Source organism: Pseudophryne corroboree, chromosome 1 (assembly GCF_028390025.1).
Source record: "Pseudophryne corroboree isolate aPseCor3 chromosome 1, aPseCor3.hap2, whole genome shotgun sequence".
NCBI classification, from domain to species: Eukaryota; Metazoa; Chordata; class Amphibia; order Anura; family Myobatrachidae; genus Pseudophryne; species Pseudophryne corroboree.
Genome location: NC_086444.1, coordinates 65,091,180 through 65,163,268, shown reverse-complemented (window position 1 = coordinate 65,163,268; position 72,089 = coordinate 65,091,180). Strand labels below are relative to the sequence as shown.

At 48.1% G+C, this 72,089-nt stretch overlaps 1 protein-coding gene across 4 annotated transcripts; it reads left to right on the top strand.

Moving 5' to 3' along the window:
- Positions 1–34,681: 34,681 nt before the first annotated feature.
- Positions 34,682–67,969, top strand: ELAC1 (elaC ribonuclease Z 1). 4 transcript variants are annotated; one of them, XM_063960152.1, is made up of 4 exons: positions 34,682–34,836; positions 38,584–38,785; positions 62,465–62,923; positions 67,066–67,969. In XM_063960152.1, the coding sequence occupies exons 2-4, from the start codon at positions 38,629–38,631 to the stop codon at positions 67,533–67,535; spliced, it is 1,086 nt and encodes a 361-aa protein (XP_063816222.1). In that variant the 5' UTR covers positions 34,682–34,836; positions 38,584–38,628; the 3' UTR covers positions 67,536–67,969. The 4 variants fall into 4 exon arrangements, with proteins under 4 accessions (XP_063816222.1, XP_063816232.1, XP_063816213.1 ...); XM_063960162.1 differs by having other exon boundaries at positions 34,682–34,891; XM_063960143.1 differs by lacking the exon at positions 34,682–34,836 and adding an exon at positions 34,861–34,943.
- The last annotated feature ends 4,120 nt before the right edge of the window (positions 67,970–72,089 follow it).

Genomic DNA, 72,089 nt, shown 5'->3' with positions numbered 1-72,089 from the left:
CGGGTCCTCTGAGAGCATCTCTTGAAGTTCCGGGTACCACGTTCGTCTTGGCCAATCCGGAACCACGAGAATGGTGTTTACTCCTCGCTTTCTTATTATTCTCAATACCTTTGGTATGAGAGGCAGAGGAGGGAACACATAAACCGACTGGTACACCCACGGTGTCACTAGAGCGTCCACAGCTATCGCCTGAGGGTCCCTTGACCTGGCGCAATATCTTTTTAACTTTTTGTTGAGGCGGGACGCCATCATGTCCACCTGTGGTTTTTCCCAACGGTTTACCAGCATCTGGAAGACTTCTGGATGAAGTCCCCACTCTCCCGGGTGGAGGTCGTGTCTGCTGAGGAAGTCTGCTTCCCAGTTGTCCACTCCCGGAATGAACACTGCTGACAGTGCTAGTACATGATTCTCCGCCCATCGGAGAATTCTTGTGGCTTCCGCCATCGCCATCCTGCTTCTTGTGCCGCCCTGTCGATTTACATGGGCGACTGCCGTGATGTTGTCTGACTGGATCAGCACCGGCTGGTGTAGGAGCAGGAATTTTGCTTGACTTAGGGCATTGTAGATGGCCCTTAGTTCCAGAATATTTATGTGAAGGGAAGTCTCCTGACTCGACCATAGTCCTTGGAAGTTTCTTCCCTGTGTGACTGCCCCCCAGCCTCGAAGGCTGGCATCCGTGGTCACCAGGACCCAGTCCTGTATGCCGAACCTGCGGCCCTCTAGAAGATGGGCACTCTGCAGCCACCACAGTAGCGACACCCTGGTTCTTGGAGACAGGGTTATCAAGCGATGCATCTGAAGATGCGATCCGGACCACTGGTCCAACAGGTCCCACTGAAAAATTCTGGCATGGAACCTGCCGAAGGGAATTGCTTCGTAAGAAGCCACCATCTTTCCCAGGACCCACGTGCAGCGATGCACTGATACCTGTTTTGGTTTCAGGAGGTCTCTGACTAGAGATGACAACTCCCTGGCTTTCTCCTCCGGGAGAAACACCTTTTTCTGGACTGTATCCAGAATCATACCCAGGAACAGTAGTCGTGTCGTCGGAACCAGCTGTGACTTTGGGATATTCAGAATCCAGCCGTGCTGGTGCAGCACCTCCTGAGATAGTGCTACTCCCACCAACAACTGTTCCTTGGACCTCGCTTTTATTAGGAGATCGTCCAAGTACGGGATAATTAAAACTCCCTTTCTTCGAAGGAGTATCATCATTTCCGCCATAACCTTGGTAAATACCCTCGGTGCCGTGGACAGTCCAAACGGCAGCGTCTGGAATTGGTAATGGCAATCCTGTACCACAAATCTGAGGTACTCCTGGTGAGGATGGTAAATGGGGACATGCAAGTAAGCATCCTTGATGTCCAGGGATACCATGTAATCCCCCTCGTCCAGGCTTGCAATAACCGCCCTGAGCGATTCCATCTTGAACTTGAATTTCTTTATGTATGTGTTCAAGGATTTCAAATTTAGAATGGGTCTCACCGAACCGTCCGGTTTCGGTACCACAAATAGTGTGGAATAATAACCCCGGCCTTGTTGAAGTAGGGGTACCTTGATTATCACCTGCTGAGAATACAGCTTGTGAATTGCCGTTAGCACCGCCTCCCTGTCTGAGGGAGCAATTGGCAAGGCAGATTTTAGGAATCGGTGGGGTGGGGACGCCTCGAATTCCAGCTTGTACCGCTGAGATACTATTTGCAGGATCCAGGGATCCACCTGTGAGCGAACCCACTGATCGCTGAAATTTTTGAGGCGACCCCCCACCGTACCTGGCTCCGCCTGTGGAGCCCCACCGTCATGCGGCGGACTTGGAAGAAGAAGCGGGGGAGGACTTTTGCTCCTGGGAACCTGCTGTTTGTTGCAGCCTTTTTCCTCTACCTCTGCCTCTGGACAGAAAAGACCCGCCTTTTCCACGCCTGTTTTTCTGGGTCCGAAAGGACTGAATCTGATAAAACGGCGCCTTCTTAGGCTGTGAGGGGACATGGGGTAAAAATGCTGACTTCCCAGACGTTGCTGTGGAAACTAGGTCCGAGAGACCATCCCCAAATAATTCCTCACCCTTATAAGGCAACACTTCCATGTGCTTTTTAGAATCTGCATCTCCTGTCCACTGGCGAGTCCATAAGCCTCTCCTAGCAGAAATGAACAATGCACTTACTTTAGATGCCAGTCGGCAGATTTCCCTCTGTGCATCTCTCATATATAAGACTGAGTCTTTTATATGGTCTATGGTTAACAGGATCGTGTCTCTGTCTAATGTGTCAATATTTTCTGACAGTTTATCTGACCAAGCAGCGGAAGCACTGCACATCCAAGCTGACGCAATAGCTGGCCTAAGTATAATGCCTGTGTGTGTATATACAGACTTCAGTATCGCCTCCTGCTTTCTATCAGCAGGTTCCTTGAGGGCGGCCGTATCCTGAGACGGTAGTGCCACCTTTTTAGACAAACGTGTGAGCGCTTTATCCACTCTAGGGGGTGTTTCCCAACGTGACCTATCCTCTGGCGGGAAAGGGAACGCCATTAGTACCTTCTTAGGAATTACCAATTTTTTATCAGGGAAAGCCCACGCTTCTTCACACACTTCATTTAATTCATCTGATGGGGGAAAAAATAAGATTTTACTTACCGATAAATCTATTTCTCGTAGTCCGTAGTGGATGCTGGGACTCCGTCAGGACCATGGGGAATAGCGGCTCCGCAGGAGACAGGGCACAAAATTTAAAAGTTTGACCACTAGGTGGTGTGTACTGGCTCCTCCCCCTATGACCCTCCTCCAAGCCTCAGTTAGGATACTGTGCCCGGACGAGCGTACACAATAAGGAAGGATTTTGAATCCCGGGTAAGACTCATACCAGCCACACCAATCACACCGTACAACTTGTGATCTGAACCCAGTTAACAGTATGACAAACGTAGGAGCCTCTGAACAGACGGCTCACAACAATAACAACCCGATTTTTTTGTAACAATAACTATGTACAAGTATTGCAGACAATCCGCACTTGGGATGGGCGCCCAGCATCCACTACGGACTACGAGAAATAGATTTATCGGTAAGTAAAATCTTATTTTCTCTGACGTCCTAGTGGATGCTGGGACTCCGTCAGGACCATGGGGATTATACCAAAGCTCCCAAACGGGCGGGAGAGTGCGGATGACTCTGCAGCACCGAATGAGAGAACTCCAGGTCCTCCTTAGCCAGGGTATCAAATTTGTAGAATTTTACAAACGTGTTCTCCCCTGACCACGTAGCTGCTCGGCAGAGTTGTAATGCCGAGACCCCTCGGGCAGCCGCCCAAGATGAGCCCACCTTCCTTGTGGAATGGGCCTTGACAGATTTAGGCTGTGGCAGGCCTGCCACAGAATGTGCAAGTTGAATTGTGCTACAAATCCAACGAGCAATTGTCTGCTTAGAAGCAGGAGCACCCAGCTTGTTGGGTGCATACAGTATAAACAGCGAGTCAGATTTTCTGACTCCAGCCGTCCTTGAAATATATATTTTCAATGCTCTGACAACGTCCAGCAACTTGGAATCCTCCAAATCGCTAGTAGCCGCAGGCACCACAATAGGCTGGTTCAGGTGAAACGCTGAAACCACCTTAGGCAGAAAGTGAGGACGCGTCCGCAGTTCTGCCCTGTCCGAATGGAAAATCAGATATGGGCTTTTATACGATAAAGCCGCCAATTCTGACACTCTCCTGGCTGAAGCCAGGGCCAGTAGCATGGTTACTTTCCATGTAAGATATTTCAAATCCACCGATTTGAGTGGCTCAAACCAATGGGATTTGAGAAAATCCAAAACTACATTAAGATCCCACGGTGCCACTGGGGGCACAACCGGGGGCTGTATATGTAGTACTCCTTTTACAAAAGTCTGGACTTCAGGAACTGAAGCCAATTCTTTCTGGAAGAAAATCGACAGGGCCGAAATTTGAACCTTAATGGACCCTAATTTGAGGCCCATAGACAATCCTGTTTGCAGGAAATGTAGGAATCGACCCAGTTGAAATTCCTCCGTCGGGGCCTTCCTGGCCTCACACCACGCAACATATTTTCTCCAAATGCGGTGATAATGTTGTGCAGTCACCTCCTTCCTGGCTTTTACCAGGGTAGGGATGACCTCTTCCGGAATGCCTTTTTCCCTTAGGATTCGGCGATCAACCGCCATGCCGTCAAACGCAGCCGCGGTAAGTCTTGGAATAGACACGGTCCCTGCTGAAGCAGGTCCCGTCTTAGAGGTAGAGGCCACGGATCTTCCGTGAGCATCTCCTGAAGTTCCGGGTACCAAGTTCTTCTTGGCCAATCCGGAGCCACGAGTATCGTTCTTACTCCCCTTTGCCGTATAATTCTCAGTACTTTTGGTATGAGAGACAGAGGAGGAAACACATACACTGACTGGTACACCCATGGTGTTACCAGAGCGTCTACAGCTATTGCCTGAGGGTCTCTTGACCTGGCGCAATACCTGTCCAGTTTTTTGTTGAGGCGGGACGCCATCATGTCCACCATTGGTCTTTCCCAATGGACCACAATCATGTGGAAGACTTCTGGATGAAGTCCCCACTCTCCCGGGTGCAGATCGTGTCTGCTGAGGAAGTCTGCTTCCCAGTTGTCCACTCCCGGGATGAACACAGCTGACAGTGCTAACACATGATTTTCTGCCCAGCGGAGAATCCTTGCAGCTTCTGCCATTGCTCTCCTGCTTCTTGTGCCGCCCTGTCTGTTTACGTGGGCGACTGCCGTGATGTTGTCCGACTGAATCAACACCGGCTGACCCTGAAGCAGAGGTTTTGCCAGGCTTAGAGCATTGTAGATTGCTCTTAGCTCCAGTATATTTATGTGAAGAGACGTCTCCAGGCTTGACCACACGCCCTGGAAGTTTCTTCCCTGTGTGACCGCTCCCCAGCCTCTCAGGCTGGCATCCGTGGTCACTAGGACCCAGTTCTGTATGCCGAATCTGCGGCCCTCTAACAGATGAGCACTCTGCAACCACCATAGCAGAGACACTCTTGTCCTTGTGGACAATTTTATCCGCTGATGCATCTGCAGATGCGATCCGGACCATTTGTCCAGCAGATCCCACTGAAAAGTTCGTGCATGGAATCTGCCGAATGGAATCGCTTCGTAAGAAGCCACCATCTTTCCCAGGACTCTTGTGCATTGATGCACAGATACTTTTCTTGGTTTTAGGAGGTTCCTGACTAGATCGGATAACTCCCTGGCTTTCTCCTCCGGAAGAAATACCTTTTTCTGAACAGTGTCCAGAATCATCCCTAGGAACAACAGACGTGTCGTCGGGATCAGTTGGGATTTTGGAAAATTCAGAATCCACCCGTGTTGTTGGAGCACTACTTGGGTTAGTGCTACTCCGACCTCCAGCTGTTCTCTGGATCTTGCCCTTATCAGGAGATCGTCCAAGTAAGGGATAATTAAGACGCCTTCTCTTCGAAGAAGGATCATCATTTCGGCCATTACCTTGGTAAAGACCCGGGGTGCCGTGGACAATCCAAACGGCAGCGTCTGAAACTGATGACAGTTTTGGACCACTAACCTGAGGTACCCTTGGTGTAGGAGGGGTACCTTGACTATCACCTGCTGAAAATACAGCTTGTGAATGGCCTCCAATATTGTCGCCCTGTCGGAGGGAGACGTTGGCAAAGCAGACTTTAGGAAACGGCGAGGAGGGGACTTCTCGAATTCCAACCTGTAACCCTGAGATACTACCTGCAGGATCCAGGGGTCCACCTGCGAGTGAGCCCACTGTGCGCTGAAATGTTTGAGGCGACCCCCCACCGCCCCTGAGTCTGCTTGTAAGGTCCCAGCGTCATTCTGACGCCTTTGTAGAAGCCGGGGAGGGCTTCTGCTCCTGGGAAGGAGCTGCTTGTTGCAGTCTCTTACCCTTTCCTTTGCCTCGGGGCAAATAGGAATGTCCTTTTGCTCGTTTGTTCTTATAGGAACGAAAGGACTGCGGCTGAAAAGCCTGCGGCTTTTTCTGCTGGGAGGTGACCTGGGGTAAAAAGGTGGATTTTCCGGCCGTTGCCGTGGCCACCAGATCCGATAGACCGACCCCAAATAATTCCTCCCCCTTATACGGCAATACTTCCATATGTCGTTTGGAATCCGCATCACCTGACCACTGGCGCGTCCATAAACTTCTTCTGGCAGATATGGACATCGCACTTACTCTTGATGCCAGAGTGCAAATATCTCTCTGTGCATCTCGCATATAAAGAAATGCATCCTTTAACTGCTCTATAGTCAGTAAAACACTGTCCCTATCCAGGGTATCAATATTTTCAGACAGTGACTCCGACCAAGCCACGCCAGCACTGCACATCCAGGCTGAGGCGATTGCTGGTCTCAGTATAACACCCGTATGTGTGTATATACTTTTTAATGTATTCTCCAGCCTCCTATCAGCTGGATCCTTGAGGGCGGCCGTATCAGGAGACGGTAACGCCACTTGCTTTGATAAGCGTGTGAGCGCCTTATCCACCCTAGGAGGTGTTTCCCAGCGCGCCCTAACCTCTGGCGGGAAAGGGTATAATGCCAATAACTTCTTTGAAATTAGCAGTTTTCTATCTGGGGTAACCCACGCTTCATCACACACTTCATTCAGTTCCTCTGATTCAGGAAAAACTATCGGTAGTTTTTTCACACCCCACATAATACCCCTTTTTGTGGTACTTGCAGTATCAGAGATATGCAAAGCCTCCTTCATTGCCGTGATCATATAACGTGTGGCCCTACTGGAAAATACGTTTGTTTCTTCACCGTCGACACTGGATTCAGTGTCAGTGTCTGGGTCTGTGTCGACCGACTGAGGTAAAGGGCGTTTTACAGCCCCTGACGGTGTCTGAGACGCCTGGACAGGTACTAACTGGTTTGCCGGCTGTCTCATGTCGTCAACCGACTTTTGTAGCGTGCTGACACTATCCCGTAATTCCATAAACAAAGCCATCCATTCTGGTGTCGACTCCCTAGGGGGTGACATCACCATTACAGGCAATTGCTCCGCCTCCACGCCAACATCGTCCTCATACATGTCGACACACACGTACCGACACACAGCAGACACACAGGGAATGCTCTGATAGAAGACAGGACCCCACTAGCCCTTTGGGGAGACTGAGGGAGAGTTTGCCAGCACACACCCAAGCGCTATAAATATATATAGGGACAACCTTAATAAGTGTGTTCCCTTTATAGCAGCTCAAATATTATAAATATCGCCAATAAGTGCCCCCCCTCTCTGTTTTTACCCTGTTTCTGTAGTGCAGTGCAGGGGAGAGTCCTGGGAGCCTTCCTCGCAGCGGAGCTGGGCAGGAAAATGGCGCTGTGTGCTGAGGAGAATAGGCCCCGCCCCCTTTTCGGCGGACTTCTTCTCCCGGTTTTTTTGGAACCTGGCAGGGGTTAAATACATCCATATAGCCCCAGGGGCTATATGTGATATATTTTAGCCAGAATAGGTATATTACATTGCTGCCCAGGGCGCCCCCCCCAGCGCCCTGCACCCTCAGTGACCGCTGGTGTGAAGTGTGCGGAGAGCAATGGCGCACAGCTGCAGTGCTGTGCGCTACCTCATGAAGACTGAGACGTCTTCTGCCGCCGGTTTCTGGACCTCTTCTCTATTCGGCATCTGCAAGGGGGTCGGCGGCGCGGCTCCGGTGACCCATCCAGGCTGTACCTGTGATCGTCCCTCTGGAGCTTGTGTCCAGTAGCCTAAGAAGCAAATCCATCCTGCACGCAGGTGAGTTCACTTCTTCTCCCCTAAGTCCCTCGTTGCAGTGAGCCTGTTGCCAGCAGGACTCACTGAAAATAAAAAACCTAACAAACTTTTTCTAAGCAGCTCTTTAGGAGAGCCACCTAGATTGCACCCTGCTCGGACGGGCACAAAAACCTAACTGAGGCTTGGAGGAGGGTCATAGGGGGAGGAGCCAGTACACACCACCTAGTGGTCAAACTTTTAAATTTTGTGCCCTGTCTCCTGCGGAGCCGCTATTCCCCATGGTCCTGACGGAGTCCCAGCATCCACTAGGACGTCAGAGAAACTACGGGTAGTTTTTTCTCTCCAAACATAATACCCTTTTTAGTGGTACCAGTAGTTATATCAGAAATGTTTAACACCTCTTTCATTGCCTCAATCATACAGTGAGTGGCCTTAGTGGGCATCAGGTTTGACTCATCGTCGTCGACACTGGCGTCAGTATCAGTGTCGACATCTGGGTCTGCTTGAGGTAGCCGGCGTTTTAGAGCCCCTGACGACCCATGCGACGCCTGGGCAGGCACGAGCTGAGAAGACGACTGTCCCACATTTGGCATGTCGTCGATTTTCTTATATAGGGAGTCTATACGTGCACTCATTACTTTCCATAAGCCCATCCACTCAGGTGTCTGCCCCGCAGGGGGTGACATCCCTTCTAAAGGCATCTGCTCCGCATCCACATCATTATCCTCATCAAACATGTCGACACAGCCGTACCGACACACCGCACACACACAAGGAATGCTCCGAATGAGGACAGGACCCACAAAAGCCCTTTGGGGGGACAGAGTGAGAGTATGCCAGCACACACCAGAGCGCTATATAATGCAGGGACTAACTGAGTTATGTCCCCTATAGCTGCTTTTTATATTATATATGTATTGCGCCCAAATTTAGTGCCCCCCCCTCTCTGTTTTTACCCTGTTCTGACGTGTAGACTGCAGGGGAGAGCCAGGGAGCTTCCTTCCAGCGGATCTGTGAAGGAGAAATGGCGCCAGTGTGTCTGAGGGAGATAGCTCCGCCCCTTTTCCGCGGCCTATTCTCCCGCTTTTTTCAGGATTCTGGCAGGGGTATTTACCACATATATAGCCTCTAGGGCTATATATTGTGGTATTTTTGCCAGCCAAGGTGTTTTTATTGCAGCTCAGGGCGCCCCCCCCCAAGCGCCCTGCACCCTCAGTGACCGGAGTGTGAAGTGTGCATGAGAAGCAATGGCGCACAGCTGCAGTGCTGTGCGCTACCTTGGTGAAGACTGATGTCTTCTGCCACCGTTTTTCCGGACCTCTTCTTGCTTCTGGCTCTGTAAGGGGGACGGCGGCGCGGCTCCGGGACCGAACACCAAGGACTGGGCCTGCGGTCGATCCCTCTGGAGCTAATGGTGTCCAGTAGCCTAAGAAGCCCAATCCGGCTGCAAGCAGGCGAGTTCGCTTCTTCTCCCCTTAGTCCCTCGCTGCAGTGAGCCTGTTGCCAGCAGGTCTCACTGAAAATAAAAAACCTAAAACTATACTTTCTTTCTAGAGGCTCAGGAGAGCCCCTAGTGTGCATCCAACCTCGGCCGGGCACAAAATCTAACTGAGGCTTGGAGGAGGGTCATAGTGGGAGGAGCCAGTGCACACCAGGTAGTCCTAAATCTTTCTAGAGTGCCCAGCCTCCTTCGGAGCCCGCTATTCCCATGGTCCTTACGGAGTTCCCAGCATCCACTAGGACGTTAGAGAAATTTCTTTGTTCTGGTGATCGGAGTGTGATTGACAGGAAGTGGGTGTTTCTGGGCGGAAACTGGCCGTTTTATGGGTGTGTGCAAAAAAACGCAGCTGTTTCTGGGGAAACCGCGGGAGTGGCTGGAGAAACGGGGGAGTGTCTTGGCGAACGCTGGGTGTGTTTGTGATGTCAAACCAGGAACGAAACTGACTGAACTGATCGCAGTGGCAGAGTAAGTCTGGAGCTACTCAGAAACTGCACAGAAATTTCTATTCGCAATTCTGCTATGCTAAGATTCACTCCCAGTAGGCGGCGGCTTAGCGTGTACAATGGTGCTAAAAGCAGCTAACGAGCGAACAACTCGGAATGAGGGCCAGTAGCCCATAGACTACAATGGCTAGCACCCTCTATAGATGGAGCTTGGTAGATTTTCCAAGGGTGCTACTTCTGCTGCTTAAAATGGAGATATCTGCTGTGGTCCACCATCGATGCATCCTGAGATGCTTAAAATGTGCAGGTACCCCCCAAATATGTGTTTCCTGCAAATATATTTGTTAAATATGCCCCATAGTCATTCATATCAGTCTCTGCCCCAAAGGAGCTTACAATCTATAGGGGCTATTTATTAAGCCTTGGACGTAGATAAAGTGGATGTAGATAAAGTACCAGCCAATCAGCTCCTGTCATGTTACAGGCTGTGTTTGAAAAATGACAGTTAGGAGCTGGTTGGTTTGGACTCTATCTCCGTCGACTTTCTCACCAGCCAGGCTTAGTAAATAGACCCCTATATTCCCTATCACATGGACACACACACACAATAAGGTTACATTTTTGTTATTGACATTTAGCCTACCTCTATGTTTTTGGATTGTGGGAGGATACTGGAGTATACGGAGGAAATGCACGCAAACAAACTGCACACGGTTTCAGTATGAAATACCAGTATGCCGACAGCGGAGCGAGCGCTAGAAAGCCCCTTGCGGGCTCGCCATGCTGAGGGCGCGGTTGCTCACTGCGCTCACCACAGGTTATATTCTCCCTCTATGAGTGTCATGGGCGCCGGTATTCTGGTGGCGGCATTTCACCGCTAGCCAGGGTTCCGGCATTGTGACCGATGGGATCCTGGCTAGCAATATTTTAACTGCTTCCCCTCCACACATATAGAGCCCTTGAAAAGAACCCGTGACCCGAGGCAGCAATGCTAACTACTGTGCCACCATACTGTCCCAGTTTGCTCTCAAGGGACCAAGGCTACATCGTTCTTTGTAATAGTACGATGCGCGTGCGCATTGCGCCGCATGCGCAGAAGTGACAGGTTTTTTGCCTCATCGCTGCACAGCGAACGAATGCAGCTAGCGATCAACTTGGAATGACCCCCATAGTGTATATAACCACAGAAAAAGGATATTTTGTTAAATTTCATAGGGATGTTTTGTGTGTGTGTGTGTGTGTGTGGGGGGGGGGGCAGTACCTTGAGGCAGAGAGTTGCCATGTTTGTCGGTAATAGCGTGGAGCTAGGAAGGTTTGTATACTCCTTTTATTCTAGGGCAGGGGTGGGGAACCTTTGGCCCTCCAGCTGTTCTTGAACTACACATACCAGCATGCCTTGCTACCATTTTGCTATTTGACCATGCTAAAACTGTTGCAGGATTGGCTGGGATGTGTAGTTCAACAACAGCTGGAGGGCTGCAGGTTCCTCACCCCTGTTCTAGGGGTAGAGTAATAAGTAATTAATGTGCCTATGCTCATAGGCTTTGTCCCATGCTATGTTTTTAAAATGGATCCGGTATGAATGGTCGACCACTATTGGTCGACATGGACACATCGTTGACACATGAAAATGGGCGACACGTGAAAGGTCGACACATGAAAAGGTCGATATGAGGTTTTTTTAAGGTTTTTTTGGTGTCGTTTTTTGCGTAAAGTGACGGGGAACCCCAATTAGTGCACCGCGTCCCCTCGCATGGCTCGCCATGCTTCGGGCAAGGTGCCTCGCTGCGCTCGGCACAGATTACCGTTCCCAATCATAGTCCACGTGGATCGTAAAGTATGGAAAAGTTCCACAAAAGAAAAAAAATGTGAAAAACTCATGTCGACCTTTTCATGTGTTGACCTTTCATGTGTCGACCATGTCAATGTCGACCAATAGTGGTCGACCTAATGACTGTCGACCATAACATGGTCGACCATCTGAACGGATACCTTTTAAAACGGGGAGAAAAATATTTCTCATAGATGCCATGGTAAGATGGCCATCGATTAGTGGCGGCATTGTCATGGTAACACACCTTCTGATGGAGCCACTAAGAATGTTCAATGTAGCTGTGCTGCTGACATCACTACTGGGTGTCTGCAGCTGTAAGGAAGACATTACACAGCAGAAGAGCCATTTGAAACAAGCATGACATGTTGCAACCATTGCAATCCTGGAATCAAATGCAAAAACCTTTGAACTGGTTATGTTGATATTTAGCAACCATCGGTTTCCCATAGTCATCTCTAGGCCATTGATGTCTGTGACCGTTCTGATGTCATGGCGGTACGTATGCTGTAATGGTTACAGCGCTGAGGTCATGGGTTTGATTCTTCACAACGGCCCTAACTGTGTGTAGTACCTCCGGGTACTCCGGTTTCCTCCCACAATCCAAAAATACACTGGTAGGTTAATTAGCTTCTGACACAAAAAATAGGATTTTAATACCTACCGTTAAATCCTTTTCTCTTAGTCCGTAGAGGATGCTGGGGATGCTTCAAGAACCATGGGGTATAGACGGGATTCCCAAGAGACATGGGCACACTATAAGACTTTGAATGGGTGTGAACTGGCTCCTCCATCTATGCCCCTCCTCCAGACTCCAGTTATAGGAACTGTACCCAGGAAAACGGACATTTCGAGGAAAAGGTTTTATTTAATTATGTTAAACTAAGGTGAGATACATACCAGCTCACACCTCAAACAAGCTGTACAACATGGCATTCAACAACAACGCATGCAACGGCATGACCAACAACAGTCACAGAGTGACTAAACTTAATGCAACATGAGCGTAACTACAAGCAAACTGCAGATACAGCCCACACTGGGACGGGCGTCCAGCATCCTCTACGGACTAAGAGAAAAGGATTTACCGGTAGGTATTAAAATCCTATTTTCTCATACGTCCTAGAGGATGCTGGGGATGCTTCAAGAACCATGGGGTTTATACCAAAGCTCTAGAATGGGCGGGAGAGTGCGGATAACTCTGCAGCACCGATTGAACAAACAAGAGGTCCTCCTCAGCCAAGGTATCAAACTTGTAAAACTTTGCAAAGGTGTTTGAACCCGACCAAGTAGCAGCTCGGCAAAGTTGTAACGCCGAGACTCCCCGGGCAGCCGCCCAGGATGAGCCCACTTTCCTGGTAGAATGGGCTTTCACCGATTTTGGTAATGGCAATCCTGCCGTAGAATGAGCCTGCTGAATCGTATTACAAATCCAGCGCGCAATAGTCTGCTTAGAAGCAGGAGCCCCAATCTTGCTGGGAGCCCACAGGACAAACAGAGCCTCTGGCTTCCTAATCTGCGCCGTTCTGGCGACATAGATCTTCAAAGCTCTGACCACATCGAGAGACTTTGACTCCGCCAAGGCGTCAGTAGCCACTGGCACCACAATTGGCTGGTTAACATGAAATGATGAACAACTTTTGGCAGAAACTCCGCTCTATCAGCATGAAAAATCAAATAGGGGCTTTTGTGAGACAAAGCCGCCAACTCAGACACTCGCCTTCCAGACGCCAAGGCCAACAACATGACCACTTTCCAAGTAAGAAACTTTAACTCAAACTTGCGCAAAGGTTCAAACCAATGTGATTGCAAGAATTGCAACACCACATTAAGGTCCCATGGTGCCACTGGGGGCACAAAGGGAGGTTGGATGTGCAGCACGCCTTTCACGAAGGTCTGGACTTCTAAAAGGGAGACCAATTCTTTTTGAAAAAAGATCGATTAAGGCCGAAATCTGTACTTTAATAGAGCCTAACTTTAGGCCCGCATCCACACCTGCTTGTAGGAAATGGAGCAACTGCCCCAGGTGAAATTTTTTCGTAGGAGCCTTCTTGAATTCACACCAAGACACATATTTTCTCCAAATACGGTGGTAATGCTTTGCTGTCACTTCTTTCCTAGCCTGAAGAAGTGTAAGAATGACTTCACTGGAAATACCCTTTCGGGCTAGGATTTGGCGCTCAACCGCCACGCCGTCAAACGCAGCCGCGGTAAGTCCTGATACGCGCAAGGCCCCTGTTGTAACAGGTCCTCGCGAAGAGGAAGAGGCCAGGGATCTTGTATGAGTTACTCCTGAAGATCTGGATACCAGGCCCTTTTTGGCCAATCTGGAACAATGAGGATCGCCTGAACCCTTGTTCTTCTTATAATTTTTATCACCTTCGGAATGAGTGGAAGTGGAGGGAACACATAGACCGACTGAAACACCCACGGTGTCACTAGGGCATCCACCGCTATCGCCTGAGGGTCCCTTGACCTGGAACAACATTTCTGAAGTTTCTTGTTGAGGCGGGACGCCATCATGTCCACTTGAGGAACTCCCCAATGACTTGTCACTTCTGCAAAGACCTCTTGATGAAGACCCCACTCTCCTGGATGGAGATCGTGTCTGCTAAGGAAGTCTGCTTCCCAGTTGTCCACTCCTGGAATGAAGACCGCTGCCAGAGTGCTGGCATGTCTTTCCGCCCAGCGAAGAATCTTCGTGGCCTCGGCCATCGCCGCTCTGCTCTTTGTACCGCCCTGGCGGTTTATGTACGCCACCGCTGTCACGTTGTCTGACTGAATCAAGACCGGCAGACTTTGAAGAAGATGTTCTGCTTGCAGTATGCCGTTGTTGATGGCTCTTAATTCCAGAATGTTTATGTGTAGACAAGCTTCCTGACTTGACCACTTTCCCTGAAAGTTTCTTCCCTGTGTGACTGCTCCCCAGCCTCGGAGGCTTGCATCCGTGGTCACCAGGATCCAATCCTGAATCCCGAATCTGCGTCCCTCCAAAAGGTGAGAACTGTGCAGCCACCACAGAAGGGAAATTCTGGTCCTGGGAGATAGAATTATTTTCCGGTGCATGTCCAGGTGAGACCCGGACCACTGGTCCAGCAGGTTCCACTGAAACACCCTGGTATGGAACCTGCCATACGGAATGGCCTCGTAGGCCGCCACCATCTTCCCCAGCAACCGAGTGCAGTGAAGAACTGACACCCTTGACAGTTTCAGAATCTGTTTTACCATGTTCTGTATTTCCAAAGCTTTTTCCACTGGAAGACAAACTCTGTAACTCTGTATCCAGCCTTGTCGTTGGATCCAACTGTGATTTTGGCAGATTTAGGAGCCAACCGTGTTGTTGCAGAATCGTCAGTGAAAGGGCAACATTCTTCAACAATTGCTCCTTGGACCTCGCCTTTATGAGGAGATCGTCCAAGTACGGGATAATTGTGATTCCCTGCTTGCGCAGGAGAACTATCATTTCCGCCATAACTTTGGTGAAAATCCTCGGAGCCGTGGACAGACCAAACGGCAACGTCTGAAATTGGTAATGACAATCCTGCATAGCAAATCTCAGGTAAGCCTGATATGGAGGATCTATGTGGACATGTAAGTAGGCATCTTTTATGTCGACCGACACCATAAAATCCCCCTCCTCCAAACTGGAGATCACTGCCAGTAGGGACTCCATCTTAAACTTGAATTTTTTCAGGAAGAAATTGAGGGATTTTAGGTTTAGAATCGGTCTGACTGAGCCATCCGGCTTCGGGACCACGAACAGGCTTGAATAAAACCCTTCCCCCTGCTGAGACGGGGGTACCATGACAATTACTTGATTTTAATGCAACTTTAGTATCGCAGCGCTTACTATCTCCCTGTCCAGAAGAGAAGCTGGTAAGGTCGATTTGAAAAATCGGTGAGGGGGCACGTCTTGAAACTCTAACTTGTAGCCTTGGGATACTATGTCTACTATCCAAGGATCCAGGTCCGAGTGCACCCAGACCTGACTGAAGAGCCTGAGACGTGCCCCCACTGGTACGGACTCCCGCAACGGAGCCCCAGCGTCATGCGGTGGATTTGGTAGAAGCTGGAGAGGACTTCTGCTCCTGGGAACTTGCCACAGCCTGTGACCTTTTTCCTCTTCCTCTCCCCCTCGCAGCAAGGAAGGAGAACCCACGTCCTTTTTTGAATTTGTTGGGCCGAAAGGACTGCATCTGATAGTGAGGCGATTTCTTCTGCAGTGCAGGAACATAAGGTAAAAAAGACGACTTACCCGCTGTAGCCGTAGAGACCAGGTCAGTGAGTCCGTCACCAAACAAGACCTTACCGTTAAACGGTAAAGACTCCATCGCCTTCTTAGAATCCGCATCAGCATTCCATTGATGAATCCACAATGCTCTCCTGGCAGAGACTGCCATGGCATTGGCCCTTGATCCCAAAAGGCCAATATCCCTTACTGCTTCTTTTAAATACACTGCAGCGTCCTTGATATGACCCAAGGTCAAAAGCACACTATCCCTGTCTAGGGAATCTACCTCCGATGACAAATTTTCTGCCCACTTTTCAATAGCGCTACTCACCCATGCCGCAGCAACAGCGGGTCTGAATATCGACCCTGTAGATGGACTTCAGGGTATTTTCCTGCTTACCGTCCGGTTTCGGTACCACAAATAGTGTGGAATAATAACCCCGGCCTTGTTGAAGTAGGGGTACCTTGATTATCACCTGCTGAGAATACAGCTTGTGAATTGCCGTTAGCACCGCCTCCCTGTCTGAGGGAGCAATTGGCAAGGCAGATTTTAGGAATAAGTGGGGTGGGGACGCCTCGAATTCCAGCTTGTACCCCTGAGATACTATTTGCAGGATCCAGGGATCCACCTGTGAGCGAACCCACTGATCGCTGAAATTTTTGAGGCGACCCCCCACCGTACCTGGCTCCGCCTGTGGAGCCCCACCGTCATGCGGCGGACTTGGAAGAAGAAGCGGGGGAGGACTTTTGCTCCTGGGAACCTGCTGTTTGTTGCAGCCTTTTTCCCCTTCCTCTGCCTCTGGACAGAAAAGACCCGCCTTTTCCACGCCTGTTTTTCTGGGTCCGAAAGGACTGAACCTGATAAAACGGCGCCTTCTTAGGCTGTGAGGGGACATGGGGTAAAAATGCTGACTTCCCAGACGTTGCTGTGGAAACTAGGTCCGAGAGACCATCCCCAAATAATTCCTCACCCTTATAAGGCAACACTTCCATGTGCTTTTTAGAATCTGCATCTCCTGTCCACTGGCGAGTCCATAAGCCTCTCCTAGCAGAAATGGACAATGCACTTACTTTAGATGCCAGTCGGCAGATTTCCCTCTGTGCATCTCTCATATATAAGACTGAGTCTTTTATATGGTCTATGGTTAACAGGATCGTGTCTCTGTCTAATGTGTCAATATTTTCTGACAGTTTATCTGACCAAGCAGCGGCAGCACTGCACATCCAAGCTGACGCAATAGCTGGCCTAAGTATAATGCCTGTGTGTGTATATACAGACTTCAGTATCGCCTCCTGCTTTCTATCAGCAGGTTCCTTGAGGGCGGCCGTATCCTGAGACGGTAGTGCCACCTTTTTAGACAAACGTGTGAGCGCTTTATCCACTCTAGAGGGTGTTTCCCAACGTGACCTATCCTCTGGCGGGAAAGGGAACGCCATTAGTACCTTCTTAGGAATTACCAATTTTTTATCAGGGAAAGCCCACGCTTCTTCACACACTTCATTTAATTCATCTGATGGGGGAAAAACTACGGGTAGTTTTTTCTCTCCAAACATAATACCCTTTTTAGTGGTACCAGTAGTTATATCAGAAATGTTTAACACCTCTTTCATTGCCTCAATCATACAGTGAATGGCCTTAGTGGGCATCAGGTTTGACTCATCGTCGTCGACACTGGCGTCAGTATCAGTGTCGACATCTGGGTCTGCTTGAGGTAGCGGGCGTTTTAGAGCCCCTGACGACCCATGCGACGCCTGGGCAGGCACGAGCTGAGAAGACGGCTGTCCCACATTTGGCATGTCGTCGATTTTCTTATATAGGGAGTCTATACGTGCACTCATTACTTTCCATAAGCCCATCCACTCAGGTGTCTGGCCCGCAGGGGGTGACATCCCTTCTAAAGGCATCTGCTCCGCCTCCACATCATTATCCTCATCAAACATGTCGACACAGCCGTACCGACACACCGCACACACACAAGGAATGCTCCGAATGAGGACAGGACCCACAAAAGCCCTTTGGGGGGACAGAGTGAGAGTATGCCAGCACACACCAGAGCGCTATATAATGCAGGGACTAACTGAGTTATGTCCCCTATAGCTGCTTTTTATATTATATATGTATTGCGCCCAAATTTAGTGCCCCCCCTCTCTGTTTTTACCCTGTTCTGACGTGTAGACTGCAGGGGAGAGCCAGGGAGCTTCCTTCCAGCGGATCTGTGAAGGAGAAATGGCGCCAGTGTGTCTGAGGGAGATAGCTCCGCCCCTTTTCCGCGGCCTATTCTCCCGCTTTTTTCAGGATTCTGACAGGGGTATTTACCACATATATAGCCTCTAGGGCTATATATTGTGGTATTTTTGCCAGCCAAGGTGTTTTTATTGCAGCTCAGGGCGCCCCCCCCCAAGCGCCCTGCACCCTCAGTGACCGGAGTGTGAAGTGTGCATGAGAAGCAATGGCGCACAGCTGCAGTGCTGTGCGCTACCTTGGTGGAGACTGATGTCTTCTGCCGCCGTTTTTCCGGACCTCTTCTTGCTTCTGGCTCTGTAAGGGGGACGGCGGCGCGGCTCCGGGACCGAACACCAAGGACTGGGCCTGCGGTCGATCCCTCTGGAGCTAATGGTGTCCAGTAGCCTAAGAAGCCCAATCCGGCTGCAAGCAGGCGAGTTCGCTTCTTCTCCCCTTAGTCCCTCGCTGCAGTGAGCCTGTTGCCAGCAGGTCTCACTGAAAATAAAAAAACCTAAAACTATACTTTCTTTCTAAGGGCTCAGGAGAGCCCCTAGTGTGCATCCAACCTCGGCCGGGCACGAAATCTAACTGAGGCTTGGAGGAGGGTCATAGTGGGAGGAGCCAGTGCACACCAGGTAGTCCTAAATCTTTCTAGAGTGCCCAGCCTCCTTCGGAGCCCGCTATTCCCATGGTCCTTACGGAGTTCCCAGCATCCACTAGGACGTTAGAGAAATTTCTTTGTTCTGGTGATCGGAGTGTAATTGACAGGAAGTGGGTGTTTCTGGGCGGAAACTGGCCGTTTTATGGGTGTGTGCGAAAAAACGCAGCCGTTTCTGGGGAAACCGCGGGAGTGGCTGGAGAAACGGGGGAGTGTCTTGGCGAACGCTGGGTGTGTTTGTGATGTCAAACCAGGAACGAAACTGACTGAACTGATCGCAGTGGCAGAGTAAGTCTGGAGCTACTCAGAAACTGCAAAGAAATTTCTATTCGCAATTCTGCTATGCTAAGATTCACTCCCAGTAGGCGGCGGCTTAGCGTGTACAATGGTGCTAAAAGCAGCTAACGAGCGAACAACTCGGAATGAGGGCCAGTAGCCCATAGACTACAATGGCTAGCACCCTCTATAGATGGAGCTTGGTAGATTTTCCAAGGGTGCTACTTCTGCTGCTTAAAATGGAGATATCTGCTGTGGTCCACCATCGATACATCCTGAGATGCTTAATATGTGCAGGTACCCCCCAAATATGTGTTTCCTGCAAATATATTTGTTAAATATGCCCCATAGTCATTCATATCAGTCTCTGCCCCAAAGGAGCTTACAATCTATAGGGGCTATTTATTAAGCCTTGGACGTAGATAAAGTGGATGTAGATAAAGTACCAGCCAATCAGCTCCTGTCATGTTACAGGCTGTGTTTGAAAAATGACAGTTAGGAGCTGGTTGGTTTGGACTCTATCTCCGTCGACTTTCTCACCAGCCAGGCTTAGTAAATAGACCCCTATATTCCCTATCACATGGACACACACACACAATAAGGTTACATTTTTGTTATTGACATTTAGCCTACCTCTATGTTTTTGGATTGTGGGAGGATACTGGAGTATACGGAGGAAATGCACGCAAACAAACTGCACACGGTTTCAGTATGAAATACCAGTATGCCGACAGCGGAGCGAGCGCTAGAAAGCCCCTTGCGGGCTCGCCATGCTGAGGGCGCGGTTGCTCACTGCGCTCACCACAGGTTATATTCTCCCTCTATGAGTGTCATGGGCGCCGGTATTCTGGTGGCGGCATTTCACCGCTAGCCAGGGTTCCGGCATTATGACCGATGGGATCCTGGCTAGCAATATTTTAACTGCTTCCCCTCCACACATATAGAGCCCTTGAATAGAACCCGTGACCCGAGGCAGCAATGCTAACTACTGTGCCACCATACTGTCCCAGTTTGCCCTCAAGGGACCAAGGCTACATCGTTCTTTGTAATAGTACGACGAGCGTGCGCATTGCGCCGCATGCGCAGAAGTGACAGGTTTTTTGCCTCATCGCTGCACAGCGAACGAATGCAGCTAGCGATCAACTTGGAATGACCCCCATAGTGTATATAACCACAGAAAAAGGATATTTTGTTAAATTTCATAGGGATGTTTTGTGTGTGTGTGTGTGTGTGTGTGTGTGTGTGTGTGTGTGTGTGTGGGGGGGGGGGCAGTACCTTGAGGCAGAGAGTTGCCATGTTTGTCGGTAATAGCGTGGAGCTAGGAAGGTTTGTATACTCCTTTTATTCTAGGGGTAGAGTAATAAGTAATGTATGTGCCTATTCTCATAGGCTTTGTCCCATGCTATGTTTTTAAAATGGATCCGGTATGAATGGTCGACCACTATTGGTCGACATTGACATGGTCGACATGGACACATGGTTGACACATGAAAATGGACGAAACGTGAAAGGTCGACACATGAAAAGGTCGACATGAGTTTTTTTAACTTTTTTTTGGTGTCGTTTTTTGCGTAAAGTGACGGGGAACCCCAATTAGTGCACCGCGTCCCCTCGCATGGCTCGCCATGCTTCGGGCAAGGTGCCTCGCTTCGCAACCGCTGCACTCGGCACAGATTACCGTTCCCAATCGTAGTCCACGTGGATCGTAAAGTATGGAAAAGTTCCCCAAAAGAAAAAAAATGTGAAAAACTCATGTCGACCTTTTCATGTGTTGACCTTTTCATGTGTCGACCATGTCAATGTCGACCAATAGTGGTCGACCTAATGACTGTCGACCATAACATGGTCGACCATCTGAACGGATACCTTTTAAAACAGGGGAAAAAAAATATTTCTCATAGATGCCATGGTAAGATGGCCATCGATTAGTGGTGGCATTGTCATGGCAACACACCTTCTGATGGAGCCACTAAGAATGTTCAATGTAGCTGTGCTGCGGACATCACTACTGGGTGTCTGCAGCTGTAAGGAAGACATTACACAGCAGAAGAGCCATTTGAAACAAGCATGACATGGTGCAACCATTGCAATCCTGGAATCAAATGCAAAAACCTTTGAACTGGTTACGTTGATATTTAGCAACCATCGGTTTCCCATAGTCATCTCTAGGCCATTGATGTCTGTGACCGTTCTGATGTCATGGCGGTACGTATGCTGTAATGGTTACAGCGCTGAGGTCATGGGTTTGATTCTTCACAACGGCCCTAACAGTGTGTAGTACCTCCGGGTACTCCGGTTTCCTCCCACAATCCAAAAATACACTGGTAGGTTAATTAGCTTCTGACACAAAAAATAGGATTTTAATACCTACCGGTAAATCCTTTTCTCTTAGTCTGTAGAGGATGCTTCAAGAACCATGGGGTATAGACGGGATCCCCAAGAGACATGGGCACACTATAAGACTTTGAATGGGTGTGAACTGGCTCCTCCCTCTATGCCCCTCCTCCAGACATAGGAACTGTGCCCAGGGAGACGGACATTTCAAGGAAAAGGATTTATTTAATTATGTTAAACTAAGGTGAGATACATACCAGCTCACACCTCAAACACGCCATACAACATGGCATTCAACAACAACGCATGCAACGGCATGACCAACAACAGTCACAGAGTGACTAAACTTAATGCAACATGAGCGTAACTACAAGCAAACTGCAGATGCAGCCCGCATTGGGACGGGCGTCCAGCATCCTCTACGGACTAAGATAAAAGGATTTACCGGTAGGTATTAAAATCCTATTTTCTCATACGTCCTAGAGGATGCTGGGGATGCTTCAAGAACCATGGAGTTTATACCAAAGCTCTAGAACGGGCGGGAGAGTGCGGATGACTCTGCAGCACCGATTGAACAAACAAGAGGTCCTCCTCAGCCAGGGTATCAAACTTGTAAAACTTCGCAAAGGTGTTTGAACCCGACCAAGTAGCAGCTCGGCAAAGTTGTAACGCCGAGACTCCCCGGGCAGCCGCCCAGGATGAGCCCACTTTCCTGGTAGAATGGGCTTTCACCGATTTTGGTAATGGCAATCCTGCCGTAGAATGAGCCTGCTGAATCGTATTACAAATCTAGCGCGCAATAGTCTGCTTAGAAGCAGGAGCCACAATCTTGTTGGGAGCCCACAGGACAAACAGAGCCTCTGTCTTCCTAATCTGCGCCGTTCTGACGACATAGATCTTCAAAGCTCTGACCACATCGAGAGACTTTGACTCCGCCAAGGCGTCAGTAGCCACTGGCACCACAATTGGCTGGTTAACAAGAAATGATGAAACCACTTTTGGCAGAAACTGCTGACGAGTTCTCAACTCTGCTCTATCAGCATGAAAAATCAAATAGGGACTTTTGTGAGACAAAGCCGCCAACTCAGACACTCGCCTTGCAGATGCCAAGGCCAACAACATGACCACTTTCCAAGTAAGGAACTTTAACTCAAACTTGCGCAAAGGTTCAAACCTGTGATTGCAAGAATTGCAACACCACATTAAGGTCCCATGGTGCCACTGGGGGCACAAAGGGAGGTTGGATGTGCAGCACGCCTTTCACGAAGGCCTGGACTTCTGGAAGGGAGACCAATTCTTTTTGAAAAAAGATCGATAAGGCCGAAATCTGTACTTTAATAGAGCCTAACTTTAGGCCCGCATCCACACCTGCTTGTAGGAAATGGAGCAACCGCCCCAGGTGAAATTCTTCCGTAGGAGCCTTCTTGAATTCACACCAAGACACATATTTTCTCCAAATACGGTGGTAATGCTTTGCTGTTACTTCTTTCCTAGCCTGAAGAAGTGTAAGAATGACTTCACTGGAAATACCCTTTCGGGCTAGGAATTGGCGCTCAACCGCCACGCCGTCAAACGCAGCCGCGGTAAGTCCTGATACACGCACGGCCCCTGTTGTAACAGGTCCTCGCGAAGAGGAAGAGGCAAGGGATCTTGTATGAGTAACTCCTGAAGATCTGGATACCAGGCCCTTTTTGGCCAATCTGGAACAATGAGGATCGCCTGAACCCTTGTTCTTCTTATAATTTTTATCACCTTCGGAATGAGTGGAAGTGGAGGGAACACATAGACCGACTGAAACACCCACGGTGTCACTAGGGCGTCCACCGCTATCGCCTGAGGGTCCCTTGACCTAGAACAATATTTCTGAAGTTTCTTGTTGAGGCGGGACGCCATCATGTCCACTTGAGGAACTCCCCAATGACTTGTCACTTCTGCAAAGACCTCTTGATGAAGACCCCACTCTCCTGGATGGAGATCGTGTCTGCTGAGGAAGTCTGCTTCCCAGTTGTCCACTCCTGGGGCAATATTTACTAATATTCGTGTTTTGGCCGTTTTGAAGGGTCTTTGAACTCGAATGGTATCGGGTGCATTTTACTGCAACTTTTTGAATCCTGATACGATCATTCACTAAGCTGCCGAGTTTTGCACATTCGTTTTTTCCGATGTCGATGTGATTCGTAATATCAGGCAGTGTTTTACGGGAGTGATGAGTAAAACACTGCCTGAAAAAACACAAGGAATCCCGGCCGGATCTGTGAGATCCGTGCAGGGCTTCATTGTGTACCTTAAAAAGTTGATTAAAGTCCTTAAAAATCTGAAAAAAATTGCATGGGGTCCCCCCTCCTAAGCACAACCAGCCTCGGGCTCTTTGAGCCAGTCCTGGTTGAAAAAATATGGGGAAAAAAATGACAGGGGTCCCCCCATATTTAATCAACCAGCACCGGGCTCTGCGCCTGGTCCTGGTTCCAAAAATACGGGGGACAAAAAGCGTAGGGGCCCCCCGTATTTCTGAAACCAGCACCGGGCTCCACTAGCTGGGGAGATGCCACAGCCGGGGGACACTTTGATATCGGTCCCTGCGGCCGTGCCATTAAAACCCCAACTAGTCACCCCTGGCCGGGGTACCCTGGAGGAGTGGGGACCCCTTCAATCAAGGGGTCCCCCCCTCCAGCCACCCAAGGGCCAGGGGTGAAGCCCGAGGCTGTCCCCCCCATCCAAGGGCGGCGGATGGGGGGCTGATAGCCAAGTGTGAAATTGTGAATATTGTTTTTAGTAGCAGTACTACAAGTCCCAGCAAGCCTCCCCCGCAAGCTGGTACTTGGAGAACCACAAGTACCAGCATGCAGTGGAAAACCGGGCCAGCTGGTACCTGTAGTACTACTACTATAAAAATACCCCAATAAAAACAGGACACACACACCGTGACAGTACAACTTTTTTACATACATGCACACCAACATACACACATACTTACCTATGTTCCCACGAGGCTCGGTCCTCTTCTCCATGTAGAATCCTAGGGGTACCTGTGAAAAAAATTATACTCACAAAATCCAGTGAAGAATCCGGCCTTTGTATAATCCACGTACTTGGCAAAAAAAAAAAAAGAAACGCAAACCCGACCACGCACTGAAAGGGGTCCCATGTTTACACATGGGACCCCTTTCCCCGACTGCCAGGACCCCCCCTAACTCCTGTCAAAGAGGGTCCCTTCAGCCAATCAGGGAGCGCCACGTCGTGGCACCCTCCTGATTGGCTGTGTGCTCCTGTAGTGTCTGTCAGGCAGCACACGGCAGTGATACAATGTAGCGCCTATGCGCTCCATTGTAGCCAATGGTGGGAACTTTGCGGTCAGCGGTGAGGTTACTTTCGGTCAACCGCTGACCGCAAAGTTCCCACCATGGGCTACAATGGAATGAAGACCGCTGCCAGAGTGCTGGCATGTCTTTCCGCCCAGCGAAGAATCTTCGTGGCCTCGGCCATCGCCGCTCTGCTCTTTGTACCGCCCTGGCGGTTTATGTACGCCACCGCTGTCACGTTGTCTGACTGAATCAAGACCGGCAGACTTTGAAGAAGATGTTCTGCTTGCAGTATGCCGTTGTTGATGGCTCTTAATTCCAGAATGTTTATGTGTAGACAAGCTTCCTGACTTGACCACTTTCCCTGAAAGTTTCTTCCCTGTGTGACTGCTCCCCAGCCTCGGAGGCTTGCATCCGTGGTCACCAGGATCCAATCCTGAATCCCGAATCTGCGTCCCTCCAAAAGGTGAGAACTGTGCAGCCACCACAGAAGGGAAATTCTGGTCCTGGGAGATAGAATTATTTTCCGGTGCATGTCCAGGTGAGACCCGGACCACTGGTCCAGCAGGTTCCACTGAAACACCCTGGTATGGAACCTGCCATACGGAATGGCCTCGTAGGCCGCCACCATCTTCCCCAGCAACCGAGTGCAGTGAAGAACTGACACCCTTGACAGTTTCAGAATCTGTTTTATCATGTTCTGTATTTCCAAAGCTTTTTCCACTGGAAGAAAAACTCTCTAACTCTGTATCCAGCCTTGTCGTTGGATCCAACTGTGATTTTGGCAGATTTAGGAGCCAACCGTGTTGTTGCAGAATCGTCAGTGAAAGGGCAACATTCTTCAACAATTGCTCCCTGGACCTCGCCTTTATGAGGAGATCGTCCAAGTACGGGATAATTGTGATTCCCTGCTTGCGCAGGAGAACTATCATTTCCGCCATAACTTTGGTGAAAATCCTCGGAGCCGTGGACAGACCAAACGGCAACGTCTGAAATTGGTAATGACAATCCTGCATAGCAAATCTCAGGTAAGCCTGATATGGAGGATCTATGTGGACATGTAAGTAGGCATCTTTTATGTCGACCGACACCATAAAATCCCCCTCCTCCAGACTGGAGATCACTGCCCGTAGGGACTCCATCTTAAACTTGAATTTTTTCAGGAAGAAATTGAGGGATTTTAGGTTTAGAATCGGTCTGACTGAGCCATCCGGCTTCGGGACCACGAACAGGCTTGAATAAAACCCTTCCCCCTGCTGAGACGGGGGTACCATGACAATTACTTGATTTTGATGCAACTTTAGTATCGCAGCGCTTACTATCTCCCTGTCCGGAAGAGAAGCTGGTAAGGTCGATTTGAAAAATCGGTGAGGGGGCACGTCTTGAAACTCTAACTTGTACCCTTGGGATACTATGTCTACTATCCAAGGATCCAGGTCCGAGTGCACCCAGACCTGACTGAAGAGCCTGAGACGTGCCCCCACTGGTATGAACTCCCGCAACGGAGCCCCAGCATCATGCGGTGGATTTGGTAGAAGCTGGAGAGGACTTCTGCTCCTGGGAACTTGCCATAGCCTGTGACCTTTTTCCTCTTCCTCTCCCCCTCGCAGCAAGGAAGGAGAACCCACGTCCTTTTTTGAATTTGTTGGGCCGAAAGGACTGCATCTGATAGTGAGGCGATTTCTTCTGCAGTGCAGGAACATAAGGTAAAAAAGACGACTTACCCGCTGTAGCCGTAGAGACCAGGTCAGTGAGTCCGTCACCAAACAAGACCTTACCGTTAAACGGTAAAGACTCCATCGCCTTCTTAGAATCCGCATCAGCATTCCATTGATGAATCCACAATGCTCTCCTGGCAGAGACTGCCATGGCATTGGCCCTTGATCCCAAAAGGCCAATATCCCTTACTGCTTCTTTTAAATACGCTGCAGCGTCCTTGATATGACCCAAGGTCAAAAGCACACTATCCCTGTCTAGGGAATCCACCTCCGATGACAAATTTTCTGCCCACTTTTCAATAGCGCTACTCACCCATGCCGCAGCAACAGCGGGTCTGAATATCGACCCTGTAGATGGACTTCAGGGTATTTTCCTGATTACGATCCGCAGGATCCTTCAGGGCTGCCGTGTCAGGGGATGGAAGTGCTACCTTTTTGGATAAACGCGACAAAGCTTTATCTACCGTGGGAATTGACTCCCAGCTGTCCCTGTCCCCAGAGGGAAACGGATAAGCCATTGGAATTCTTTTGGGAACATGTACCCTTTTGTCGGTATTTTCCCAAGCTTTTTCAAAAAGTGCATTCAGTTCATGAGGAAGGAAACGTTACCGTAGGTTTCTTGCCTTTAAACATACAGACCCTCGTATCAGGAACAGCAGGGTCCTCAGTGATATGTAATACGTCTTTTATCGCCACAATCATGTACTGAATACTCTTAGCCAGTTTTGGATGTAATCTGGCATCACTATAGTCGACACTGGAATCAGAGTCCGTGTCGGTATCCGTATCTGCTATTTGGGCAAATGCACGTTTCTGCGACCCCAAAGGGGTCTGGACCTGTGACAAAGCATCTTCCATGGATTTCCTCCATGTCTGGTTCTTAGACTCAGAGTTATCAAACCTCTTAGCCAACTTAGTCACATTCGTATTTAAAACACTCAGCATATTGACCCAATCATCCGTCGGCGGTGCCGACACTGTCACTCTCACAGAACTGTCAGTCCCCACGCCAGGCTTCTCCTGGGAAGAGCATTCAGCCTCAGACATGTCGACACACACACACGTACCGACAGCCACAAACACACTGGGCTATAGGGGACAGACCTACAGCAGAGCCTGTTAGAGACATAGACAGAGTTCTGCCAGCTCACACCCAGCGCCTATCTCGGTTCTGAAGTCAGCAATAATACTGCCCAGACCTGCTAGCGCTTTTACAATATATATAATTCACCAATTATGAGTGCCCCCCCCCCACCCCCGTCTTGCACCCTGTTACTTGCACAGCAGTGTGGAGGATCAGGGCCAGCGTCTCTGCAGCCTTCTGTGAAGAGAAAAAATGGCGCTGGTGAGAGCTATGCGGCTAAGCCCCGCCTCCCGACATGGCGCGCTTAGGTCCCGCTCGAAAATCTTTATACTGGCGGGGGTCCCTAATAATAAGATTTTACTCACCGGTAAATCTATTTCTCGTAGTCCGTAGTGGATGCTGGGAACTCCGTAAGGACCATGGGGAATAGCGGCTCCGCAGGAGACTGGGCACAACTAAAGAAAGCTTTAGGTCACCTGGTGTGCACTGGCTCCTCCCACCATGACCCTCCTCCAAGCCTCAGTTAGGACACTGTGCCTGGACGAGCTGACATAATAAGGAAGGATTTTGAATCCCGGGTAAGACTCATACCAGCCACACCAATCACACCGTATAATTCGTGATACTATACCCAGTTAACAGTATGAATATAACTGAGCCTCTCAACAGATGGCTCAACAATAACCCTTTAGTTAGGCAATAACTATATACAAGTATTGCAGACAATCCGCACTTGGGATGGGTGCCCAGCATCCACTACGGACTACGAGAAATAGATTTACCGGTGAGTAAAATCTTATTTTCTCTGACGTCCTAGTGGATGCTGGGAACTCCGTAAGGACCATGGGGATTATACCAAAGCTCCCAAACGGGCGGGAGAGTGCGGATGACTCTGCAGCACCGAATGAGAGAACTCCAGGTCCTCCTCAGCCAGGGTATCAATTTTGTAGAATTTAGCAAACGTGTTTGCCCCTGACCAAGTTGCAGCTCGGCAAAGTTGGAAAGCCGAGACCCCTCGGGCAGCTGCCCAAGATGAGCCCACCTTCCTGGTGGAATGGGCTTTTACAGATTTTGGCTGCGGTAGTCCAGCCGCAGAATGCGCCAGCTGAATTGTGCTACAAATCCAGCGAGCAATAGTCTGCTTAGAAGCAGGAGCACCCAGTTTGCTGGGTGCATACAGGATAAACAGCGAGTCAGTTCTCCTGACTCTAGCCGTCCTGGAAACATAATTTTTCAAGGGCCTGACTACGTCCAGTAACTTGGAATCCTCCAAGTCCCTAGTAGCCGCAGGCACTACAATAGTTGGTTCAAGTGAAAAGCTGATAACACCTTAGGGAGAAACTGGGAACGAGTCCTCAATTCTGCCCTATCCATATGGAAAATCAGATAAGGACTTTTATATGACAAAGCCGCCAATTCTGATACACGCCTGGCCGAAGCCAAGGCCAATAACATGACCACTTTCCGCGTGAGATATTTTAGATCCACGGTTTTTAGTGGCTCACACCAATGTGATTTTAAGAAACTCAACACCACGTTGAGAACCCAAGGTGCCACTGGAGGCACAACCGGGGGCTGAATATGCAGCACTCCTTTTACAATGTCTGAACTTCAGGTACTGAAGCTAGTTCTTTTTGGAAGAAAATCGACAGAGCCGAGATCTGTACCTTAATGGAGCCTAATTTTAGGCCCATAGACACTCCTGCTTGTAGGAAATGCAGAAATCGACCTAGTTGAAATTCCTCTGTTGGGGCCTTTTTGGCCTCACACCAAGCAACATATTTTCGCCATATGCGGTGATAATGTTTTGCAGTTACATCTTTCCTGGCTTGAATCAGCGTAGGAATGACTTCCTCCGGAATGCCCTTTTCCTTTAGGATCCGGCGTTCAACCGCCATGCCGTCAAAACGTAGCCGCGGTAAGTCTTGGAACAGACAGGGCCCCTGCTGCCGCAGGTCCTGTCTGAGCGGCAGAGGCCATGGGTCCTCTGATATAATTTCTTGAAGTTCTGGGTACCAAGCTCTTCTTGGCCAATCCGGAACCACGTGTATCGTTCTTACTCCTCGTCTTCCTATTATTCTCAGTACCTTTTGTATGAGAGGCAGAGGGAGGAACACATAAACCGACTGGTACACCCACGGTGTTACCAGAGCGTACACAGCTATCGCCTGAGGGTCCTTTGACCTGGCGCAATATCTTTTATAGCTTTTTGTTGAGGCGGGACGCCATCATGTCCACCTGTGGCCTTTCCCAATGGTGTACAATCCTTTGGAAGACTTCTGCCATCCTGCTTCTTGTGCCGCCCCGTTGGTTTACATGGGCGACTGCCGTGATGTTGTCTGATTGAATCAGTACCGGCTGGTTTTGAAGCAGAGGCCTTGCCTGACTCAGGGCATTGTAAATGGCCCTCAGTTCCAGAATATTTATGTGTAGGGAAGTCACTTGACTTGACCAAAGTCCCTGGAAGTTTTTTCCTTGTGTGACTGCCCCCCAGCCTCAAAGGCTGGCATCCATGGTCACTAGGACCTAGTCCTGTATGCCGAACCTGCGGCCCTCTTGCATGGAACCTGCCGAATGGGATTGCTTCGTAGGAAGCTACCATTTTTTCCCAGGACTCGCGTGCAATGATGCACCGATACCTGTTTTTGCTTCAGGAGGTCTCTGACTAGAGATGACAGTTCCTTGGCTTTCTCCTCCGGGAGAAACACTTATTTCTGTTCTGTGTCCAGAACCATCCCCAGGTACAGTAGACGTGTCGTAGGCACCAGCTGTGACTTTGGACTGTTTAGAATCCAACCGTGCTGTTGTAGCACTTTCCAAAATAGTGCTACCCCGACTAGCAACTGCTCCTTGGACCTTGCCCTTATAAGGATATTGTCCAAGTACGGGATAATTAAAACTCCCTTTTTTTGAAGGAGTATCATCATTTTGGCCATTACCTTGGTAAACACCCTCGGTGCCATGTACAGTCCAAACGGCAGTGTCTGGACTTGGTAATGGTAATCCTGTACCACAAATCTGAGGTACTCCTGGCGAGGATGGTAAATGGGGACATGCAGGTAAGCATCCTTGATGTCCCAGGATCCCATGTAATCCCCCTCGTCCAGGCTTGCAATAACCGCCCTGAGCGATTCCATCTTGAACTTGAATTTTTTTATGTATGTGTTCAAGGATTTTAAATATAAAATGGTTCACACCGAACCATGCGGTTTCGGTACCCCAAACCGTGTGGAATAGTAACCCCGTCCTTGTTGAAGTAGGGGCACCTTGAGTATTACCTGCTGGGAATACAGCTTATTAATTGCCTCTAGCGCAGCCTCCCTGCCTGAGGGAGTTGTCGGCAAGGCATATTTGAGGAAACGGCGGGGGGGAGACATCTCGAATTCCAGCTTGTACCCCTGAAATACTACTTGAATGAAACAGGGATCCACCTGTGAGTGAGCCCACTGATCGCTGAAATTTTTGAGACGGCCCCCCACCGTACCTGGCTACACCTGTGGAGCCCCCGCGTCATGCTGTGGACTCAGAGGAAGCGAGAGAAGAATTTTGATTCTGGGAACAGGCTGACTGGTGCAGCTTTTTTCCCTCTCCCCATGTCTCTGTACAGAAAGGAAGCGCCTTTGACCCGCTTGCTTTTCTGAAGCCGAAAGGACTGTACCTGATAATACAGTGCTTTCTTAGTCTGTGAGGAAACCTGAGGTAATGGATACGAGGTCCCAGAGACCATCCCCAAATAATTCCTCACCCTTATAAGGCAGAGTCTCTATGCGCCTTTTAAAGTCAGCATCACCTGTCCAGTGACAGGTCTCTAATACCCTCCTGACAGAATGGTCATTACATTCATTTTGGATGCCAGCCGGCAAAATATCCCTCTGTGCATCCCTCATATATAAGACGACGTCTTTAATATGTTCTCATGTGTGACAGGGTCACCGACCACGCTGCAGCAGCACGATCTGCAGGTCTCAGTCTAGTACCTGAGTGTGTAAATACAGACTTCAGGATAGCCTCCTGCTTTTTATCAACAGGTACCTTCAAAGTGGCCGTTCCTAAAACGGCAGTGCCACCTTTTTTGACAACCGTGTGAGCGCCTTATCCACCCTAGGGGATATCTCCCAGCGTAACTTATCCTCTGGCGGGAAAGGGTACGCCATCAGTAACTTTTTAGAAATTACCAGTTTATTATCGGGGGGAACCCACGCTTTTCACACACTTCATTCATTCATCTGATGGGGGAACAAAACACTGCCTGCTTTTTCTCCCCAAACATAAAACCCTTTTTTAGTGGTACTTGGGTTAATGTCAGAAATGTGTAACACATTTTTTATTGCCGGGATTAAGTCACGGATGTTCCTAGTGGATTGTGTATATGTCTCAACCTTGTCGACACTGGAGTCAGACTCCGTGTCGACATCTGTGTCTGCCATCTGAGTGAGCGGGCGTTTTTTGAGCCCCTGATGGCCTTTGAGACGCCTGGGCAGGCGCGGACTGAGAAGCCGGCTGTCCCACAGCTGTTACGTCATCCACCCTTTTATGTAAGGAGTTGACACTGTCGGTTAATACCTTTCACCTAACCATCCACTCTGGTGTCGGCCCCACAGGGGGCGACATCACATTTATCGGCATCTGCTCCGTCACCATATAAGCCTCCTCATTAAACATGTCGACACAGCTGTACCGACACACCGCACACACACAGGGAATGCTCTGACTGAGGACAGGACCCCACAAAGCCCTTTGGGGAGACAGAGAGAGAGTATGCCAGCACACACCAGAGCGCTATATAATGTGGGGATTAACACTATAACTGAGTGAAATTTCCCCAATAGCTGCTTGTATATATAATATTGCGCCTAAATTTAGTGCCCCCCCTCTCTTTTTAACCCTTTGAGCCTGAAAACTACAGGGGAGAGCCTGGGGAGCTTTCTTCCAGCTGCACTGTGAAGAGAAAATGGCGCCAGTGTGTCTGAGGGAGATAGCTCCGCCCCTTTTTCGCAGACTTTTCTCCCGCTTTTTTCTGGATTCTGGCAGGGGTATTTACCACATATATAGCCTCTGGGGCTATATATTGTGGTATTTTTGCCAGCCAAGGTGTTAATATTGCTGCTCAGGGTGCCCCCCCCCCAGCGCCCTGCACCCTCAGTGACCGGAGTGTGAGGTGTACATGAGGAGCAATGGCGCACAGCTGCAGTGCTGTGCGCTACCTTGGTGAAGACTGATGTCTTCTGCCGCCGATTTTCCGGACCTCTTCTTGCTTCTGGCTCTGTAAGGGGGACGGCGGCGCGGCTCCGGGACCGAACACCAAGGACTGGGCCTGCGGTCGATCCCTCTGGAGCTAATGGTGTCCAGTAGCCTGAGAAGCCCAATCCGGCTGCAAGCAGGCGAGTTCGCTTCTTCTCCCCTTAGTCCCTCGCTGCAGTGAGCCTGTTGCCAGCAGATCTCACTGAAAATAAAAAACCTAAATCTATACTTTCTTTCTAAGGGCTCAGGAGAGCCCCTAGTGTGCATCCAACCTCGGCCGGGCACAAAATCTAACTGAGGCTTGGAGGAGGGTCATGGTGGGAGGAGCCAGTGCACACCAGGTGACCTAAAGCTTTCTTTAGTTGTGCCCAGTCTCCTGCGGAGCCGCTATTCCCCATGGTCCTTACGGAGTTCCCAGCATCCACTAGGACGTCAGAGAAAAGTGCTTGCGGCACTGTTATATTGCTTGCCAGTGTATTTGCGGCCCCTCATGCTGCCCCCCCTGCGCCCTGTAGTGCAGTGAACTGTGTGGGAGCATGGCGCGCAGCGCGGTACCTCAAGCCGTCACTGAAGTCTTCTGATCTTCACATACTCACCCGGCTTCTATCTTCAGGCTTTGTGAGGGGGGTGATGGCGTGGCTCCGGGAACAAGCAGCTAGGCGTACCATAGTGATCGAACCCTCTGGAGCTAATGGTGTCCAGTAGCCTAAGAAGCAGAGCCCTTGAACTCTAAAGAAGTAGGTCTGCTTCTCTCCCCTCACTCCCACGCTGCCGGGAGCCTGTAGCCAGCAGGTCTCCCTGAAAATAAAAAACTCAGGAGAGCTCCTCAGTGTGCCTCCAGTCTCGCTGGGCACAGAATCTAACTGGAGTCTGGAGGAGGGGCATAGAGGGAGGAGCCAGTTCACACCCATTCAAAGTCTTATAGTGTGCCCATGTCTCCTGCGGATCCCGTCTATACCCCATGGTTCTTGAAGCACCCCCAGCATCCTCTAGGACGTATGAGAAAAAAAGCCTAGTGCGTGTACATGTGTTTTGGACAGACAGACTAGATGGGCCAAGTGATACTTACCTGCTGTCACATTCTATAGGGGAGATTCAACTGTGGCATTAGATGGCACCCAATGGAGCATTTCAATTGTTGCTCCATGCAGGCACGATGGCTACTGGCACCTGCATTTCAGCTCACGGGCATCGAAACTGCACTTTTTGCGATCGCACCCAGCACTTTGGTCGAGTTTAGCTGCTTTACACGACTAAACCCCACCTTTATGGATGCAGAAAAAAACAAATAATTGGATTGCGCCCCGCCATACCCCATCACTTTAGACGGGAGAATGTAGGCGCAAAACAATTGAATACCGCCCTATGAGTCTATTGTTTCTATGACATGGGCAGATACTTTTCAGTGTACAAAGTCCTCTTTCCAAAGTGGACGACAGAGCAAGGAAATACACACATACTCCAATATTTCCTATTCCGCGCCCAGACCTCCATCTCCCCGCCATTCAGCTGTGAAAAACATGGAGAAAATTTTTTTTTGCATCCAAATATAAACCGACATGCAAAACGGCTACAGACAAAATGAATCCTAGTGTTTGTGTGGTGGAGAATTTAGAATAGATTGTAAGCTCCACTGCTGCAGCAACCTACAATGAATGGTTGCACATTCACCACTAAAGCACTATGTACTACATTGCATAATAGGAAGATGTTATATAAAGGGTGGTCTTCTGTATGCCGGCGGTCGGGCTCCCGGCGCTCAGTATACTGGCGCCGGGAGCCCGACAGCCGGCCAGCCGTAGTGAACCCTATATAAAGGCTGTATGTAATCCCACATACTGCAACCATAGCTGCTTTGTTTCTGAATATATGTGATTTTAGATCTTTTCAATGCAGCTGTGATTGCCCTGACTTATATGCAGAACCAGCTGTCATGACATTAGAAGTCCCACTCCCAACAGGTATAGACTGCTGGGTCTAGTAGTTCCACGGTACGGCTGCTACAGAAACCAACTGTAAACGCTACAGTCAGCCTGTGGGCGTGATGTCACAACTAATAGTTTATTTTTAACACTGTAACACCCCCTCCTCCTGCACTTTCAGGGGCACTTCCGGTTACTCACAGTAGTGGCCTCGGCCCGGGTGTAGTAAGATGGCGGCCGATTCCACTGCAATGCTGCGCAGCTGACAGAGTAGCAATATGGCTGACGTGCAGCACGTGGTGCAGTGTGTGCCGGGGCTCCCAGGAAGCAGCTGGCATAGTAAGTGTTGCCCTGAGTGATATATCCTTAGTGTCAGGTGCTGGGAGCAAGAGAGGTAAGCATGCTTATCAGGGCATGAGGACATGTAGGCTGCTTTCCTAATAAAGGTAATATGTAATGTTCATGATATGCAACATAGTATAGTGCTTTTATCTACAGGCAAATGTCTGTACTGACTATAACTTAGCATTGATATTGGATTGCATCCCATTTATAGCTATAGGGGGTATAAATAAATATATATGCAGTTTTCGTATGGCCTTTTGCCCAGTTCATTAGTCATGTGTTGTGTCTATGCACACAGCTTGTCGCCCTTTTTGATGCAATGGGGCAGATGTATTAACCTGGAGACGGCATAAGGAAGTGATATACCAGTGATAAGTGCAAGGTGATAAACGCACCAGCCAGTCAGCTCCAATGTGTAAATTAACAGTTAGGAGCTGATTGGCTGGTGCGTTTATCACCTTGCACTTATCACTGGTTTATCACTTCCTTATGCCTTCTCCAGGTTAATACATCTACCCCATTATGTGATAAAATCATACTTACCTACTTTGCTGCCTCCTCCTCCGGGAGGAGGCAGCGTTGTAGGTGAATGGGGGCGTGGCCGGCAGCAGGACGGGTGGTTTGGGGGCGTGGCTGGCAGCAGGATGGGCGGTTCGGGGGCGTTGCATCACGGTCGCGTCATCGTGACTCCACCCCCCGCTGTGCTGTGCCGAGAAATGAGGCGCTGCATAGCGGGGGGCGGAGCTACGATGACGCGATTCAGCGCGAAACGCGTCATCGGACCCCCTCGGCCCGCCTACTTGTTCACTGCTGCGGGCGGCCGAGGGGGAAAGCGGGAGGCTTGCCCACCTTTCCGGGGGGCCGGGAGGGTCACCCGATTTTTCGGGAGCCTCCCGGCCATTCCGGGAGGGTAGGCAAGTATGGATAAAATACAATGAAACAATGCACACCTGTGACTAGGACAGGTTTCCGTCACCCTGTACAGTTTCTCTATCGATAGCATCAGAGGTTTAACGTGTCAGGGAACGGGAGCTGCAGCACTGATGCCGTATGAGTGGTATCCGGATGATAGATAAGACCGTGTCTAGTCAGACAGTCAATAGATAGACACCACATGTTAGACAGACATTAGGTCGACAGGGTCAAAAGGTCAACAAAAAAGGTAGACAGTACAAAAGGTCAACCTAAAAAAAGATAGACACAGGTTTTATTTTATTTTACATGTTTTTGGACTATTTGATACCTTCTCTATCCATGTTGTCATAGAGTTGGTTATAAACCTTGTGGTGAGCCCCGTGAGGGGATGCTTTTCTACAATTGGGGGTCCCAGATGACAACACTATCCACACATACCTCAAAAATGCAAAATAAATACTCTACCTGTGTTGTCGACCATTATGTCAACCTTTTGACCTTGTCGACCTTCTGACCCTGTCGACCTATGGTATCTATCTATTGACCGTGTCTAGACAATCTATCATCCCACACCCAGGATGAGTTCCCCTGCAGATGATGTATTGTCTTGTACATACCCTCCTGCAACTTTTACTTAATGCTTCTCTTTCTAACTTCTTCATGCGTTCTGTAGCTGCACTACCATCCAAGTAATATCTTCATAATCAGGCTTACTATACTATTCCTTTAAACCAGGACACTCATGAATTACACAGGTTCCGTGGCTGATTAAAACCAGGTGAAATGCAGGCTTGAAGTCAGCCAGCCACAGAACCTGTGTAATTAATATCCTTTATTTATATGGCGCCACAAGGGATCCGTAGCGCCCATTACACTGTACATAATCAAATGAGCAAACAAGAAAACAGCACTTACAGTTCAAGACAATATAGGACAGGTATAGAAAACCCGGGGTTAGGTGCCATCAAGGAGTATAAGATTGTGTAAGTAAGAAAAGGAAAGGCACATGAGGAAAGAAGTCCCTGCTCTTGCGAGCTTACAATCTAAAAGGTGAGGTGCTTACAGACCGGGGTGACACAGAAGGCGTAGACAGTGAGCATAGACAAGAGGGTTAGGAGGAGAGTTGGCTGGGTTTTGTGAAGAAGTAGGTCTTGAGAGCCCGTTTGAAGTTTTGTAGAGAGGTGGAGAGTCAGATGGGGAGAGGTAGAGCATTCCAGAGATAGGGAGCAGCACGTGCAAAATCTCCTAGGTAGGAGTGGGAGGAGGTAATCTAATCAGTAGGTAGGAGAGTCGGCGTGCATTAAGAGGACAGGTGGGAATGTAAAGAGAGAGAAGGTCAGAGATGTAAGAGGGAGAAGAGTAGGTGAGTGTGAGAAGCTTGAATTGGATTCTGAATGGGAAGGGTAGCCAGTGAAGGTCCTGGAAAAGAGGGGATATGGATGTAGTACGTTTGGTGAGGAAGATGAGACAGCCAGCAGCATTGAGGATAGATTGGAGTGGAGAGAGGCATTTCTGAGGGAGGCCGGATAGGAGGAGATTGCAGGAGTCCAATCTGGAGATAACCAGTGAGTGGATGAGGGTCTTAGTAGCGTCCTGGGTGAGAAAGGGTTTGATCCTGGAGATCTTTTTGAGATGGAAATGGAAGGTTTGTGAGAGGTACTGAATGTGTGGTTTGAAGGTGAGGGAGAAGTCAAGGATTACTCCAAGACATCGCACTTGGGGGGCTAGAGGAGATAGTTGTGCCATCGGTAGATAATGACATTGTGGGAGATGAGGTTATGCGGGAGGGAGGGAAGATGATCAGCTCAGTCTTAGACATGTTAAGTTTAAGAAAGTGCTGGGACATCCAGGAAGAGATAGCAGAGAGACAGTTGGAGGTACGAGTGAGGAGAGCCAGGGAGGAAAGGTAGATTTGAGTGTTATCAGCATAGAGGTGATATTGGAAGTTAAAAGAACTAATGAGTTCACCTAAAGAGGACGTATAGAGAGAGAAAAGGAGAGGACCAAGAACAGAACCTTGGGGTACACCAACAGATAATGGAAGTTGGTGGGAAGTAGCGTCATGAGAGGAGACAGAGCAGGAACGATCAGAGAGGTAGGAGGACAGCCAAGAGAGGGCAATATCACGCAGACCAAGAGAGTGAAGGATTTGCAGAAGGAGAGGGTGGTCCACAGTGTCAAACGCAGCAGAGAGGTCAAGGAGAATAAGCAGAGAGTAATGGCCCCTGGATTTAGCAGCAAGGATGCCATTGCAGACTTTCGTGAGTGTTCATTTATAAGTGTTCTAGTTTAAAGTGTAATTATGGTAAGTATGTTAATAATGCAACCAGTAGCTGGAGCCCCAGGGGCTGCTCCATGCAGCCAGTCTTCCTTAAGTGCCCCAGCTTCTCTCCATGCCCATGAAGAAAATTGGGGTAGGAGGTGTCAGTGGGAGGCCTGACTTCATCAGAAGCTGCAATGAAGAGATTGACACCATTAATGTTGGTTAACACAAATGATTTCCCAGTTACAACATGGGCAGAGCCCTTGGGCCCCGGTATTGGGAACCGTGCCCCTGAAGAAACTATGGCCCGGATTTATAAAGCTTTGGAGAGTGAAAAATTGCACAGCGATAAAATGCCAGCCAACCAGCTCCTGTCATTTTTCAAACACAGCCTTTAACATGGCAGTTAGGAGCTGATTGGCTGGTACTTTATCACCGTGCAATTTATCACTTTTCAATATTTGATAAATCTGGACCTATTTTCCTTGGTGTGAGTTAAACCACTGAATACTAGACATTCCTTTATATGGGTTATTGGGAGCTTAATGTCTGATGTTTTACAGGTTTCATGGTGCTGAATTCCTGAAGGTTGCAATTGATCAGCCATCATGTCTATGGACGTCACCTTTCTGGGCACAGGGTCTGCATATCCGTCCCCCTGCAGAGGAGCATCGGCCATTGTGTTTCGGACAGAGGGAGAGTGCTGGCTGTTTGATTGTGGGGAGGGAACACAGACTCAGTTCATGAAAAGCCCCCTTAAAGCAGGTAAGTGTGCTGAGTTTAATCATGATTTAGGGGTTAGTTAGTACCTAAAGCGTCTATGTACCCTTGGAGAGAGAGAGAGAGTTCCAGCCAATCGGCTCCTAACGCTGTGTCAGAAGTTGTGTTTGAAAAATGACAGATAGAAGCTGGTTGGCTGGTACTTTGTTTCTGTCCACTTTATCTGTCTCCAAGACTTAAGCCCCATACACACTAGAGCACAGGTTCTCAAACTCGGTCCTCAGGACCCCACACAGTTCATGTTTTGCAGGTCACCTGTAGATTTTTTAAATGTGACAGTTGGTGAGACACAGAGCACCTGCTGGGTGACATGGAAAACATGAACTGTGTGGGGTCCTGAGGACCGAGTTTGAGAACCACTGCTCTAGACGATAAAGTAAAAGATCTTGCACAGAAGGGCCAATCTGAGCGAGATCTTTTACAGTCTCGTCCAATGTGTACACTTAATGTCATTGACGTTTACGACCCCCCCCCCTCGTCTGAACATGTACAGACGAGGGAGCTAGGGAGGTCTTCATTAACAATAGCGGGTGTCGTTAACAACCCCTCCCTGCCGTCGCTCCCTTCCCCGCTGGCATTGGCAAGTGTGTATGCACCACACCGGGTTCCTGCTGACGCCAATATCGGCATAGGCGGGGACTCGTTTAGTGTGTACCGGGCTTTAGTACATAGACTCTTTAGTCATTTAAATTGCCTGCTTCAACCACACCGGTGAGATCAATATCGACGATGGTTCTTTCACACCAGTGTGCATCCCCATTCTCTAGTCTTTGAAGTCCATTATTATCATCGCTCCCACCCTTACCAGCAGATATGATAATAATAATGGATATAATTTTTCTCCTTCAGAGTCCACAGTTGATCCACAGGACATGGGTTCAAGCCTGGGCAACTTGTGGCTCTCCGGGTTTTTGCAAAACTGCTCCCAGCAACTACTCCCCAAAACTAGTCTCAGCATTCCCCGCCAGCTGGGGTGTTAGTAGTTTTGTAGAATCCTGCAGACCCACAGCTTGTCGTGGCCAGTTTGATGTTAATGAAGCATCAGCCTTCTTAGCCAGCCTAGTAAAGGTGCTGTATCGGGTGGAGTACGGCAGACCGGCGGTCTCCTTGCGGGCTCGCCACGCTGCGGGCTCGGTGGCGACCGGTTCTATTCCCACTCTATGGGTGTCGTGGACACCCACGAGTGGAAATAGTCCCTGTTGGTCGGCATGCCGACCATCTGGACAGTGACCCGTCGGGCTGGTGGAGGAGGTCATGTGACTGTCGGTCAGCTGACCGGCGGTCACATAAATACCACCCGCTGTATCAGTGCTGATTACCTGCATTAAAGTACTTTTTCATGTATGCTTACCGATCCCGGCAGAAGAATGCCGACGGGGGGGAAGGGGGGCAGCGCAACAAAGCCCCTGTCAGTCGGCATATCGACTGTTGGGCTGGTAAGCGGACGGGATCCCGGCGCTGGTCACATGACCGGATCCCTTTTAAATGACCACCAAACGTCCAAATTAATTTCTGATCCAAGTCGTTAATATGCCACACTGTGGGGCCGATGTATTAAGCCTGGAGAAGTGATAAAGCAGTGATAAGTGCAATGTGATAACGCACCAGCCAATCAGCTCCTAACTGTCAATTTACATATTGGAGCCGATTGGCTGGTGCGTTATCATCTTGCACTTATCACTGCTTTATCACTTCTCCAGGCTTAATACATCTGACATTACACTAATATTCCCACCTTATTCCGTTGCAAACAGCTGAAGCTCCTCCCGCATCTTTTGACCATATTCTGATAAAGGTTAACTGCATACTGTATGTTAAGTGTGGCAGTTACCAGTTCTCCCCATGTATTACTATGGCCGTGTGTGCTAAATGGCAGGAGCTATCAATTTCAGCAGCTGTAGGTGTCGCTGCTCCATCACCACAGTAGGGACAGGTCAGCTTTAGCGCGCTGGCCGGGAGCTACTTATCGATCCCTGACCCGCAGCGGCTGCGTGTGACGCCACGCAGCCGCTGCGGCCCGCCCCCCCGTTCGGTTCGGCCACGCCTGCATTGGCTGGACCGCTCCCTTAAAAACGGCGGTCAAACGCCGCTGTTCCGCCCCCTCCCGCCCAACGATTGCCTCTGCCTGTCAATCAGGCAGAAGCAATCGCAACTCTGCTACGGCCTTTGGCCGTCTGGCATGCGTCTGCGCACTACGCACTACAGTAGGGACCCGTTCTCTCGGCTGCGACAAAAAGCAGCGAGCGAACGGGTCAGAATGACCCCCAATGACAATACCCAACCTCACTAAAGTGGATATTTATCAAAGGTTGGAGGGAGATAAAGTGCTAACCAATCAGCTCCTGTCATTTTTCAAACACAGCCTGTAACATGACAGGAGCTGATTGGTTAGTACTTTATCTCTCTCCACTTTATCTCTTGCCAAGCTTTGGTACATTTCCCCCTAATATGTGGCTGAATGTTATTCCAGATTCTGGTGGAAAGTCTTCCCAGAGGAGTGGAGATGGGACCACCTCATTATTAATACCTGTGGCTTTGACATGAGATGTTCAGCAAGCACATATGGGTGTGATGCTCTGCTGTATACATGCTTCTGGTGACATAGTGAATACTAATGTCAGATAGTGGCTATACTTGCCCTTTACTTGCCCTTTACACTTTTATATTTTTGATATTGGCGTTAGCTGGGATATTTGACCAGGAGATTGTCCTTTTTCTAAGCAAAATCTCTGAGCACACAGAAACCCTGCAGTGCCCCTGGTCCCAGCATAATTACTTATTGGATGGCTATTTTAATGCTGTGAGTAATCCGCTGTAGTGAAATATGAGCCCTACAGAGATAATATCCTGGATTCGCCACCATGTGTTGCCTGCCTGCTTATTCCGTTTTATGATCTGCGAATACTGCAGCTGTCACCAGCTCTGCTGAGCTCGGCAGGTGGATGCAACGCGTCATGTCAGCAGCCACACCGAGGGTTTGCCGACCTTAATTAAAAAAAAAAACTCAACATCCAGTACCGTACCGTATTTTTAGTGGATAATTCTTAAACATGGAGAAGAGGTGCACTGGACTCCGCAACTTTAAACCTTATTATATTAAGTGTTTTTTGGGTAAACACTGCTGTTAATGTGAAATATTGGAAAAAGGAGAGTAACAAACACATAAATGATGGGACATACACAGGAAAGAAGCGACTTTTAAAAACTAGGATTATGAAGTTCCACAGATAACTTTCTTCAAAGGACACAGCATTTAAAGGCCTATAATACATTTGTTCTCTATATTCTCATCTGTATCCTGTCTACAGAGTTAGCAAAAAAGGAGCTGTCTGGGTATAAACTTAGCGTTCTAACGCCCGTTTGAGCGAACGGCCAATACTGTATGTCTGAATGACGTCGTCATATTGTGTTGGCTGCACTGCACAGCCAATGGATATATCTGAAGATCTGGCTATGTGTATAGGCAGTCCATCAGCCTCCCATACACTTGCTGCGGGGGCTTGGCATCACTGCCGGGCAGCCAAATTCAACTGCCCAGGGTGTCCTGACCATTACATTCAGCGGCCGATCTGTATACGACGGAATCGGCCACTCTGTCGGCACGACGGCGGGTCCATCGACATATCTGTCTGGTGAGTACCCAGCCTTAGTAACTTAAACTACTAAACCTGTTCGTGTAGGTAGAATGGTTACTTGATGGAGTAGTCCGTGTAAGCAACCTGTAATGCCTGGCCAACCTGTGGCTCTCCAGCTGTTGTGAAACTACATATCCCAGCATGCCCTACCACAGAACCTGTGGCAGGACATTGTAGAACTTGAACAGCTGGAGAACCACAGGTTGGCCAGGCCCGAACTAGAGGTTGGCCAGGACTGGTCTAGATAGTCTCTATTTTTATGACTGATAAGTAAATATGGGAGTAGTAGCCATCACAATTCTATGAGGAAACACTCTCTCAGTGAAAGTAGACCATATAAAATATATCCCCAATTAACCTTGGAATAAGGACCTGACTGCTGCCACTACCCATTTAACTATCATAGAACCATCTACACCAGGCGACCTGTGAAACGCGTGAGTGAGACGGGTCAGATAACGTGTTGAGCCCTGATTGGAAGATCTTAGCACATACAAATCCTGACCTGAATAAGTTGGTGCCATGTCCCAGTTAGTCACATACTTGGGAAACTATATACAGTATGAAAAAAAGTTATATATATTTAGAAGAAAAAAAAACCCAAACATAAATTTTTATACATTTACAGATTATTAGATCAGTAGAGTACAAGTATATAGGTATACCAATAGATCATTTATTTCAGGAAGTATATTATTGATTGATTTTTGAGATAAGTTGAGGGCGTATTCATTTTTTATGTAGTCAGTTTATGCATGCTGCAGCAGTTAAAGGATCACATATGTGATGTAGGAATTGTGATCACTGTTTTTGTAATAGTTTGCTATATGTAATGTTGTTTGGATATTTTGGGGAAGTGACACCGCACATGCTGATTGCGTGTTGTATGCGTTAGCACATGTTATGCACGGCTTATTTGGCTGTCTGCGCTGGTACTTTGTTACAGTGCGTGTTACATCCTGTTTACAATGGGTAACCTAGGTTACCTATGATGCGCATCGCACTGAGCTGTGTCAGGTCTCCTAGGCTACGGCCCAACGCCGGCCGGGCTGGGCCGCGTCACTTCCGCTTCTGGTCATTACCGTGGAGGGGGTGCGGCGGCCAGGTCCTGGGCGTGCGAGCGGGAAGAGCCTTTGATCAGATTGGTGATGGTAATGTATACATTTTTGTGTGTTATGTTTGTTATCCTGATGAAGGGGGTGACCCCGAAACGTTGAATATTAAAGCTTGATTGCTGGTTTGCACTTCATGAAGACTCCGAGTGCCGCTTCATTTCTTCTGTTACAGGTGTGGGGGCGCTGGAGCAGCTACAACTGTATATTTTCTTGGAGTGACGGATTTTGGAACTGGAGATATATATATATATATTTCTCTGACGTCCTAGTGGATGCTGGGACTTCCGTAAGGACCATGGGGAATAGCGGCTCCGCAGGAGACTGGGCACAAAAGTAAAAGCTTTAGACTAGCTGGTGTGCACTGGCTCCTCCCCCTATGACCCTCCTCCAAGCCTCAGTTAGATTTTTGTGCCCGGCCGAGAAGGGTGCATGCTAGGTAGCTCTCCAGAGCTGCTTAGAGTAAAAGTTTTTAAATAGGTTTTTCATTTTCAGTGAGACCTGCTGGCAACAGGCTCACTGCATCGTGGGACTAAGGGGAGAAGAAGCGAACTCACCTGACTGCAGAGTGGATTGGGCTTCTTGGCTACTGGACATTAGCTCCAGAGGGACGATCACAGGTTCAGCCTGGATGGGTCCCGGAGCCGCGCCGCCGGCCCCCTTAAAGAGCCAGAAGAGCGAAGAGGTCCGGAGAAAGCGGCGGCAGAAGACGTTCCTGTCTTCAAATAAGGTAGCGCACAGCACTGCAGCTGTGCGCCATTGCTCTCAGCACACTTCACACTCCGGTCACTGAGGGTGCAGGGCGCTGGGGGGGAGCGCCCTGAGACGCAATAAAACACTATAAAAACCTTATATGGCAAAAGAAATGCATCACATATAGCTCCTGGGCTATATGGATGCATTTAACCCCTGCCAGTTTTCCTGAAAAAAGCGGGAGAAAAGGCCGCCGTGAAGGGGGCGGAGCCTATCTCCTCAGCACACGAGCGCCATTTTCCCTCACAGTTCCGCTGGAAGGAAGGCTCCCTGACTCTCCCCTGCAGTCCTGCTACAAGAATCAGGGTAAAACAAGAGAGGGGGGGCACTATTGGCAGCTAATATATAATACAGCAGCTATAAAAGGGAGTAACACTTATATAAGGTTATCCCTGCATATATATATATATATATAGCGCTCTGGTGTGTGCTGGCAAACTCTCCCTCTGTCTCCCCAAAGGGCTAGTGGGGTCCTGTCCTCTATCAGAGCATTCCCTGTGTGTGTGCTGGGTGTCGGTACGATTGTGTCGACATGTATGAGGAGGAAAATGATGTGGAAGCAGAGCAATTGCCTGTGTTAGTGATGTCACCCCCTAGGGAGTCGACACCTGACTGGATGGTCGTATTTAAAGAATTACGTGACAATGTCAGCACTTTGCAAAAAACTGTTGACGACATGAGACAGCCGGCAAATCAGTTAGTGCCTGTTCAGGCGTCTCAGACACCGTCAGGGGCGCTAAAACGCCCGCTACCTCAGATGGTCGACACAGACCCAGACACGGATACTGAATCCAGTGTCGACGGTGAGGAGACAAACGTAATGTCCAATAGGGCCACACGTTACATGATCACGGCAATGAAGGAGGCATTGAACATTTCTGACACTACAAGTACCACAAAAAAGGGTATTATGTGGGGTGTGAAAAAACTACCAGTAGTTTTTCCTGAATCAGAGGAATTAAATGAGGTGTGTGATAAAGCGTGGGTTTCCCCAGAGAAAAAACTGCTGATTTCTAACAAATTATTGGCACTATACCCTTTCCCGCCAGAGGTTAGGGCACGTTGGGAAACACCCCCTAGGGTAGATAAGGCGCTCACACGCTTATCAAAACAAGTGGCGTTACCGTCTCCTGATACGGCCGCCCTCAAGGAACCAGCTGATAGAAGGCTGGAAAATATCCTAAAAGGTATATACACACATACTGGTGTTATACTCCGACCAGCAATCGCCTCAGCCTGGATGTGCAGCGCTGGAGTGGCTTGGTCGGATTCCCTGACTGAAAATATTGATACCCTGGATAGGGACAGTATTTTATTAACTATAGAGCATTTAAAGTATGCATTACTATATATGCGTGATGCACAGAGGGATATTTGCACCCTGGCATCAAGAGTAAGTGCAATGTCCATTTCTGCAAGAAGGGCGTTATGGACGCGACAGTGGTCAGGTGATGCAGATTCCAAACGACATATGGAAGTATTGCCGTATAAAGGGGAGGAGTTATTTGGGGTCGGTCTATCAGACCTGGTGGCCACGGCAACGGCTGGAAAGTCCACCTTTTTACTCCAGGTCACCTCTCAGCAGAAAAAGACACCGTCTTTTCAAACTCAGTCCTTTCGTTCCTATAACAACAAGCGAGCAAAAGGCCACTCATTTCTGCCCCGGGGCAGAGGAAGAGGAAAAAGACTGCACCAGGCAGCCTCTTCCCAGGAGCAGAAGCCCTCCCCCGCTTCTGCCAAGTCTTCAGCATGACGCTGGGGCTTTACAAGCGGACTCGGGCACGGTGGGGGCCCGTCTCAAAAATTTCAACGCGCAGTGGGCTCACTCGCACGTGGACCCCTGGATCCTACAGGTAGTATCACAGGGGTACAAACTGGAATTCGAGACGTCTCCCCCTCGCCGGTTCCTGAAGTCTGCTTTACCAACGTCTCCCTCCGACAGGGAGGCAGTATTGGAAGCTATTCACAAGCTGTATTCCCAGCAGGTGATAATCAAGGTACCCCTCCTACAACAGGGAAAAGGGTATTATTCCACGCTGTTTGTGGTACCGAAGCCGGACGGCTCGGTGAGACAGATTTTAAATCTGAAATCTTTGAACACTTACATAAAAAGGTTCAAATTCAAGATGGAGTCGCTCAGAGCAGTGATAGCGAACCTGGAAGAAGGGGACTATATGGTGTCTCTGGACATCAAGGATGCTTACCTCCATGTCCCAATCTACCCTTCTCACCAAGGGTACCTCAGGTTTGTGGTACAGAACTGTCATTATCAGTTTCAGACGCTGCCGTTTGGATTGTCCACGGCACCCCGGGTCTTTACCAAGGTAATGGCCGAAATGATGATTCTTCTTCGAAGAGAAGGCGTCTTAATTATCCCTTACTTGGACGATCTCCTGATAAGGGCAAGATCCAGGGAACAGTTAAGAGTTCGGAGTAGCACTGTCTCAGGTGGTGCTACGTCAGCACGGGTGGATTCTAAATATCCCAAAATCACAGCTGATTCCAACAACACGTCTACTGTTCCTGGGGATGATTCTGGACACAGTCCAGAAAAAGGTATTTCTCCCGGAGGAGAAGGCCAGGGAGTTATCCGAGCTAGTCAGGAACCTCCTAAAACCAGGCCATGTGTCAGTGCATCAATGCACGAGAGTCCTGGGAAAAATGGTGGCTTCTTACGAAGCAATTCCATTCGGAAGATTCCATGCAAGAACTTTTCAGTGGGATCTGCTGGAAAAATGGTCCGGATCGCATCTTCAGATGCATCAGCGGATAACCCTATCTCCAAGGACAAGGGTGTCTCTCCTGTGGTGGTTACAGAGTGCTCATCTTCTAGAGGGCCGCAGATTCGGCATTCAGGATTGGATGCTGGTGACCACGGATGCCAGTCTGAGAGGCTGGGGAGCAGTCACACAGGGAAGAAATTTCCAGGGCTTGTGGTCAAGCATGGAAACGTCTCTTCACATAAATATCCTGGAACTAAGGGCCATTTACAATGCCCTAAGTCAAGCAAGGCCTCTGCTTCAGGGTCAGTCGGTATTGATCCAATCGGACAACATCACGGCAGTCGCCCACGTCAACAGACAGGGCGGCACAAGAAGCAGGAGGGCAATGGCAGAAGCTGCAAGGATTCTCCGCTGGGCGGAAAATCATGTGGTAGCACTGTCAGCAGTGTTCATTCCGGGAGTGGACAACTGGGAAGCAGACTTCCTCAGCAGACACGACCTCCACCCGGGGGAGTGGGGACTTCACCCAGAAGTCTTCCAAGTGATTGTAAACCGTTGGGAAAAACCAAAGGTGGACATGATGGCGTCCCGTCTCAACAAAAAACTGGACAGATATTGCGCCAGGTCAAGGGACCCTCAGGCAATAGCGGTGGACGCTCTGGTAACACCGTGGGTGTACCAGTCGGTGTATGTGTTCCCTCCTCTGCCTCTCATACCCAAAGTACTGAGAATCATAAGAAGGAGAGGAGTAAGAACTATACTCGTGGCTCCGGATTGGCCAAGAAGAACTTGGTATCCGGAACTGCAAGAGATGCTCACGGAGGACCCGTGGCCTCTACCTCTCAGAAAGGACCTGCTCCAGCAGGGACCTTGTCTGTTTCAAGACTTACCGCGGCTGCGTTTGTCGGCATGGAGGTTGAACGCCGGATCCTGAAGGAAAAAGGCATTCCAGATGAAGTCATCCCTACCCTGGTCAAGGCCAGAAAGGATGTAACCGCAAAACATTATCACCGCATTTGGCGAAAATATGTTGCGTGGTGTGAGGCCAAGAAGGCCCCTACAGAGGAATTTCAACTGGGTCGTTTCCTGCATTTCCTGCAAACAGGACTATCTATGGGCCTAAAATTAGGGTCCATTAAGGTTCAAATTTCGGCCCTGTCAATCTTCTTCCAAAAAGAACTGGCTTCAGTGCCTGAAGTTCAGATGTTTGTCAAAGGGGTACTGCATATACAGCCTCCTTTTGTGCCTCCAGTGGCACCTTGGGATCTCAATGTAGTGTTGAGTCTCCTAAAATCACATTGGTTTGAACCACTCACCACTGTGGAATTGAAATATCTCGCATGGAAAGTGGTCATGCTGTTAGCCCTGGCTTCAGCCAGGCGTGTCTCTGAATTGGCGGCTTTATCATACAAAAGCCCTTACCTAATTTTTCATTCAGACAGGGCAGAACTGAGGACTCGCCCTCAATTTCTCCCTAAGGTGGTTTCAGCGTTTCACATGAACCAGCCAATTGTGGTACCTGCGGCGACTAGGGACTTGGAGGACTCCAAGTTGCTGGACGTAGTCAGGGCCCTGAAAATATGTTTCCTGGACGGCTGGAGTCAGAAAATCTGACTCGCTGTTTATCCTGTATGCACCCAACAAGCTGGGTGCTCCTGCTTCTAAGCAGACGATTGCTCGTTGGATTTGTAGTACAATTCAGCTTGCACATTCTGTGGCAGGCCTGCCACAGCCAAAATCTGTAAAAGCCCATTCCACAAGGAAAGTGGGCTCATCTTGGGCGGCTGCCCGAGGGGTCTCGGCTTTACAACTTTGCCGAGCAGCTACTTGGTCAGGGGCAAACACGTTTGCTAAATTCTACAAATTTGATACCCTGGCTGAGGAGGACCTGGAGTTCTCTCATTCGGTGCTGCAGAGTCATCCGCACTCACCCGCCCGTTTGGGAGCTTTGGTATAATCCCCATGGTCCTTACGGAAGTCCCAGCATCCACTAGGACGTCAGAGAAAATAAGAATTTACTTACCGATAATTCTATTTCTCGTAGTCCGTAGTGGATGCTGGGCGCCCATCCCAAGTGCGGATTGTCTGCAATACTTGTATATAGTTATTGTTACAAAAAAATCGGGGTGTTTATTGTTGTGAGCCATCTTGTCAGAGGCTCATACGTTTATCATACTGTTAACTGGGTTCAGATCACAGGTTGTACGGCGTGATTGGTGTGGCTGGTATGAGTCTTACCCGGGATTCAAAATCCTTCCTTATTATGTACGCTCGTCCGGGCACAGTATCCTAACTGAGGCTTGGAGGAGGGTCATAGGGGGAGGAGCCAGTGCACACCAGCTAGTCTAAAGCTTTTACTTTTGTGCCCAGTCTCCTGCGGAGCCGCTATTTCCCCATGGTCCTTACGGAAGTCCCAGCATCCACTACGGACTACGAGAAATAGAATTATCGGTAAGTAAATTCTTATTATATATATCTCCTATATAATAGCCCAGATCTGTGATTTTGTGATTCATTTGCTAACGCTGGGCGGAGTCACAACAGTGGGCGGAGTTAGTCAAATGAGTCACAGATCTGGCCAAATCTATAGGACACTAGGAGCAGAAGCAGATGGTATGGACATGGCACAGGCAGGGGTGCATACCTCCCAGCTTTCACACACACACACACACACACACACACACACACACACACACACACACACACACACACACACACACACACACACACACACACACACACACCGAAAAGGGGGCGTGGCTTCACGGGAGGGCCCCGTTTTCGTCAGTGAGGGGGCATGCCCAGCGCTCTGTGAGCTGCTGGCATGCCCCCAGGGGCTGATTATGAGTCCGGGGGGCACAGGGTACTTGAGACAGGGGAGCCCTATCTCATTGCTGTGCCTGCTGTGGGGTTGGGGGCGTGGCCTAATCGCGCTACGCGAGGCCACGCTCCCTTATGCAAATTCCGGGATTTATTTATTTTTTTTTTTATGGAATTTTGGCCCCTCAGCTAGGGCTAAATCCAGAGGAGGTGGTCGCTCCCCCTACACACCCGCACAGGCAGAAGAAAGCAGGGAGACTGCTGCCTCCCTGCAACACCACAGACCTGCCAACACGCAGCAGCGTGTGCTGACTGTAGCACAATGCTGCCGTTGTTGCTGGGGGAGCTTCTGAGCTGGGACAGAGCTACTCGAGCCGGGGGGACCCCTAAAACTGTGGGGCCAACGGTACGTACCGCCTGCCCCCCCCTTAATCCGGCTCGGATGCTGGAACCCCCCTTAATCCGTAACCCCTCTGTCTCCACTATTCACCGCTGCTCTGCTAAGCAGAACAGCGAGTACAGGAGCTTTCCAACTGCCCTCCCCCCCCCACCCCCCACCGCAGGACACTGCGACCCGCGGGTGGGACAGCGGGACAGACCCCAAAAAATGGGACTGTCCCGCGAAAATTGGGACATTTGGGAGGTATGGGGGTGTGTGAGGGGGTATGCCATACTTGACCCCCACATCAGCATACTCAGCAGGGTCTCTCTGGCGGGGAGGAGCGTCACTTTCTCGCACACTCCACGCTTCTTAGCTGTAGTTTTGTGGGTCACCAGCCGCTGTGCACTTTCCGTACTGCCTCTGTTATCTCCAGCCCCGGCAACCCCACCGCTAGCTGCAGCGCTGCCACCCACAGTGAGGTGCGCCCAGCTCCTTCACACACTTTAGCCGGCGGGTAGCGCTGCAGAAGTCCGCGCTGCTTGCAGGCTCTGACCCCCTCCTCCCTCCAGCAGCAGCGTCTCCTGGGAGCTAACCAGTCACTCCCAGTCTCCCCTTACCATAGTGCCCAGCAGCCATGAGGTCCGCGCCACGTGCATGCTATGACCCCCTCCTCCCTCCAGCCGCAGCATCTCCTGGGGGCTAACCAGTCACTCCCAGTCTCACCTTACCACAGTGCCCGGCAGCTGCGCGAGGTCTGCGGTGTGTGACTGAGGAGGGGGGGAGTGATGCGGACGGGCAGAGGAAGCAGTACTACAGCCTAAGAGAGTCAGCCATGCCAAGTCTCCACCAGCAGCAGATCCCAACAGGTTGGAGTGGAACAGCAGCAGCCAGCAGCAGTGACTCCGGTAAGACACATCTGTCTGTCACCACTGTTCTGTCCCTAATACCAATCTCTCCCGTGCCCTGTGTTCTGTCATGTCCCTGTCACCCCTGGCCTTGACCTGCCACCCTTATCCTGGCCCTTTCACCCTTATCCTGGCCCTGTCACCCTTATGCTGGCCCTGCTACCCCTATCCTGGCCCTGTCACCCCTGTGCTTGCCCTGTCAACCCTATACTGGCCCTGTCACCCCTGTCCTGGTCCTGCCGCCCCTACACTGACCCTGTCACCCCTATCCTGTCCCTGTCATTTCTGTCCTGGCCCCGTCGCCCGTGTCCTGGCTGATAAATTTAAATATTTATCTTATATAAAACCCTTTGTGAGGTCTAAGAACACTGTACGCTATTGACTTATGGAGTACCGTAAGGGTACGCACGTTGCGTAACAATCGCTTAGCCGTGGTCGAGACGCTCAAGCGTCACGTTCGCTCACGGCCAAGAGATCACAGGCAGGCACGCTATTTGCTGCCGACTAACGTAATGATTCGCTATAGCGTAGCGGACGCTCGGGACCACGAGGAGATCACCAGCGGCGCTGACGCTCACAATGTTAGACCTTTATATCTAAACCATAAACAATGTTATATGCAGTAAAACCTTAGTGTAGAGATAGGGTGTAGATGCAACACAGTGTAACCTTATTAACTTAAAAGCTGTTTGAGCGTCACCGACGCTCTGTGAATATTTAACACTATAAGAAATACACGGATACCTAGGCTTAGGGTCCAACGCCTAATATATATATTATGAATGTTATACTTGCAAAAGACTTAATACAATACAAGTTATACACTACAATATAACATAGACTAACTAACCAGGTAACTACACAGTAAATACAATACAATACTATTACGTTTAAGAGAATACGAGAGAAAGAGGAGAAGAGAGAGAGAGAGAGATATGGCCCATAACAACAAGAAAGACAATATGATTACGGAGAAAAACTTACGCACAAAGGGGAACGATCGCATGCGCCTCTGGACATCCAGCTCCCGATTATCAGCAATGAGAACCGTTGAAGAGTCAGAGCTGGATGTGATCGGCTTGTCTATTTATGCCCCACACACAATACAATTCAATGGTCCCTACAATCTCATTGTTCATTGGACACAGGAATTCCTCCTCGCATTATAACAAAAGGTCATAGGTTGATTCATACAGGTGGGCTGTGACGATTTCCAACTGCTCAGGTGGGTGGGAAACTTTTTGAAAATCCACACTACCCCATCATTCCGGACTGTGAGCATTTGCTCAAGCACCATTGCTTTTTTTTATTTTATTTTTTTCTATTTTTGACCTGTTTTTTATTCTTGATTTATCTTTGTTTTTTCAATTTAGAAATTTGCATCAATATTTATCATTGATTATTATTATTTTTATTTTTATGTTTTCATTTTTTTCTGTTACTAAAACGCACCATAACGGAGGTCAGTTTATGATTAGAATAAAGTCCTATTAATTTCTTCAATCAAGTCTGTTGTTCATTAAACTTACAAGGCAAACGGTACACACAGACACAAAATCTCCTTTCAGTTATAGTTTATTACTACTACCCTTATCAACTACACAGAACACTATCAGTATATAAACTTTCATCTTCTACAGATGAACATAGGACTGAGCGCAGTACAATTACCTGTCTATAGATTTACGTACGTAGGTGGTCACCTATTTAGTACGGCAGCTTGTCCGAAGCAGAGAGGACTCAGTGCGCAGATAAAAAACCCCCAATTTTTGGGTGGGAAACTAGGTTTCCCGCCGCATGGATAAGTAAGTGCAAATAATAGTAAATGGACATAAACTTCTTATGTCCATAACTATTCGCACGAGCGATTAATTCGCTTCAAACCAACACCGGAATATTGCTAATTAAATACTCTTCCGATGGATACTAAACATCACTGTATTACTCCTGTCTGACCTTTCGTATCAAACAAAGTGGGATTTCTCTGTCCATGAACATGCTACGTTAACTAAACTTTCAGAATCTATCAAAGGGACCATGATCTACAAAATACATTATATGGTGAAAATATGTAACGATTGAGTCGCACGCTACGAACACATAAACTCTACCGTAAATGCACATACCGCGCGCCCGCGGGTGCCCGCAGCAGCGAGTATGCGCACGCACGGGAGAGCGCACGCATGCGCAGCGCGGACCTGTATGAGGTGCAAATATGGCAGTGTGCATAGTGATATTTTTCTGACTTTGACAGTCCACCCTTTGGCAGTCAACAATAACTGCCACTTCCTAAAACATTTCAAAACGAGAAAAATATATGTCAGGGGTTAATACATTTACATGGTTGGGTAGGGGAGGAGAGGAGAAGGTAGGAAAAGGGTATGACCTAGTGAGATAGCAGAAGTATGTGTGTATGAATCCGTGTTTGGGGGTCATGTATCATCGTGCCGTACGTGTTTTAAATCAAGCTTCGAGGTATTGCGAAGTATACATTTGAATTCCTTCTTATCCCGTGGTACGGGTCTGTGGATGGGCCGTCAAACTTTACCGAGCTCTTTTCGGCTGTGGTTGTAACAAAATGGGGAGCACATTTTAGTTGATACATGAATGGGGGAATATGTGATTGCTGATATCTGTGCCTGTATTCCCTATCGACTATGTGTGTAATTACCTGGAGGTTGTAGAGATGAAGAAAAGACATAATTACGGTAAATGCAGTGGTATTCTATGTCAGGTAAATTAACATTTGTCGGTTGAAGTCTTGTCTGTTGAATGCAGTCTTCTTTGTGCTTTTGCCCATAAGGTGCGAGCAAAAGCTTTGTCAATGTCCATAGATTTACAAAAGTGTTGGGCTAGCGTAATTTTAAAATTTCTAGGGAAACTGGGGATCTATGGCATAGTTCATCAAAAATCTGTGTATAAGGTTGTCAAAACTTCTTCTTTAATCCATCTGTTGTCTGTATATCGGCTCATCAAATTCCTCGTCCAAGTGGGTCTTTTTACCTTGGAGGAAAACGGAAAAACAGGTGAAAGAAACGGACCGTAGAAATCGCATTTTCATCACATCATTGTTTCTACATTTGGGTCATAAATCAAATCCATTGGAATTACAGTTTCCTCACTCCTTAAACTCATCACCCTGGTACTTCGTTTGCACTTCATTAAAGCCTGACCGCATCTAAATATCAAGCCAATCGTTATGACAACACCTAAGATACATAGGAGAAACTTCCCTACATCCATTATGACTCCTTGAGCCCATTCTCCTAAACCAGAGAACCAATTTCGCGGGTTCAACCATGACACCCAACCAGTCAGCTCATTACCTACAGCAGCAAGAGTGAGATTGTGTCTCCTGCGAAATTCCCACTTCAATTGGAGAATATCGTCCATCTTTTGGTCTATGACCTCGACCGGATCCTCGGTGCTATTAGTAATATATGTGCAACATTTCACGCCGTACTGCGTTGCCAGTGTGACACAATATCCGCCTGTCACTGCTGTGAGATAGTTAAGAACCATTCTATGCTGGACCAGTTCTGTTTTATAAGCTTGAAGTTCTCTTCCAGTATACCTAAACATGTCATCATACATTTCAGTGATATTATCTAACAAATTTGCGAGCGCAGATATGTATTTATAATTCAACACTCCTCTGGCGGTGCGAGTGAAATCTAACGCGATTAGAAACTGAATCCCGGTGGATTCATGGATCATGTCAGAGGCCGGATGCTCTGTTCTTTCTATCAGGTGCCGTTTAACTACGTGCTCGTAATGAGTGTGAGTATAAGGAGCTTGGGCAACGCGGTGTATATCTTTCATTTTGGCATGTGATACAGTCATTACTTCAGGCAGTACTTTTCCAATATAACACAATCCTTCAGAGTTTGGGGCAAGCCACTTATACGCCTTCCTCCCGCATATGAAATATGCATCATCGGGGAGAACATATGGGACGGAGTAGGACATAACCATATTACACATCTTCCATGTGAAATCTCCTAACCCTAATTCTCCCATCTGTCTAGTACACGTATCAGTTTGTACGATATGTGCGCAGTATCCTGGTGATACCTCTCCAACTCTCGTAATCCTACTTCCTAGGGTATACCTATATCGGAAAGATTTTTCTCTACTGGCTATGTGGCGTATAAGCTCTGTATCTGTAGGCATTCTATCTGCCCTATATGAAAAGGTCATGGTTTGGTTGCTCAATGACACTTCCCAACTTCCCGGCTTTCGGGGATTGGAAATGTTAAAACATATTAGGGATCTATCCACATGATATTGGTGGAGCTTCAAACTAGGAGGACTGGAGATATTAAACCTCCTGTCCACCGGTCTCCCACCCTTTAGCTCAAGTACCTCCCCTATCGGTAAAGGAAATGATACTAGTCCTGATTTGCTTATGACCTTGAGGTACTTGAGAGCATACCCAACAATCTGTTGGATTTAACACACTACCCACTAAAGAGTGATAGTCACTCAAGGGATGCCGGTCCATGTGGATATTAAAACTGGATTGGCATTTCTTAATGCACGCATCCTCAACTACATGGTCACAGAGCCTACAGATACAGTTTTCTTTTCAGCTAACAGTGTTTACAAATAACATGGCTGTTAGATCGTTTCCGGTACTCGCCTTTTGCTTGGTGGTTGTATTGCTATTGGAAATTTACACCTCCGTCTCAGTCATCGGAACCTTTCTGGATCCTTTCTCGACCTCACTGGTACTCTCGCCGGAACAGACTGCTCTGGTCAACATCATGGTCAACAGGAAAATCCATATCACAGTCTCTTTGGGCAAGTCCATCTTACAGGAGGAGAAAAGAAGAAATTTGTAATGGGGGTACAGAAAAACAGTTTGAGGGGGAGAGAAACTTGTTACGATAATTAAGTTCTCTAGTCTTGTTGTTCTTCTTGTTCTGCTGTCATCTCAAAGGTGCTGTCTCTCAGTCTTCCAAATGAACATTCCGGTGATGCAATATTCCTTCCAAACCAGCGATCTTTCTGTAAGGAGCAAAAAAAATCTTGCATTACCATTTGTCTAACTGATGTGTGACATACCATCTTTAAAACATGAAAACATGAGTGAGAAGAGGGAGAGGAAAAAAAACAACAAGAGAGAGAGAACCGTTCACATGTGTGTGTGTGTGTGTGTGTATATATATATATATATATATATATATATATATATATATATATATAACATAACACATCAATAAACAACAGAGAAAAAGAAGAAAAATTTTTTTTTTTTCAAACATAAACATTTTCTAAAACATTGTCAGATCATCAGGCTGTCATATCTACATGTCCAATGGTTTCCTTGCGCAGTCCCTCCCCCCAGCACTTCCATATTCCATTGTCTGTATCTGGCCAGAATACATTGGTGCGGATAGGTCATGCTGGGGTTTGGTAGACTTCTGCAAAGACCAAGCAGATATGCAATGTTTGAGTCCTACCAATAATTGTCAGAGATGGGGAGAGAAAAAGAAACATTCCACAGATACATTTACAACGTTTCACCCGGTCATTCCTGTGTCTTCAGGGAATGACCTCCCAATTTATTAACTGTTACCTCAGGCTTACCATCAGTCCTAATGATCACCTTTCCTGACTACATGTTATGGGTGTGGCTCAAAATTCTTCCTATGTGATCCCTGATTATAATTAGATGTGTCATATCTTTGCTCATTCCTTGGTCTAGGGGGTCTGACTTTATGTGGGTTATTACAGTTGCTGGCATAATGCCCTTCTCTTCTACAATGATAACAAATCCTTGGCTTTCTCCATGTGCTAGGGGCCTGGGGTTCCGGTCGACTTGATGCCTCCTCTAGTGCTTGGATGCTCAGTACCATCAACCGCTCTCCCTGTGCTTCCCTGGTTCTTTGGATATTTTGGTCATGCTCGATAGCGGACTCTCTTAATGCAGCCACTGAGATACCTCTCCAATGAGGTATAGAGGTTTGTACCCTAATTTTTAGTGTGTCTTTTAAGCTGTCCATTAATACAGACACAGCTACCTCTCTGTGGTGTACGTTAGTTTCAATGTCATCTATACCAGTGTACCTAGCCATATCCTGCAGAGCCTGGTGAAAATACTCTGATGCGGATTCACCTTCTTTTTGTTTTATTGTAAAGATTTTATTCCACTTTACTACTGCAGGAAAATATTCTTTCAACTGTAGATTGATTCTTTTTACATTATCTTGGTTATACTTGTCTGTTAGTGGTACTTCCTCATCTAGCTTACAATCAGCGATAAATTTCAATTAATCAACATCGGGGGGTAAACATGCCCTCAAAACTGTCCTCCAATCTTTGTTATTTGGCTCTGCAGTGTTTCCTAGCACTCTAATGTATTTTTGACAAGCAACTAAGTCTTTCCTGGGATCAGGAAATTCAGACAGAATTGTCCTTAATTCTGTTCGGGAAAAGGGGCAGTACATGGCGATGTTCCTGACAGGAGTGACTCATGAAGAGTCAGTTTTCCCATTTGGTACTGCAATTACCCTGACAGGATTAAGTCCAGTAACGTCATTCTGAATTGATTCCACGATATGAGGTACATTTGTTTGTGCGTGATGTATAATACCATACGTACCTGTGGACACGACCTCACCTGACCCTCCGTTAGGGGGTTTGATTACAGTCTTTACCGATTTGGTCGCGTCCACCTGGATGTCTTGTGTGATGGCTGCTGGAAAAGGCTCCGACATTGTGCTGGGCTCACTTTCTTGTTGGTGTTCCTGAGGAAAGTTTAACAAGGGGTGCGACTTGCATGGGTTAATAGTTGTACATTTAACACTTTCATTTTTATAAACCTTATTACGTTTGTTACATTCATTCTTAATATAGTTACTAAGTGCACTTTTATCGCACCCCATTGTGCCTTTCTCCGCAACCATAATCCTCTCCATTGCCATGTCTCTCCTCTCAAGATGAAAGTTAGGTATGCAAGTTACATTTCTTTGCATTTCACTTTCCTGTAGCCATAGCTGCAAACAATCATCATGTTTAACCCGTTGTTTCCAGGATTTTATGAGACAGATCCTTCGCCTTAAATTATGCAATACCTCTAAGTCAAAACTACCTATCCCAGGAAATGGTGCTTTATCCCCCGCAGTCATTCGTGTCCATTCATCACAAAAGGTCTCAGTGTGGGGACCATACCTCCTCCACATTACTAACCGAGCAGACCCTCGGGGTCTGCAAGCCTCTGCAGTCTGAACCCTGACTGCTGAACGTCCCTGTGTTGTGCACTTGGCTTCCATTGTGGACCTTACACAGAAAAAACTTCCTAAAATACACCAAACACAGTCTACGTTGGAAATCCTTAAAGCTCTTCCACTGAACTTCTTCTGCTCCGAGTACAACGAATCCGCCCCTTTTAGCAGACACGTGTAACCGTTACAGGCCCTATCTCTAGAGATTTTCCTGAGAAAATTCCCTTCCTTTTTCTTTACACAAATCACGCTTGCATGTGCTCCCTACAACACGTATGAGGGCATCTACCTCATATCACGTTGCGTTATTGGTCACACATACAACCGTGCGGTCCAATCGTACCACTTATAAACACTTGTTGCCCATAAATGGTAGGATCATTGGAGTCTCCCTACTGTGCTCCAAAACAGCCAGAGCGTAATACAACGAAAACTTTATCACACTCTGTTGCACGTTTTCACTCAGACCGTGCTCATCACGTTCCACCAAAGATCACCCAGATCACTCAGTTCACAAAGCGGGATTCAATACACTCATACCGTTTTCAACCCACTATCATTCTTATAGTTTTCTGATCAGAAAAATCATTTCCCGTAGTCTGATAGCTGTCCCCAGAGGCATTACAGTAAAGTAAGGTATTTAAACTAAGTTTTGGAAAAACTGAAATCAATTTGTGCTATTATCACGTGGCTATATTATACCGCCCCCACTAAAACAATGCTATTGTGCGATTTGAGTTTCGGTGGGCGTACCCAGACGCTCCGTTGCGTAATATACGCTGCGTGCGTCGGCCTTTGTGTTGCGTTCGCGAGTCTCAGCCTTTTGTTAGAGACACGTGTACGCTGGCCATACAAAAATACAATTAGCACGTTTATCAATGTAGATGATCTTTAAGTGTAATCATCTACCAAGCACCACACAGGTCTTTCCTTGTATCTCAGGCGAAGCTGTGCGTGTGTTTTACAAATTACCCCTTAATATATCGTTTTTACTCTTTAACTAACAATAGCAACAAATCTTTCTCAGCACGTTATCAATTGTGAAATGGCAACCAGGAGAGTGATATGAAAATATACGAAAAAGAAATGCAGCTATATGCGTGTGTACGCAAAACAGAAATAAAACAGTTTTAAAAGATACTAGCGTGTTGTTCTTACCTCCGGTTCCCGGATTCCTTCAGCACCCTTTACTAAGCGAAGCAGACGCTTATCCCGTCAGCACTGCGAAGAATATGATCTCCCGCCCTTTGCTGATGGATAATGTCTGCTGAAACTACCTAGCAGAGATATGTGAAGGACAGGACGAGCCGCCAATTGATAAATTTAAATATTTATCTTATATAAAACCCTTTGTGAGGTCTAAGAACACTGTACGCTATTTACTTATGGAGTACCGTAAGGGTACGCACGTTGCGTAACAATCGCTTAGCCGTGGTCGAGACGCTCAAGCGTCACGTTCGCTCACGGCCAAGAGATCACAGGCAGGCACGCTATTTGCTGCCGACTAACGTAATGATTCGCTATAGCGTAGCGGACGCTCGGGACCACGAGGAGATCACCAGCGGCGCTGACGCTCACAATGTTAGACCTTTATATCTAAACCATAAACAATGTTATATGCAGTAAAACCTTAGTGTAGAGATAGGGTGTAGATGCAACACAGTGTAACCTTATTAACTTAAAAGCTGTTTGAGCGTCACCGACGCTCTGTGAATATTTAACACTATAAGAAATACTCGGATACCTAGGCTTAGGGTCCAACGCCTAATATATATATTATGAATGTTATACTTGCAAAAGACTTAATACAATACAAGTTATACACTACAATATAACATAGACTAACTAACCAGGTAACTACACAGTAAATACAATACAATACTATTACGTTTAAGAGAATACGAGAGAAAGAGGAGAAGAGAGAGAGAGAGAGAGAGAGATATGGCCCATAACAACAAGAAAGACAATATGATTACGGAGAAAAACTTACGCACAAAGGGGAACGATCGCATGCGCCTCTGGACATCCAGCTCCCGATTATCAGCAATGAGAACCGTTGAAGAGTCAGAGCTGGATGTGATCGGCTTGTCTATTTATGCCCCACACACAATACAATTCAATGGTCCCTACAATCTCATTGTTCATTGGACACAGGAATTCCTCCTCGCATTATAACAAAAGGTCATAGGTTGATTCATACAGGTGGGCTGTGACGATTTCCAACTGCTCAGGTGGGTGGGAAACTAGGTTTCCCGCCGCATGGATAAGTAAGTGCAAATAATAGTAAATGAACATAAACTTCTTATGTCCATAACTATTCGCACGAGCGATTAATTCGCTTCAAACCAACACCGGAATATTGCTAATTAAATACTCTTCCGATGGATACTAAACATCACTGTATTACTCCTGTCTGACCCTTCGTATCAAACAAAGTGGGATTTCTCTGTCCATGAACATGCTACGTTAACTAAACTTTCAGAATCTATCAAAGGGACCATGATCTACAAAATACATTATATGGTGAAAATATGTAACGATTGAGTCGCACGCTACGAACACATAAACTCTACCGTAAATGCACATACCGCGTGCCCGCGGGTGCCCGCAGCAGCGAGTATGCGCACGCACGGGAGAGCGCACGCATGCGCAGCGCGGACCTGTATGAGGTGCAAATATGGCAGTGTGCATAGTGATATTTTTCTGACTTTGACATGGCCCCGTCACCCCTGTCCTGGCCCCGTCACCCCTGTCCTGGCCCCGTCACCCCTGTCCTGGCCCCGTCACCCCTGTCCTGGCCCCGTCAACCCTGTTCTGACCCTGTCACCCCTGTCCTGGCTCTGTTACTGCATACCCTCCAACTACCTTTTTGGCAGGTACAGTACCCGCAGCACCTCCAGACCTCTCCCCAATGCACCACACCTCCGCACCTTCCCCTCCACCACATGCGGCACTCCACCCCTCCCCCACATGCTGTGCCTCCAGACCCCCTACACCACCCGCGGCTCCCACTCCTCCACCCCTTCACCGCCCCCAGCAATCTCCAGGCCCCCTCCACCATTCACCCCCCTTATATGTCTCCCCCACACCTGCCCCCCTCCACCCGCAGCATCTGCAGACACCCTCCTCCATCCGCGGTCCCCCCCTCACCCACCCCTCCCCCACCAATAGCACCCCCGCACCTGCCCCTCCACCACCTGCAGCACCTCCGGACCTCCTTCCCCATCCGCCGCAACACCCGTACCTGCCCCTCCCCTACCCATGGCGTCTGCGGACCCCTACCCCACCAGCAGCACTCCCGCCCCTTCCCATCCCACAGCACCTCCGGAACCCTTCACCCATCTGCAACATCCCCACACCAGCTCCTCCCCCACCCTTGGCACCCCTGCCCCTCCCCCACCTTCAGTGCCTCCGGACCCCTCCCTCATCTGCATCCCCCACTCCTCTGCCCCTCCCCTACCCGCAGCACCTCCCAACCCTTCCCCATCCGGGCCCCACCCCCACTTCCGCCCCCCCTCCATCCGCAGCATCTACAGACACCATCCGCAGTACCCCCCGCACCCGCTACATTCTGTACATTGTGGCCTGCAGGTGCTGTTCACGCCGTCGCAAGGGGCTGCGCCTCCTTCACCATCGCACACCCTTTCATTGTGCAATATTTAACCACTAACAAAGGAATGCAGGTGATGCTCCATATAACACAAATATTGAACCCCAGAAAGGCATGCAAGGGTTAAGGGGGCGTAGCCCCTTGCGACGGTATGAAGAGCGCCCGTAGGGCGCGATGAAGCACCTAGTGTGTGTATATATATATATATATATATATATATATATATATATATAATATATTTATCTATAGATCTATTATAATAATATATTCTATTATAGCGTTATATATATATATATATATATATATATATAAGAATATATTATGTGTGTGTATATGTAATTTTGTTTATTATTTTTTTAAGGGAAAACCTGGTACATTCCTGATGTATCTCAGTTATGTTTGAGCAAATGGACTTTTTCCAAATAAACCTGTTTACAGTGAGTTGTGTGTGGATTATGTTAACTTTTTTGGGGGGATTTGTGTTTGTGTCTATAGGCAGAATCACCAAGATCTTTATCACACACTTACATGGGGATCACCTGTTCGGGCTTCCTGGGTTCCTCTGTACCGTCAGTCTCCAGTGTGGCTCTACTCCGAGTAAGCAGCATGTGGACATCTATGGCCCTGTGGGTCTGAGGAACTTTATCAGAATGAGTCTGGAAGTATCCCACTCGCAGCTCGCTTTCCCATATTCCGTCCATGAATTGATACCTTCAGAAGACCAGTGTCCAGCAGAGGAGTATAAAGACTTCTCCAGTTGGGGACCAGCCAATGGCTGCTCGCCAGAAGAGCAGACTATCTGTGCGGACACCAAAGGTTCCTACTTGCTCCTCGAAAATGAGCAGTTCATCGTGAAAGCGTTCAAACTTTTTCATCGTATTCCGTCCTTTGGGTTTGTGATCGCTGAGAGAGACCGGCCGGGCAAACTCAATGTGAACAAACTAAGAGAACTCGGTAAGGTGTTGTCAGGTCTTTATTGAATTACTTGTGCTTATGATGTTAATAATCTTTCCTCGATCAATGCTGTTCAAGTACTCCATGAAGGCCTTGATGATGGCTGTGTGGATGATTGTATATCCTTCAAAAAGTCAAAGAACATTCTGGGAAGCTATTGGCCTCATAAAGATACGCGTTAGATGGCACTTCCCTGTATGCTCTGGCCTTAACCAGAAGCAGACCTCGATCATGCTATTGATAGTGATTAAATTCTACATCAGTCCTTGAAAATTCCATCCAAACTGTAAAAGATAATAATGCAGGTTGGCTAAGTTAGAAAATGTTTGTGTGTGGTTGGTAAATAGAGAGTGCACCTGTAGACTTTTTTTTTCTGTGTGTGGCACTACAAGTCTTAGCATGGTAGCACCTCTCAATATGTTTAGTCGGAGTGTGCAGTCCAGCCCCCCTCCCTCCCACCCATATATTCTAGATCAGTGGTAGCCATCCCTGGTCCTCGAGAGCTACCAACAGTTCGTGTTTTCCAGCTCACCTGGCAGGTGCACAGGTGCAGTCATTACTCACTGACACATTTTAAAAGATCCACAGATGGAGCTAATCACTACACTTGTGACTCTGGGAGGAGACCTGGAAAACGTGCACTGTTGGCTACCCCTGTTCTAGATTGTGGTTTGCAAATGTACAGTGTTAATTCGTATTGATATTGTGCACCAGAATATTTATGTATGTGTGGAGAGAAACATTTCTACAATACTCCGGTGCAGCCTTTACAACTGGTATGAGTCCATTCTAGACAGGTAGAGAGGAGTCATTTTACAACTAGACCTCTGGGATACTCTGGTCGTTGCAAAACAGGGGGTAGGGCCCTGGTTACCGGAGTGCTGGCTCAGGATCAGTTCTAATAGCTAAAACTTCCAATCTCCCTATCTCCCTCCCCTCATTCTAGACTGGAAATTCTTCTGCGCACTTCTGGAGGCAATATAATTCCATGTTTATACAGTGTTCTTTAAATTCTTTAAATTTTGCCCCGTTCCTGTGTTAGAAAACTTATTAACGTATTAAATTGCTTGGACAAGACCCCTGGAGAGTTAGCCCTTATCCGCCACCCCCGTAGAGTTAGGGGGTAAAAATACTTACCCACTCTCACACCGGGAGCTTCAATCTCGGGATTCCAGTGTCGTTGTGTGACCGCCAGCATCCAGACGAGTGGTATATCATACCGAACCCTGTTTGGAGTGAAGGGGATCTCAGCTTAGTACTTACAGAAACACAGTTCAAACTATTGTCCCCCCGTTCCTCAGAGATGGATGACCTGGAAAGTAGTATTTCTAAAGTCTGTTACTTCTGCTGGAAGAAAGAGAATATTACAGGCACTTGGGGGGCAAAGAACCCTTTCTAAATATAGTTAAAGTGGTGTTAAGAGCAGTGCAACTTTCCTACCAAAGGTTGCATCACCTTTTCATGTCAACTATGACAGGGAGTAGGCAACCTGTGACACTCCACCTGCTGCGGAACTACGCATCCCAGCATGCCCTAACAGCAAAACTGTGACAGGGAATGCTGGGATGTGTAGTTCCACAGCATCTGGAGTGCCATATGTTGCCTACCTAGGAGATTGTGTCCCCATCCTTTTTCCCCCCCATGCCAGTGAAGGAAAATTAGAGGAAACTGCATTTACTGTACTAAATCAATTGTGCGCAATCCCTATATATCCAGGACAGAAGGGTCTTTTAGAAACGCAGAACAGCAGTTTGTGATGGCGACTGGAGCTCGGAAAGGTCATGCCCCTTCCACGCAGGCTTATTTCTAGATGGATAACAGAAGTAATCACACAGAGATACAATAAGCGCCACACATACGAAAGTACTCTTCCCCAGCGGTGGCAACTTTGTGACTGACGAAGACTTAATACTTGGCGGACATCTATCTATACGATCTCTAGTCATTATCAATTGGATGTTTGATCCTCTATTGCAGGGATGGGTAAACTTCAGCCCTCCAGCTGTTTTTGAACTACACATCCCAGCATGCCCTGCAACAGTTTTAGCATGGAAGGCATGCTGGTATATGTAGTTTAGCAACAGCTGGAGGGCCGAAGGTTCCCCATCCCTGCTCTACTGACTCCATTTGGTAGACCTGTTTCCCACAGACACACTAAATATATGTTTGTTTTTGCTGCGTAATGTGATTTTTGGTATATTTTTGCCCTTCCTGTTATGTTGGCTACATCTGATTGTATGGGCCTTCACAGAGTATTTACAATAATATAATTTGCATTATAATTCACAGTTTTGTGTGGGATTAATTTTCAGTAGAGACTCAACAAAAATTCAGGGTGCTGTGTGGGATGGCGGTCGTTAGGTTGACATACATTGGGTCGACATGGTCATTAGGTCAACATGGAAAAAGGTCGACATGAGTTTTTCACTAAAATTTTTTCTTAATTTTTTGACCTTTTTCATACTTAACGATTCACGTGGACTACAATTGGGAACGGTAACCTGAAGCGCGAGGGGTTACGATGCACTAATTGTGGTTCCCCGTCACTTTTCGAGGAAAATGACACCAAAAAAAAGTAAAAAACCTCATATCGACCTTTACATGTTGACCTAATGACCATGTCAACCTAGTGATCATGTCGACCTAATGCATGTCCACCAAACGTGGTCGACCCAATGTATGTCAACCTAATGAACCACACCCGCTGTGTGTGGAAATGTATTATTTATATAGCGCACACATATTCCGCAGCGCTCTCCAGAGAATATTTGGCCATTCACATCAGTCCCTGCCCCAGTGGAGCTTACAATCTATGTTCCATATCACATGCGCACACACACATTCATGCTAGGGTTAATTTTGTTGGGAGCCAATTGACCTACCGGTATATTTTTGGTTTGTGGGAGGAAACTGGAGTACCCGGAGGAAACCCACGCAAGCACGGGGAGAATATACAAACTCCACACAGGGCCATGGTGGAAATCAAACCCGTGACCTCAGTGCTGTGAGGCAGTAATGCTAACCATTACACCGTCCGTACTGCCCTAGTAAAGTGATGTCTGGAACATGTGATCAGATTGTGCATTCAGACACACAAAGATTGATAAGTGTGTGGGTAATGGGAAAATGGCGAGTCTGAAATCCTCTACCCTGATTAGGATGGTGGCAGGTTCCTGCAGATTTATCACGTCGCCCCTGCCTTCTCTTCACGTTCTTAAGGGCTGCATAGTGGTGGGGTGGCTGAAACTTATTTGCATCTTAAATAAATGAGTTAAACCTATTTCTTTTGTCTTCTAGTAGCTTCATAATAGTAACCGCAAAAATAGCAGTGGAAGCAAAATGTTAGCATTTTGCAGATTTTCTTTTGTAAGGTTAGTATGAACCGAAATGTACAAAATAGTTGCAGTTGCTGAATTTGCAACTTAACTACTTCATGGCTGATAAACACCTCAGAAATCCAGCTCAGACTTCCATAAAGTTAGCAATAAAAATAAAATATATAAACTAAATACCTTAGGCCTGAGATAGAGGTGGAGGCAGCAGTGTCTGTTGGCGGTCGCACTTCTGCTCCGTTATGCAAATACGCCTCACCTTGTGTACACGGCGAATGTCCAAAGGACTGAAACAGAATATTGCTTGGTGCCTCCTTAAATGCCATCATTGGTCGCACCATGGAAACTTATGGGCCGTACACACTTGCCGATGTGTGCGGCCGATATGAACAATCTCGTTCCGTAATGAATGCTAAATCGTTCATATCGCTCAGTGTGTATACATCAACGATGCGCGTCCCCGCGGCCGTTCATCGATGGTATTCCCTCGTTCTGCATAGCAAGCCAATTTGGACGATGCTCGTTAATCGTTGAAATAGACCATCGTCCAAATCGGAAACTTCAGCAAGTGTGTAGGGCCCATAACACTAGCTGTGTGGTAGGAGTAGTTTCTAGTCTGATTATGGCCTCCTAGCGAGCGGTCTGGTTTGTGTACAAAGCTGCTTTCACCCACGATACTCGCATTTAATACTCGCTTCTCTGCGGAATAATTGCCAAGAGAATCAATCTTGAGAAAATAAAAATGATGTAACTGCATACAATATTAAATTGCCTTCTAGTTATGGCTGCATAATTTCTTGTTTTGCACAGGTATACAGCCTGGACCTGTGTATGGAAAGCTTAAGCTTGGTTCTCCTGTTCTCCTTGAGAATGGACAAACTATCTCTCCATCGGATGTGCTGGGAGATCCTGTGCCAGGAAGGAAGGTTTGCATTCTAGGAGATTGCTCGGGCGTTGCTGCTGCGGGGGCCGCTGAACTTTGTTGTGACGCTGACCTACTAATTCACGAGGCTACACTAGATGATGGCCAGATGGACAAAGCCAAAGAACATGGCCACAGTACACCCAAAATGGCGGCAGAATTTGCCAAGCTATGTGGAGCCAAGCAGCTGGTTCTGACGCACTTCAGTCAGAGGTACAAGCCTCCTGGACAGATCACAGAAGGGGATGAAGACGTGACTGTACTTAAAACACAAACAGAAAATATTCTAATAGGACAAAATGTGATTTTAGCTGAGGACTTTTTAACTGTTAACCTTAAAATCAAGAAGCCAACATAGGGCACGGGGGAATGTTTTTCATTATTTTACTGCATGTTTCTAATTTTGGGCAACATGATTGGTAGATTTGATCTAGATGTTTCCTAGAAGTTAAAATTACTGGGGGGGAATTAAATTGTTTCTCCCCGTGGCCGACACTCGATGGTCTCCAACAGGGTAATACAATTGTTCCTCCATTTTGGCACGCTGAGCCGTGGGGAGAGACATTTCAGCTCACAGCCCATCCCCTTCCCTCCTCCCCCGTGCTGGCGAGCTAAAATGTGAGAATAGTTACCAGTTTGGACGGCCCAATGGCTAAACCTGACACTAATGGGTGCTATAAACAACATACATTGAATATCGCCCCTGCGATCTCCCGTCATTTTAAGCTGGAAATCGGGTGACAATAATAATTGAATTTCCCCCACTGTGTTTAAATTAAATTGCAAAACTGATTCAGGATCTCTTTTACAGTACTATGCCAACTTTCCATCATACATCTAGCTTCCTTTAATTTTTATTCACTAAGAGGAAACCTGCTACATATTTATTGCTTTAAAATTATTTTTTTTAATAAAAATTCTTTATATTATGCCATTCTTCCAACAGGACTTAAAATAAGAATTTACTTACCGATAATTCTATTTCTCGTAGTCCGTAGTGGATGCTGGGAACTCCGTAAGGACCATGGGGAATAGCGGCTCCGCAGGAGACAGGGCACATCTAAAGAAAGCTTTAGGATCACCTGGTGTGCACTGGCTCCTCCCCCTATGACCCTCCTCCAAGCCTCAGGATACTGTGCCCGGACGAGCGTACACAATAAGGAAGGATTTTGAATCCCGGGTAAGACTCATACCAGCCACACCAATCACACTGTACAACTTGTGATCTGAACCCAGTTAACAGCATGATAATAGAGAAGCCTCTATAAAAGATGGCTCACTACAACAATAACCCGAATTTTTTTTGGTAACAATAATTATGTACCAGTATTGCAGACAATCCGCACTTGGGATGGGCGCCCAGCATCCACTACGGACTACGAGAAATAGAATTATCGGTAAGTAAATTCTTATTTTCTCTGACGTCCTAGTGGATGCTGGGAACTCCGTAAGGACCATGGGGATTATACCAAAGCTCCCAAACGGGCGGGAGAGTGCGGATGACTCTGCAGCACCGAATGAGAGAACTCCAGGTCCTCCTCAGCCAGAGTATCAAATTTGTAGAATTTTACAAACGTATTTGCTCCTGACCAAGTAACTGCTCGGCAAAGTTGTAAAGCCGAGACCCCTCGGGCAGCTGCCCAAGATGAGCCCACCTTCCTTGTGGAGTGGGCATTTTAAGATTTTTGGCTGTGGCAGGCCTGCCACAGAAATGTGCAAGCTGAATTATACTACAAATCCAACGAGCAATCGTCTGCTTAGAAGCAGGAGCACCCAGTTTGTTGGGTGCATACAGGATAAACAGCGAGTCAGATTTTCTGACTCCAGCCGTCCTGGAAACATATATTTACAGGGCCCTGACCACGTCAAGCAACTTGGAATCCTCCAAGTCCTTAGTAGCCGCAGGTACCACAATAGGTTGCTTCATGTGAAATGCAGAAACCACCTTAGGTAGAAATTGAGGACAAGTCCTCAATTCTGCCCTGTCAGAATGAAATATTAAATAAGGGCTTTTATATGATAAAGCCGCCAATTTTGACACACGCCTGGCTGAAGCCAGGGCTAACAGCATCGTCACCTTCCATGTGAGATATTTTAAGTCCACAGTGGTGAGTGGTTCAAACCAATGTGACTTTAGGAAACTCAACACAACATTGAGATCCCAAGGTGCCACTGGAGGCACAAAAGGAGGCTGTATATGCAGTACCCCTTTTACAAATGTCTGAACTTCAGGCACTGAAGCCAGTACCTTTTGGAAGAAAATCGACAGGGCCGAAAATTGAACCTTAATGGACCCTAATTTTAGGCCCATAGACAGTCCTGTTTGCAGGAAATGGAGGAAACGACCCAGTTGAAATTCCTCTGTAGGGGCCTTCTTGGCCTCCCACCACGCAACATATTTTCGCCAAATGCGGTGATAATGTTTTGCGGTTACGTCCTTCCTGGCCTTGACCAGGGTAGGGATGACTTCATCTGGAATGCCTTTTTCCTTCAGGATCCGGCGTTCAACCACCAAGCCGTCAAACGCAGCCGCGGTAAGTCTTGGAACAAACAAGGCCCCTGCTGGAGCAGGTCCTTTCTTAGAGGTAGAGGCCACGGTTCGTCCGTGAGCATCTCTTGAAGTTCCGGATACCAAGTTCTTCTTGGCCAATCCGGAGCCACGAGTATCGTTCTTACTCCCCTTTGCCGTATAATTCTCAGTACTTTTGGTATGAGAGGCAGAGGAGGGAACACATACACTCACTGGAACACCACACGGTGTTACCAGAGCGTCCACAGCGATTGCCTGAGGGTCTCTTGACCTGGCGCAATACCTGTCCAGTTTTTTGTTGAGGCGGGACGCCATCATATCCACCTTTGGTTTTTCCCAACGGTTCACAATCATGTGGAAGACTTCTGGATGAAGTCCCCACTCTCCCGGGTGTAGATCGTGTCTGCTGAGGAAGTCTGCTTCCCAGTTGTCCACTCCCGGAATGAACACTGCTGACAGTGCTATCACATGATCTTCCGCCCAGCGAAGAATCCTTGCAGCTTCTGCCATTGCCCCCCTGCTTCCCGTGCCGCCCTGTCTGTTTACGTGGGCGACTGACGTGATGTTGTCCGATTGGATCAATACCGCCTGACCCTGAAGCAGGGGTTTCGCTTGACTTAGGGCATTGTAAATGGCCCTTAGTTCCAGAATGTTTATATAAAGAGATGTCTCCAGGCTTGACCATAAGTCCTGGAAATTCCTTCCCTGTGTGACTGCTCCCCAGCCTCGCAGGCTGGCATCCGTGGCCACCAGGACCCAGTCCCGAATGCCGAATCTGCGGCCCTCTAGAAGATGAGCACTCTGCAACCACCACAGGAGGGATACCCTTGTCCCCGGTGACAGGGTTATCCGCTGAAGCATCTGAAGATGCGACCCGGACCATTTGTCCAGTCGGTTCCACTGGAAAGTCTTGCGTGGAAACTGCCGAATGGGATTGCTTCGTAGGAAGCCACCATTTTTACCCAGAACCCTTGTGCATTGATGCACTGAGACTTGGTTCGGTTTTAGGAGGTTCCTGACTAGCTCGGATAACTCCCTGGCTTTCTCCTCCGGGAGAAACACCTTCTTTCTGGACTGTGTCCAGGATCATCCCTAGGAACAGAAGACAAGTCGTCGGAACCAGCTGCGATTTTGGAATATTGAGAATCCAATCGTGCTGCCGCAACACTACCTGAGATAGTGCTACACCGACTTCCAAGTGTTCCCTGGATCTTACCCTTATCAGGGAATCGTCCAAGTAAGGGATAACTAAAATTTCCTTCCTTCGAAGGGATATCATTTCGGCCATTACCTTGGTAAAGACCCGGGGTGCCGTGGACCATCCCTACGGCCGCGTCCGAACTGATAGTGACAGTTCTGTACCATAACCTGAAATACCCTTGGTGAGAAGGGTAAATTTTGACATGAAGGTAAGCATCCTTGATGTCCCGAGACATCATGTAGTCCCCTTCTTCCAGGTTTGCAATCACTGCTCTGAGTGACTCAATTTTGAATTTGAACCTCTGTATGCAAGTGTTCAAAGATTTTAGATTTTAGATTTTAAAATCGGTCTCACCGAGCCGTCTGGCTTCGGTACCACAATAGTGTGGAATAATACCCCGTTCCCTGTTGCAGGAGGGGTATCTTGATTATCACCTGCTGGGAATACAGCTTGTGAATGGTTTCCAAAACTGCCTCCCTGTCAGCGGGAGACGTCGGTAAAACAGACCTTTGGAAACTGCGAGGGGGATACGTCTCGAATTCCAATTTGTACCCCTGAAATATTACCTGAAGGATCCAGGGGTCTACTTGCGAGTGAGCCCACTGCGCACTGAAATTCATTGAGAACGGGACCCCACCGTGCCTGAACCTGTAAAGCCCTAGCGTCATACTGAGGGCTTGGCAGAGGCGGAAAAGAGTTTCTGTTCCTTGGAACTGGCTGATCTCTGCAGCCATTTTCCTCTCCCTCTGTCACGAGCAGAAAAGAGGAACCCTTTTGTCCGTTTGCCAACCAGGACTGCGCCTGATAATACGGCGTCTTATTTTGAGAGGCGACCTGGGGTACATCCCCTTTTTTGTTAAGGCAATACTTCCAAATGCCGTTTGGAATCTGCATCACCTGACCACTTTACTGGTATAATTGGACAACGCACTTATACTTGATGCCAGTCGGCAAATATTCCGCTGTGCATCATGCATATATAGAAATGCATCTTTTAATTGCTCTATAGGCAATAATATACTGTCCTTATCTAGGATATCAAATTTCCAGTCAGGGAATCCGACCACGCCAACCCAGCACTGACATCCAGGCTGAGGCGATTGCTGGTCGCAGTATAACACCAGTATGTGTGTAAATACCAGAGAGGGTAGAGCCCTTGTTCTTACAAGCGTGTGAGCGCC

Bases quoted from the DNA above. Each gene is read 5' to 3' on its own strand.
- ELAC1 (XM_063960152.1), top strand. From the start codon at position 38,629: ATGTCTATGGACGTCACCTTTCTGGGCACAGGGTCTGCATATCCGTCC. The intron at 38,786-62,464 runs GTAAGTGTGCTG...TTGTGTCTATAG, and splicing joins GAAAAGCCCCCTTAAAGCAG to GCAGAATCACCAAGATCTTT. The intron at 62,924-67,065 runs GTAAGGTGTTGT...TGTTTTGCACAG, and splicing joins GAACAAACTAAGAGAACTCG to GTATACAGCCTGGACCTGTG.